This window comes from Paramacrobiotus metropolitanus, unplaced genomic scaffold, assembly GCF_019649055.1.
Source record: "Paramacrobiotus metropolitanus isolate TYO unplaced genomic scaffold, Prichtersi_v1.0 Parri_scaffold0000013, whole genome shotgun sequence".
Classification (NCBI taxonomy): Eukaryota; Metazoa; Tardigrada; class Eutardigrada; order Parachela; family Macrobiotidae; genus Paramacrobiotus; species Paramacrobiotus metropolitanus.
Genome location: NW_026570233.1, coordinates 1767063 through 1835621, shown reverse-complemented (window position 1 = coordinate 1835621; position 68559 = coordinate 1767063). Strand labels below are relative to the sequence as shown.

Sequence of the window (68559 nt, the reverse complement as noted above, 5' to 3'; positions counted from 1 at the left end):
ACCGCTGAAATCAAGGAAGAAGTCGGTGAAGACCAAGGAGAAAACGCCCTCTGAGGAAGAAGACGAAGATGAAGAAGAAGAAGATGAGGACGATGACGACACCTATCAAACACCAGAAGGGTCGGAGGATGACGATAACGACGATGACGATCAACCTCCACCAGCTTCGGCACCACAACAGCAGGGTGAACCGGAGATTTCTGACAATCAGAACGAACCACCGGCCAACGACGGCAACGAAGCTGACGAGCCGATGGATGAAGATAGTGGTGACGTCTACGTTCCTCAGAACTACCGTCAACAAGTACGGTTAACACCAGATTCCGACCCGAATCAACTCCTCCAGGAATGGAACGAGGATACCCAGGAAGTCCTACCGTTACAGATTCCTAGCCTACCGAAGGTAAACGTCAAACACCCGACGGTGGCCATTAAACGTGCTCATACTCTACCCCCACGCGTCTCGGAATACGATCCGGGATGGATGTACACTTTCGCGGCCTTGAAGGCCCTGGCGACCTGTGGACCGAAGTTTGCGACACCGAAGATCGCATTCCAGCTCCTCAGGCACCATAAGATCGGTGACATCGGTGGAGGTTGGAGGCAACTAAGCCAGAGCAACGTATACCGGTACTGTAACCTTGGGTACAACGAAAGTAAAATCATACGGACATACACCAGCAGCAAGCGGATGTATTACGAATTCCCACCGGAGAAACGAGATCCGGCGCCGACCACTTATGAAGGTTGGGTACATGCCATCGAAGCGTGTATGGAAATGTCGTGGCACCCGGAAGGACTGACCCGCGGCGAAGTTCTACATCAGCTGGTAGCTAGGTTCGAATTTGAATGGGAAGCTAAAAACCCCAGCTGGTCGACCCGAAGTACAAGCCCGTCAACAGAACGAAAGGAGGCGAGAAGTACATGTTGGTGACGACTTGGACTTCGTCCTGAGCAAGGGATTCTTCCAAAAGAGATTTGGCATCAACCAGACTCGGGAAGGAGAACGATACGAAGCCCTTAAGCCATCAACACACCGACACGGACACTTACCGAAGCATCCACCGACCTCGGAGCAACAGAATGAGCCAACCGACTCTCTCCAGGTGAACCGGGTGGAATCGACTAACGGATGAGGAGACATGGAATACGTCGGAAGAGTCGTAGAATCGACCTCTTTCATGAGTACCACACAAGTACTTGTGATCACCGACCTCCCTCGGACACAACAGAATGTCCCGACCTACCTCATTAGGCACCACATAGTGCCTTGGACCAGCTCGAGAACCGACCCGGCCCGACCGTTGTAATCATAGGACGTAACACGTATAGGCTAACGAATCCGAGAAACGGATCGTCTAATTTTTCTTTTAACAGCCGCGAACGGAGGCGTACACGGCGGACTGCCGACATTGCAGAGAGAACTCAACTCCGCAGGGCAACAGACTCCCATGCGCGGACTGCATCATTTCTTTCTCGGATGAACATACCCCACAAGTCGGACGTCGTGACGCGATGCAAGCAGCGGCGTTGTACATAAACGTCGTCGCTGGGAACATCAGCGCATACCGACGTTTAGCCCGCAGCGAACGTCTAATTAACCAGTTACGGGCCTACGAACAGGATCACTTGTCGGAAATCCAACGCAACCGCGCTTCCGACCCTGGATGGACTAACACAGTGCCACCGACTTTGACTCATCGGCTTCTGGAATACCGTCAGCAACAAGACCTGCGGCGCCAGGAGGAGGACCGTGCGAAACTTAAGGCAGTCAACGAAAGAATTGCCACCATGAAGGTCCATCCACCACCAACGAAGCATGAACCACAAATCACTGTTCACCTACAGCAGCCCACACAAGGCCGCTCAGAGTCGGAACAGGTGCTTCATGACGTGAGAGAAGTGATAGTCGGAGACATCCACCGACCTCTTCAGTCCGCATCAATCCAAATGATGATGCGACAGGACGACGGAACCATGAAAATGGTCACTCTTTACCCCGCAACGGTGGAGCAGATGGCAACGATCCCACAGAAGGTCGTTCCAGTGGTTACACAAACCCAGCCATCCGTCCCCCAGCAGATTCCTCAACCTGGAACCCCGGCACAACCAGTTGCCGCGTCGTCGACTCAACAGCAGCGCCGACCTGCTAAACCATTAGCCGGACACGACCTTCGACATAGGCTCGGACACGACGCTCGACACAGAATCGAGGAACGACGAGCCTCTGCCGGACACGGCAATAGTGAAGCAACCCGACCTTCACCTGGTAAACGGTCAAGTCCGGAGAAGACGAGTATGGGACTGGTCGTCGACTCAACCAGTAAGTCGAAACGGAACTTTGTCCCACCTGAACAGCAACCAGAACCGGAAGCCCACATGGCGGAACCGGCAGATAAACCTGAAGAAATGGATGTTGATGTGGCAAACCAGATGGCTTTGATGCCAACAGTGCAAGTTCCAAGCCAGGACGACCCTCGTTATGACAACGCCCGACGACAGGGAGTTGAGGTCGTCATGCCACATCCGACCGAACGGACGAACTACATCATGAATACCTTGGGATATGAGGAACGACACCGACCACACATTTGGCGGATGGTAGAAAACCTGCGTCAGTTCCTCATCCGATCCGGATTCCAGACCAGATTCCAATTGAATAACTGGATGGGCGAGTTCAACATGAACGACCACCCCAACGTGGAACACCCGATCAATCGAGCAAACGCTTTGCCTTCGGTGCATGATCCGGCACTGTTGGACGTACCTTTGTCCACACCGGAGAGGACGAGTCTAAGTCAGCTCGGACCTCAGGAGTACTCACGCGATCAACTGGAAAGCGTGGCTCAATTCGTCATCACCGACGCCCACCCGGCCTTCATCATCGCAGCGGCTCGAGCGGCCCTGGACCTACTGCAGTACTTGCCGGAGGAAGAACCGGGACCAGAAGATCGAAATGCAACCATTTTGCGGTACGTCTTCGCAGCAAGGTTAGGCAACTACTTTTGCCACTACACGCTGTGGGGAGCACGTCGCACGGCACATATCCCACCAGAACTGGATACGATCGTCGTACAACTTGGTTCACCCATGCGAAGTATCATCTTGGCAGTTTGGTTACGCGACCTCCTTTACATACAGGAACGGCACGCGGCCAGATACGCCTTCCGCAAGGACTTCAAAGATCCAGACGACGATGCGGCCGAATTCGTGAAGTGGTACCGCGAAGAAAAAGCGTTACCTAGTGGATTCACCTCTAGACCATATGGAGAAGGGATGTCGGACGACTTGGCACCCGGCGCAGTACCTAACGCGCATAAGCTCCGTAGGAAGGTCCAGAAAGCTAAGAAGGCGCGGGCGGAACAACCTGGCCAGGAAGGCACCCCACAACCAGATGGGCAACCACCAGCAACATGTAAGCCTGACGTCTTCCGGCGCCTTGGTCGACCACCACCTAAATCTGACGATGACGACGAAGATTACTTCGGCGGAGACCCGCCGATCTCAGTCCCCCTGGGATAACAGGTTCCCACATAAGGAACCTGTGGTCCCACTTCAACAGTAAGGAAGGGACATCGAGCTGAGAAACAGCGAAGTCGAGAACCGACCTAGCGGAGAACCTGCCCGGCTGAGAAACAGCCACGTCGAGAAACGACATGGAAAACATGGAACGGATACTTTTCTTTTATGGACCCTAAAGCAGACGTGAACCACGAATACGCCAGAAGCGCCAACCACATAAGTTGGCCGGATTCTTTGGTCGGACCCGGAAACGTGTGGTCAGACCTGGGTATTTCGGTTCTTTCACCGTACCGTTACGTCCTCCAAGGAATCCCCTGGAATGAACTGGGCAACCGACCTCAGTTCCCCAGCATGGCATTAGCAGATCGCGAACCAGATCGGAACCATATCTGCTACACCGGAGCCAACAGACGCCCCGGCTTGCTAACATAGCATATCGTGAACCACGTTCTGCTACCGAAGAAGATTACTCCGGCTAACCGACTCTGGAGAACAGACCGAGAGGATTACGCTAACATGGTGTCGAAAACGTTGTTACGTTCTCGACACCATGTTCGCCTGGCACCCGTGGCCGACTTTGGGACCGGGTAACCGACCAGTAACTTCCATCACCGCAGACAGTGGTATCCTCATCGGCCCGCAATGTCACATGGTTCGGAATTGACCACAGAAGTCAAATCCGACCTGTTATGACACGACGCTTTGGATTAACCGAAGGCAGGAACGAAGAACCGGACTCCCGCCCAGAGACCTAACTTCGCAAACCGCGACCTTAACCGTGCCCCGTTACCTCAGTCAACCACAGAAGTTGACCATTCCCGAGGTAACTAAAGGAAGTGACGCAGACCGTGTCACAGAACCACGATCCACTACCTTCGTTGACCACGGAAGTCAGCCAATTTTAAGGTAGAACTTGGACCTTCTCTAATCACGACTCGGATAACTTAGCCGACCACAGAAGTCGGTGAAGTTTCAACCTTACATCCGAAGAACACCTGGTATAAAAGGGCACCCAACGCAGACCGTGTTGGTTAATTACGATCTACGACATCAACACTCCGGCAACCGGACTCCGGAGTACGAACCAGCGAGGATTCCGCTAGCATGGCCCGGAACACAGCACTGCGGTGTGTTCAGGACCATGCTTGCCAAGGCACCCACGGTTAACTCCGAAATCGGATGGCCGAAAGGATAACAAGTCCGCAAACAACACGGAGTCACTCGGACCGGACAGTGTCAACTAAGACCCGCTACCTAGAACCGACCACAGAAGTCGATTTTTTCAACGGTAGCCGACCTTTGAGATGTCGACTAACCGACGTCGGCCTGACGGAAGCACACGGAAATTACAAACGGGATGGCTTTATCGTAGCCTTTACTGACCACAGAAGTCGGTAATGGCGACCGCAAACCGCGACACCCGACTACGATTTTAGTCTGGACGGATTCTCCGTTTGAACCCGGACCTACAGGCTTTCAACCAGGAACCTGTACCTGGAGTCCAACCGCAGTCTCCCCCGGAGGATATCGGATAAACCAACCGATTCACCGGTGACCACGACTACGCGCGGCTTGACCGTGCTGCCATTACCTGAAGAGGAACAGCGACGGTGATTTGACTACTGACGTACCAACGACTCCGCCGCGACCTGCTTCCCCATGTCTCAAATGGAACATCCTAGGCAAACCGTGTTAGAACACACGGCCTGCACCCCCATACAGATCCCTACGGACCTGTGATGTCTTTCCATAACTGAAGTGGCAAGGCGTCACAGGTTCGCGGAACCGAACGAAGGAACTCCAAACCAGGGAAGTGAAGTGATCTGACTTAACCTCAGTTCGCATGTTGCATGGGGATGGGAACGGGCAGTCTGACATAAGTCGGGGCCCGAGGCACAACGCTGCCAAGGCGCGAGAATTGTACGCCGGTCTGAAACCAAAGAGTCTGTCTTGTGGATTGGGACCACAGAAGTCCCTTGATGCCACAAGCGACCTGGATTGCATGCTGAATGGCCAACAGACGCCATGGAACTGCCGAACTTGACGGAACTCGGACCCGTCCAGAGGCAAAACCACCGACCCGAACCAGGGCATGTTAGAGGCATGAAAGAGACCATCGCTTCAAACAAACTTCGCAGAGATCGGAGGAGTGCCCAGACGACCTCTTGACGGACGCAACCGACTTGGAAGAAGAATCACCGACCTTGGGTTGGATAACATTACGTCCAACCTCAGGTCGGATAAAATGGAAACCGGCAACAGGTCGGTTATGAGGATGATTCCACCGAAACAGACTTGTACGGCTCCACTTTTGAGCCTCTATACCGTAACTCACCTCGGTTGAACACGGAATTACGGAATCACCGACCTCAGGTCGGATAACGTTCTAACCGACCTCGGGTCGGACATGAGAAGTAACCGACAACAGGTCGGTGGATGGAGACGCCATCCAGGATGTTCACGGAAAACGACTTCCGGACAGAAGGAATCGACCTTAATCGACCTGGGACTTGGAGTAACCGACCTCCAGTCGGATAACATTATCACCGACCTCGGGTCGGAGAACCGGTCCAACCGACCACAGAAGTCGGTTAGGAACGCCGGATCGCTCGATTCGCTTGGAACACCAGCGGATCAGCCGAGATACGACCTTTGAACGGACCAGTCACGTGGTAACCGACCTCAGGTCGTATAACATTACCACCGACCACGGGTTGGATAACATCATACCCGACCTCAGGTCGGACATCAGGAGTCACCGATAACAGGTCGGTGAAAGACGACTAAACTGAAGATCGGAACTGGAAACGACCTCGGAATGGACGAATTCGACCTAACGGGACTTGTTTGGCCCCACATGGGCCTAAATAACACGAGTTACCGAGCTCGACCATGGAGGTGCGTTATCACCGACCTCAGGTCGGATAACATTATAACCGACCTCAGGTCGGATATCCATCCTCAACCGGCAGAAGGTCAGATAAACCACCGTTGGATGGAGGAACAAGAAATTCCGACCGGACCTTCGAGCCAGTTCGTATCGGAAGTCACACCCAGGCTCGTGGTAGCAGATTTAACGGTTTTAACCGACCACATTCCATCGGCATTACCACTTGGCGACCACAGAAGTCGCATGACACAAGTACGGTTTTGTCCGACCTGACTTTCTGGAATTCGGGACTTAGCCGAACTCCCTTGCCGCCGGTTAACTTACCGGCAGGCCGACCTTGGTCCGATGACCTTGGTCTATTCCCCCTAATTAGAGAGGATGCCTCGGCATTCGCAACAGCGACAGTGCCTCTCCCTCCGGAACGGACGAATACGAGTCGGACGTAAGTGTCAGCCGTGCTTACCCGACCTCGGAAGAACTTACCGGTTACGTTGGGTAACCCGGGAACCGACGCCCCGGACCTGACACACCGGACTGCATTTAGACAGGAGACCCCGTGGAAACTCAAGACCCGTGGACGTCATCCTAGTCGGAATAAGCCCCCCGGACAGATCTTTTTTTAGTATTTTTGTACATTTTCTAACAAACGGAATTGTATTTTACTTAGAATCTCTAACCAGATCTGTTTTGCATTTACTTTTTGCTCACTGGAATTGTGATTAAAACTTTATTACTTTTTTTTACTTCGCGCTGCTTAACTGTCATTACTTTTCTTTTACTTTCTCCGCGAGCCAACAGAAGCAAGATGCCAGGCCAACAGAAGCAATACCGGTCCAACAACGAACCCCGAGCGGCTTCCAGATTTGCGGCCGTGAGTTGCTTGCCTCTCATGGATCTGGAAGTGAAGGATGGGACGGTCAACAGACACCGGACTCCCGCCGGAAGAGGACGCGTACCGGCGACCCCACATGGGTCGACCGGAGAGGTGCGACGCTGGTGCGGTACGAGTCTGAGCATCCTCGCAGGAGCTCGGATTCCCGCCCAGAGGCATGTTAGAGGCACGACAGCCTGCGTGATAGATACGCCACTTTGCGTATGCGTATCACTGCACACATGCTGATTCGCCCTCTCTTGTACGTACGTGAGTGGCTGCACTGCACTCTCCGCCTATGCGGATACACCGCGGGCGCACTCACTGAGCATACTTGCTCTCTCGCTCTCTCTCGCTGTATGACTCAGCGTATATTCGCTCGCGTTGGATACGAGTCCAGTCTGCGCACTCACATTCCATGTGTCTGGACAGCGTGACGCCGTTGCCGCCAGCACATTTCTTTCTCTACATTTCATTACGCGCTAGAACTAGCTCGCAGCAACTTGACTTGCTGATTTCTGCCAGACACTGGCCTTTGTTGTGTTTTTCCCCGCATTCACGCGGCATTTGCTCCACTTTATTTGTACAATAAAGTCACCTGTGAGCTCTCTGCGCTTGCCTGTCACAGTACCAAGCTTCATGTGTTATATTTTACGCAGTCCGGGTTCGATTTACCTTGAGTATAATGTTGGTTAGCCGGAACCTGCCAGGGTTGTCGAGCCACTGCGAAGTAAAATAGTTCTCAAGCCACGATCTCAATAACATCAAATTTTAAGTACCTACATGGTGCAGCATTTTTTTCAGAAACTGTAGTGCCAAAAACGAGCGACAAAAAGGTGCCAAACAGAAAGATGCAAAGTATCCTGAAATATCTAAGCATTCTAGAAAATCTGCTATTCGAAACTACTTTTTCAATAAGCTGGCAGTTGTTTCGAGTTACAATTTACTTAAAGCTCAGTATAAACTATAAACTGTTAAACTGATAAGTGAAAATATTTTGGTGTGCATTTTTGGCATTTCCAAATGCCAAGTAGAAGCGACGTATTTTCTTCCTTTAGTTTCTGATAAGATTCTGATTAAACGAAAAGTGACGAGAAGTGTGATAAACCGGTGCCGGATAACTGTATCGGCACTGAACAGGATGCAGATTCTACGGGAAGCAGGCTTAACAAATCGAACAGACAGCAAGAGAATGATATCATTTCTAATTTTGCATGCACGTTCCATTGCTTCCGCGGAAATTTAATTGTTCCGATAAGGTAGCTGGCACCAGAAGCGTCGCATTTTATCGGTATTAATGGCGCATTAAAGATTACTGTTGTCACGAGTTGTCTGTTGAATAAGCGAACAAGTTAATTACGTATGTAGTTCGAGTCAAGAGTCATCATAAGCAGCCAATTATAAAGAATGACAACCCAAATAGAAAGTGATAACGAACCGGCGTTTGCTGTTAAAAGTGCTTTCTGACTTGATAGAAATCGACGATTTCTTGGTTTATTTATTATGATAATTGTTTTGTGCTGAGGGTCATTTACGTAGGCGGTTCTGTTGTAGACTTGTAGTTCACTTGAGCCCAAGATTAAGCTGGCAATATGCTCCCTGGAAAATTGTAATGTTAGATGCCGGTTGGATGACAAAAGCGAAGATGGAAGGGCCGGAAACGGTCAATCTCACCTGTTACGGCTGGCACCAGTCAACTCTCTTGTTTTGAATACGGGTATTAAAAGTTATATCTAAATGCCATCAACTTTGTGGTTTTCGCTGACCTTAAACTGAATTAGTTGTTTGTAATTAGCGACTACTGGATATTATGTTCACCACAAAAGCTTCACCACAAAAGCACAAACCATCAACATCTTTAGCCCGGCAATTTCCCTGCTACCACTTTAACCCACGCGTGGGTAATTTTCAATTTTGCCTCGAAGAATTTATCATTTCAGCAAAAATCGAGCTGTGAATCGAGCTCAGCGTTTGTATATGCACTACCTACGTTAAGCCTAATTGCATTAAATGTATTTACGGTTTAGGCATTTATGCACTACAAAATGGGTTTTCGACATTTCTAAATTTCCAGTATAAAGATCAAAACTTTGAATTACAAAAACAAAACTTCTTAGTGGAGTTCGCTATAAATGCACGCATGGAACTTGTCCAAAAGCAGCAAATTTAGCGTGCGGTATCACATCCAATAAGCTCAATGCCGGCTATGTCCTACATTTTTAATAATTTTTGAATAAATTATTGTTTAGCATGCTTCTGAGAGCACTTAATTGCATTACTTAATAAGGATACATTGGCAGTTTAGAAATCATTTGTACTGCTGTGCGCATTATGAATAAGTAGTAGAAGTGCTTTTGTACGTACTTTGCTATACTACGAGTATAGTTAATACGATATATTCTGTAGTTGGTCGACACGTACACGGATTTAGCAACGATTAGTCAACCGTCAATACCTGTCAGTCATTACAATCTTTTATTCATAATGAAACAGGAAACCGTACCGACTTTGCCCAATGCATTACGCTTAATGAGCATGTTATATACAAACAGCCTGCTCTCAGTGTTTATAAATTACTGTACAGGTACGTCCGTACACTTTCGATAACTTTGAGTAGGATTTGCGCTGTGCTACAAGCTGGGTCAATTTCGGTCAATTCATAGCTCACGCTGCCTCTCTCGAACGACATTTTCACACCGTCTTAAACGATAGTGAGTGGGATGCTGCGGACCTCGCTTTGCAAAAGCCATTGTATCACGTTTTCGACTTTACGTACAAACGCCGCTGTTACACCAGGCAGTACTCAGCACAAAGACGTGGAATTCCTGAGTGACAGCGACACTGAACACGAATAATTTGTACTGAACGCGATAGTTAACCGTATTGTGAATATAGATGTAAGCTTATGCGCATGATTCACTACGCGAAAAGCAGAAATTAATAAGCCGCTAGTTATCCGCTCCTTTGATACATACATTGTTAGCTTTAATTTACAAACATAAAATGCAAAACTTTTATAATTTTCGGTTAATTCTGGTAATACTTGGACCAATTTTTGTGGCTGTTTTTGCAACTTACCGGTATCACGGTAGCTACGTGGTTTATGGAACGGTAATCCTAAGAAATGTTGTAATAAACGAGCGATTTTTGCGAAATCTTTGAGCTGCCTACATTTTACAACGAGAAAATTTTTCAGGGAGACACGATTATTTACACTTTTCATAATCATGGCGGCCCGCGATTTCCACATCGACAATGGCTTGTGGAGTGCCTCGATGGAGAGGCGGCAGTTGGCAAGTTGATTCTGGCTGTAATAAATGACATGTGCCCTGTTTTCCATCGTGGGCTTTGCTTTTCGGTTTTGTTTGTTTTCACTAAAGTTTTTTTATTTTTCAGGAATACAGTAAGTATCATATTCTGAAGCATTTTGTCCGATCGTTTATAGGATATTATTTTGATGTGATCATTGTAGAGACTTGATTTTCGACTTTGAGGTACGGCAATTCTTGTGATCGCTTGTTTTACAGCCGGTATCTGTAGCATTTAATTGTTTGTTTGAATTGTGTCGATGCTTAGAGAATAGAGGAGTTGTGGTGCAAGTTTATGTTTCCTTACAAGCCCCCATCCAAAGGATTGTATCCATATTATCCCAAGTATAGGCAGCACTAGAAAAAAATCACGTGGCGCGGTTAAATACAAACACTTTAACCGTGAATGCCAATCCTATGTCACAGACGATTAAGAAGTTTACCAAATCCGTGTGTTTGTAGTTGTGTCTACAGAAATTTCACGTTCAACTTCTTTTGTTACGACCCCAAGAATTCCAGCATAAGCGTCAACAGTTTTGTCACAGGTAAAAAGTTTGTAAGTTTGTTTTACGATAACCAAACCAATACCCTTAAGCATACACGTTTAGCCGGTAACTTTACAGGTCTTTGGGATGACGATAATAACTTCTTTACATGGCGCCCGGTGGCCGATGACAGCTGTTCTATGAAGTGTTGCACAACCCCGAAAGGCTACTATATCGATTACGCATCGTGCTGTACAGAAACCCTCAAATATTCAAACTATAAATTATCGTAACATTATTAGATTTGGTTTTTTCTGTAAGATTATGTATCGACGCACGACCAATTTGGAGAATATTACGACTCAAACTTCAACTTTATTGTCACGTGCGCACATGGCCACGTAATGACCGGAATATCCAAGAAGATGAACGCTAATACAGCGACGTATAGAGTGGACTGGATTCAGTGCTGTCGTTTGGGGTACGTGTATAAAGTTCAGTATTTAAATCAGAAACATTTCGAATCATACTCAGATGGTTTCTTTTCGCATACAACGGCATAGATACGGCATTCCGCATATTGTGTCGCCTCCTGTAATTAGCGGCCACAGTGGACATCCGGCATATTACGCCGCGGAGCCGTACACTCCGGCGCACATCCCCAACGGCTACCAGGCCCAGTACCGAACTCTGCCGGACGCAACAGAACCGTCTACGAATACCACAAGGTTCTCGGCCACACGTGTATGGTTTCGGAATAAACCACAAGTAGAAGAAACAGCAGCATCCGCGGCGTCTGGACATGTCGTAGTGTCGGATCGACTTTGATACACTTAATGGCGAAAACCGAATTTAAAATTGAATTTTTTTGTTGCTTTTTTTGCGCAATTGGTGGCTTTACTGTTTACATGAACAGATACTCGTACATTGCAAACAAACGTTTCGTGACGGTTCCTGGCTGCTTTTATTTTCAATCGAATTTTTACCTGAAGGTCTTATAAAATCATATCACCCACACGTGCATATGCATATGCATGGGAACAAAGTCATACTTAAGCCCTACTCGATATAGTCTATTGCCATAGACGCCATGGTAAAACCCTTAATTGCGAACCGGTCGAGAAAAGAATTCAGTTAATTACTGTTGAATGCGGTTTAATTCGTACCAGAGGCTGTAACTACTGCTGTGCCGATATCCTTAGAATTATATTATACTATCGCAGAATGTATAAAACGTTTTCCACCTTTTCTGTAGATACAGTACGCTGTCCTTAAATTGTATAGTCTTCCGTTGTAAATGCAAAAAAAAATCGTAAAAGCGGAAACACCTAAGAGTTGTCCAGCAGGATATGTCGTTGCATCGGGATATGGTAGATATATCGTAGATGGCTTATTGTGCGTGGATGAATAGGTTTTTCCCTGTCTGCACACACATTTGAAACAACCAGATAAGTCTTGTTAGAAAACCGGGCGGATGCTAGGAAACGACAACCACAGTGATCCGCAGAATTTGTTCGGGAATTCAACTTTAGAGCGCAGAATTTGGGTGGAAATGGCAAAAGCAGTCGGGTGGAAATGGCAAAAGCAGCAGATCAATTTACGGGCGAACTACGCTTCAGCGGGAAGCAGGAAGCTGGGATCGAAGGAAACTACAAATCAGCATTTTCCACCTCGAATAAGTAAATACTAAATAATTATTTTGGAGATTACTTACCAGAACCAGTGACTTACAAGCATACGATTGATTTTGCTCGCTAATTGGAAACGCTGCGTTCCCGTCTCAGCACCGGTGCGTACTGCGCAGTCACGGGACAATGTTCCCTAATTAACAAGATCGTTTTCCCAGTGATGCAAGCATCGCAATCCAATCTTACAGTGCTTAATTGTGGATGACGCGCTAGCATATGAGCGTAGGTATTCAGTTACTGTGCTTAAAGGTTGCTCCACATTTCATTCCTAACTTCATTTTCGCCTTTCATAACGGGAGTCTTACGACCACCGGATATTTAGAGGAAAGGACGTAACATACGGAGTAGAATGATATTACATATGTGTAATATACTGTGCCGTACATCCATCGCTGTAAAACGTAAACAGGCTGTACTACATATGAGCGGAAAGAAACTTCATTACCGGCTTCCTGAGTGACCTTTATTCTTGGCCGTGCCTTACTTCGACGATGGCATTCCTGTTGCTGACAGACCATATTAAACGAAGCTTTTACCATGCGGTTTAAACCTTTTAAGATTTTATCCATCTCGGTATAATTTCTTCCCCCCCGCTAAATGCGCCCGGTGCGGCATGGACGTAAACCGCACGCTCAGTTGGACGATTTCCAATCTGTCAGTCCGTATTCCTAGTTATAACAGCAACCTGTCAGTCCCTAGTTATAATAGCCTGGCTCATCTCAACAGCGCCCAGATCGCCACGTTAGTGATTTGCACTGTATCCGTGCTTTTCAACGGATTTTTGTTGGCCATGTACGTCGTCGAGCCGCAGTTACGCAGCGGCTTCAGCGTCTACCTGATCAGCCTGGCCGGAAGTAACTTCCTCAGCGCCGTGCTGCAGAACCCGCTGGTAGTGGCCATCAAAGACATCATCACCAACCAGCAGGCCTCCCTGCTCTGCGGCTTCCAGCTGACGTTAAGGACCGCCACCGTCGCCTTCATGGCGGTGTGCCACGCCCTCATGTGCTTCAACCGGCTGTGGGCCATTCTGCAGCCGCACTCCTATCGGCGCCGGCACACGCGGCAACTGGCGCTGGCCATCTGCGTCGGCACGTACACCGCCATCCTCCTCTTCATTGTGCCGGCCGTGGCTATCGACGCCGGTTATCCGCGCTCCGTATTACTCAACCAGTGGTGCAACCTCAACCAGGCGATCCCGGGTCTGCGGCAGTGGAATGCCGCGTTCAATGTGCTGTTCATGGTAACCCCGGAAGTGTTGATCGTGGCCAGTTGTCCGCTGATTTTGTGCCGGCGCCGGCGCATGCAGCGGGTACGCGCTAAACAGCCAGCGGCGCAGCCGACAGCGGACAGCAATTCCCCATCGGCCACGGAATCAACACGACGCGGTGGGGGCGCCGTCACGGGCGGCAACGGAATGAACAGCCGCACACGCCGTTCGCAGCACAGCGTACGCATCCTTATCGTCCTAACCAGCAGCGTCGTGGTATGCTGGACGCCGATGAACGCGTATTACCTGATGCCTAGTCTCGTCAACGATCAGAACTTGTACCGCACCGCTAATATCCTCAAGATGCTGCACTCGGCCATCGATCCGCTGCTGTTTATCGCTGCCATGGATGATTTGCGTGGCTTTTGTATGCGCCGGTTGAAATTAACACCGACGTTTCGCTAAGCTCGTTTCAGTGTAATTTTCTGCCAAATCAGCATTTGTAATTGATTACAGGTTTTACGAATTACGAGTGACCTTTGATCTATGGCATACAACGGGAAGCAATATGATTACAGTAATTATCATGAAGGATAATCTTCTTTTCGGAATTCAACTTATTTTATGATTCTATTTCAATAAATCCAATGCTAACATAAAAGTCCAATCGCAACGACTACGATTAGATTTTACATATTTTTATCAACAGCCTGTCATTTTATTTAGCAATTATTTACAGTAATTAAGGCAGTGCATTTCAGCTTTTACTCTCGCGCGCCCCGGTTTTCCATCTGCAAAATGTTTGCACATGTACAGTACAGAGCTGTACAAAGCTTTATTATTTTCTAAATGGAAATGCCCAAATGTATTTTGCATGCAATTGCGCAGCGGTATTAATACAATATGCCGTAATACTGCTAACCGCCTAGATATCGCCATCGATCACATGACGTATTTGCAGTCGTAACACAAAAAAAAATTACTAACACGTGCCGCTTGGATGCGCACCAGGGCGGGGGCTACATGCACTTCCGCCAGCATCGGTGTCGCCCGCTTCCGGCACGGCGCTGATGGTGAGGTCGTAAACCGAGTAGATGATGTTGAAGAGCAGTAAGACCAGCAGATACAGCCAGCGCGCGTCGATGAATCGATGCACACGTCGATGCGTCTGGAGCGGTCCAGGCGTTGTTGGGAACCACGGAGCAGGCACACCGGCAGCTGCAGGGTGCCAGGGACTGCAAAACTTCTTTCGCAGTGCACACTTGGTCAGCAGCACGCTGCTGACCAAGTGTGCAGAGCATACAAGGTACATAATTGAACAGTTTTTCAAGACTGCCATTTCGTTCTGTCATCAAAGAATTGTGACGGTAGCTACATCTTTGAATTGTACTTGTAGTTTTGTAATAAATTATATTTTTACATAAATGAAATATTTTCTGCCTCAATAATTTTTTTGTGACAGTGATTAACTGTACTGTATTAACAGTTATTAACTGTAGACAAAAATAGCCGGTGGCCAATTGTTATTAAAAGATTTCTCGGCTAATTGTCGTGTTTTCAGATTTCTGTTGTGTTTCTGATGCTAATATCATCAGATAAAACCCGCTTCAGGAATTTCCAAGTAATATTAATATTAATGTTTTTTACTGAGACAGTGCAACGGTGATTGTGTAGCCATTTAACAATGCCCCAAGGCAAAGTAAGCACCCACCCTGGACAGCCAGTAAGCTCTACTTCTTACTATTTATAGTGGACAGGCAGTACTTCACAAAATCATGCGTCGTTATTCAGTACTAGTAGAACCCGCGCAAATTGCGCGGAAAATGTATGGTGCATGCGGTCACAACAGATTTCTTAAATTAACGACTATCAAGACTTAAGCGAAAACTACTGTAGACTGTAGAGTGTATATAACTTTAATGTTGCCTTTTGATTCTGATTGCATTGCATGGTGTACTGAAGAAAGTGCCAGTTTCCGCTTACTCCATATCCCATCCATTCCTTACTAATTTTTCTATCATACGATTTTCACTAAGTAGTCAATCAATCTCCAACAGCATTATTTTTTAATACATTTGTAACCGAAAACTGAAAATAAACGTTAAAGCTTGGTATCTTCGATTTGCAATTGGGGGATTTTGTTAAAAGACAGTGATCGACAAAGGCAGTGCCGTTAATTTCAAGTTACTTTCTTCCGATAAAGTAAGTAATGAAATCATTTAAAAGTTTTAGCTGTTTTGCGCCAAGTGTTGATAGTAAATACCAATTTTGCCAGCTAAATCAGCATTACGAAACGAATACATTCGTTGTATATTATAAAACACCCAGAGCAAATTTCGCGGAATAAATAAGCGATAAATAATTCCGTGCAAAAATGACTGCTATTAAGTTTTCCCGAAAAAGGGCCGGCCGTCACTTCAGCTTCAGAACTAATCCTCCGTACCATTACAGTAAATAGTCATAATTTTTTGATTTTTTTCACTCTGTTGCAAATAGTAGCTCTGTAAGTAATTTCAATACAGCTCATGCTATCCTCTCATTTTTACCATCGCGCGCTAAGCCGCGATGTTTATAAATTTCAGTGAATCAGTGTACCGCTAAGTTGCTGACTTTGTAGCCTAAAACTACACACTGGATCAAACACTCCGGTTAAGCATTCCCATTTGACAATCCCATTATTAAAAAATCTTCCGATTATCTACCGGGTACTGGTTTTCTGTTGCTTGTATCTGTAGTCAAAGTGCCAAGGTAAGTAATAAAATAAATAGCCGTTTAAAAATATTGCTGTATTTATTTCATTACTTGAGTAGCAGGAAGTGTAGATGCCCCGCTTGCTGCTCCGCGAGCTCCGCTCGCCGCTCGCGCCGGACCTCGGCTCCGCCTTCTTTGACAAACTGAAGAATTTACTCCAGGTTCCGTAAAAATCTCTGGTGTTCTCAATTACGGAGTATTCCACCTTGGATTACTGCAATTCGCGCCTCCCCACCGCTAAGTTATCGTTAAAATAAAATTCTTAGCTATAGCTCTCGTTGAAGTTAATACACATTAACTGTGACGTAGAGTTAGCTAACCAAGCTCATGTGGGATGTGCAGCTGGAGCCTGGAAGCTTGCTCTTATTTTAACTAAAAATGTAATGCCGGGGTCGGCTTTCTCGGTCCGAGAAAGCCGACCCCGGCATTACATTATTTTCCACTGAAAAGCAAATTAAAAGTACTCAGTACTCGTTAGTTGTGGTAAAAAATTTTTGCTCTCAAAGCCGAAGGGAAATCACTGATTTAATCAGTGACAATTCGCCAGTCTGCAGTCCCGGCGAGAATCCTGCCGGGACTGCAACTGGCAGTGTGTCATTTTGACGTCACTAACTACAGGAATTTCGCAGTGCGCCAAAAGGGGAAATGCGCATGCGCCATGTAACATACGAAAACGGTCGCACGTGAGGCGTTCTGTAATACCACGGCCATCGGCATCGCCGCACAATTTACGGGGCACATTACACTTTTTTATCAAGCATGTGTCGCCCAATTGGTAGAGCGTAGTGTTCTATTAGTTTTCACGTGATTGACGCATTAGTAAGCAGAATAATGTGCGAACTCGCGCTGTTTAAACAATGCCAGGAAAAGCACGTGTTGTTATGGGCCTACGATGACTTCTGGGCGTAGCGTGGGCGTACGGCTTTCAACCGCCACGGGGCGCCATCCTGGCGAGAATCGTCAATGGCAGCCGCCCGTGGATGATTGCAACTTCAATCTGGTCAGACCACTGCAAACGACAGCTACATGAGAAGCAGTTTTGAATACTCGAAGACTTTGTTAGGTCTTCCTTCTGAAATCTTCCTTGTTCTTGGGAGCCATGAAAAATTTAAAAATTCATTCAAGACTACGGAATAATACGTATCATGATTCAAGAACATCGAAGTTTCCCCCAGTCCCAGCAGAGCTGGCAGTCGAGACAGTGGTTGAATGGCCGGTTTTGCAGTGGTGGATTCTTGACTTTTCAAATAGGCTTTATATGTTGATATTTTTCAAAGTTTTCTTTCAAATGTTTGTTTTTCTCTGAAAACTGACTTGCGATGGCTAATCTGCTCACTAAGGGCTATCGAATGACATGTAGACATGGGATTTTGGTTCAGTGAATCGGGCTGGCGAACTCGACAGAGTGGGAATTTTGTTAAGGCTTCCGCGATTATTATAATATTTTATTATAAAGAATATATAGTGATGACTCGCCAGAATTGGCCCACGCTCGAGCTCTGACTCTGACTCTGACTCTGACCGCTCAAAGTCTGACTCTGACTGTCCAAACCTAAGAAAACCTCAGAAACCTAAGAGACATAAGAAACCAAAGAAACCTAAGAAAACCTAGGAAAAACCCTAAGAAACCTAAGAAAAACCCTAAGAAAACCTAAGAAACCTTCAGAATCAGGGTCAGACTTTTAGTAGTCAGAGTCAGACTTTGAGCGGTCAGAGTCAGACTTTGAGTAGTCAGAATCAGAGTCACAGTCAGAGTTTGAGTCTGGGCCGCCAGAATTTGATGCGAGTGTTCCATTATACACATCTTCTTTAAATTTCAAGTTTTCAAAATCTGCAGCAGTTTTTAAGATGAGGCTATCAGTGGTATTTATTGCTGTCCTTGTTGTCGTCAGCATCATGAGTGAGCTCGTGTCAACCAGATTCAAGTACGTACGCGCTTTCACAAATTCGCCACGTACAGATAGCTGGCATAATTAATAAGCAAATATATAACTGATAATTACTGCAAATTGTGCCTATATACCATCCTTCATGTTTTCCGCAGAGATTTCCGAGGATGCCGTTGCCCCGGAGAACCCAGCTTCGTGCCTTGCAGGAGCTGCACACGCAATTGTCGACAACAGACGCGCTGTGTGAACGAAGAAGGTACTTATATTTGCGCCGTCAGCGAATCGACAAAGAAAAATCCACCAGAAGAGAGGAGTATGAAAGACTGCTGCGGCAAATGCGACAAGGCCGGCAAAGGGTGCCGTGAACGCACCCGGACAACTGGGAGTGTGACATTTCGCCGCACTCAAACTCGACGCGCGACTTTTCGCCGCGAAGACATTTCGCCGTCGGACATTCGGACGCTGGGACACTTCGGTTTGGGACATTATACTTTGAGACATTTTACCTTTGCGACATTTCGACGCAAGACGTCTGGTCGCGGACAATTCGTCTATGGACTTTTCGAACGATGCGACTAATCGCCGCAAAATAATGTACCGCGCTTAATTCTCGCTAGTTTTTCAGTTTTTTTGGCTTGTTCTTGTTTTTGGTTTGTGGTACTTTCCTAGATTTTTTAGGCTTCTTAGATTTCTTAGGTTTCTTGGGTTTTTTCGATTTCTTAGATTTCTTAGGTTTCTTAGGTTGCTTAGGTTTCTTAGGTTTCTTGGGTTGCTTAGGTTTCTTAGGTTTTTTTAGGCTTCTTAGGTTTTTTAGATTACTTAGGTTTCCTGGGTTTCTTAGTTTCTAAGGTTTCTGAGGCTACTCGTTTGGTTTCGTTTTTAGTTTTTCATTTTCTGACTCTTTTAGATAGTTATCATTTACAGTATCTGATTGGCGAAATGTCGCTTCGTCGAGATATCCTTACGACGAAATTTCCTTGCGTCGAAACAGCCATTCGACGGAAGTCTTGCGGCGTAAAGTCCTACCGACGAAATGTCCTGCGACGAAGCGTCGCGCGGCGAGGTGGACTTGCGGTTAAATGTCTGCGACCAAAAGTCCTGCGACTAGTTGTCCGCGGCGAAATTTCGCGGTGCCAAAGGTTAATTAGCCTGCCAGGTCTTCAGTGACCTTGTTGGTTAATACCAACAAAAATCGCTTTTCTCAAGGTAGCCAGCCATTAAACAACGACCATTGCGATCGTTGCGCACTTTGATTTTAGTTACGTACCGCAGCCAGGTACCTTTCACGGTCTTTTTTTATCATCAAACTGCTTGTGTCGCGATGGCTCAATTGATTACAAATTAGCGCATTCCTGTTTTACCACTAATTTATCGGGTGCGGAACAGAACTCTTGAACATTAAATAATGGTCTGTAGGAAGGTGATAACTGACTACCGTACTAACTGTACTAACGAACCAACTCAGATACTTCCGCAGTTGTTCATTCAGTGATGTCCACAAGATGTTCATAGATGTTCTGTACAACACTCGCTTATATACCACAGTTGGTAACATAACTCTCACACATTAGTCAGCACTTCACCCAGAAGTCTGATCATCATTAGGGATAGGTGTACTGAGTGGACGTTACACTCACTGATCAGCTATGAAGATAGTACACTCATAGATCAGTTATTGATTACGCACACGTAACACATTTCCAATTCTAACAAGAACAATGCCCAATCAAATGCTTACTGTAGGCAGGTATGGATAAAGATGGCAGCCGACTGTAACAACCAATAAAACATGCTGCACGCTTTCGGTTTCAACTTACCAAAACAGTCGCAGCACTGCATTTCGCGCCTGGAGTTAGCATCTGACACCTGACGTATCTATACGCACGAACTGCGCCCGTTTATGAAGCGTCTTTATTTCTGTTCTACGCCACGTGACACCAGCTCTCATGCACGAATTATCGTTACGCAGACGGCAGACTATAGGCGGCATCAGCCGCATCACTTCATTCTAGCAGACCCAACTCAAAATGCCAAAATTAATTGCTTAGACTTTCTACTACAAAAATGCTCACGAAAACTGCCAGCCAGCAGGCAGGGGATAAAAGGTGGCAGTGGCACCAGCCACTGGCAACTGCCACTATCAGTGGCAGTTGCCACTACGCATTCTGGCAAGCGATAAAACGTGGCTACGATTCTTCGGTTTGAGGTTCTGTTCTCGGCCGTAGTCCAGTGAACGTGTGCGAAACTTGGGAGCTTTTGTACTGGCACAGCGTCGCAGCGCTGGCCTAAAGTCAGCGCTGCGGCGGTGTACGAGTACAAACAATTTGATCTTGGTATATTAGGCCATCTCGCACGTCGCGCGGCGAAATAACGTGGCGGCGAAATGCCAATCTGCGACCAATTATCCTGCGCTTACAGGTAGTTGTTTTGAATGTTTTCCTCGGCGGAATGTCGCGATGCCGTATTCTGTGACAGTTAGGAATGCTGAACAGCTTGCAGGATCGTTGCACTGAAAGGCGCAGGCCCAAGACACCGGCTGAGGTGTCCATAGATAAGTTCTATAGTAGAGTCACACCGTGAAAATACGTAGATTCTCCCTAAAGAACTTATCGTTGAATGGCAGAATCGTCTCTAGCTGATTCTGAATTTTTGGCAATTGCCACGTTTTATCGCTTGCCAGAATGCGTAGTGGCAACTGCGACTGCCGGTGGCAGTTGCCAGTGGCAGACTGGCAGGTGCCACTGCCACCTTTTATCCCCTGCCCAGCCAGCAACCATAGAACCATGTCAATATGATAGTATTAGTTACTGCACCGTTTTGACTTGTACAAATTTTTATCTGGTGAATACTTTTAGCTTTCTGGATGGTAAATTTCTTTTCATCCAGTGTGGAAGGTGGCTGCGGGACGAGCTGGAAAGATATCCACCGAGCTGACGTGGCAGTTGTCCCGCAGTGCCCAGCGCCCATGACCGCTATTGACGTAAATTCCGCTTCTATATAGTTTTATCGCTATGTTTTTCCTGGTTGAGTTATTTAGTTATTTAGATTGACGCCTCATCTTCTTCTACTAGTGCAACTCCGATTACACGATCCCAACCAATGACACAGCCAGTTACATGTCCGGACTGTGGAGACTGGAGAGCACTTCTTTCGCCAACATCGGCATCTTAACGTTGAAATGTCAAGGTACTCAAGCAAGTAAAGAACGAAACATATACCCGGCAGTGAAATCTGTGATCCCCACGACTGTGCTTTGCGAAAACTAAGCTGGGACACTGGCAAGGCTCCGCGCCGTTACCCCATTGGCTCCTCCAGTTCCACGAGCGTTATGACCCTCTGGCCAGTGACTTAAACACGGACTGCTGTACAGAGTCTACTACAAACAACACAACGGGAGCCTGGATGAAGCGGAGTACCTCTGCGTACAAAATCTTTCGTTTTTCAGCAGAGAAAACGAAGCTACGTAGTACGTATTTGTGACAGCTGCCTTGCGATTCATTAATTTTATTGTGGCGTTTCGATACCGCAGAATCGCGACTATCATTGGCTTCAGCCTTCAAGTATACCGCATCTTTGGGATCTTGTACTCCATGCTTCCAAAGGTTTAAGCGGTACATAAGAGTAAAATCAAGTACCCTCTTCTGCTTAGGTCTCACACTGGTGGAGAAGTTTGCTGTAAGCAAGGAGCCAGCAAGTAGCTGAATTTGTGGACATTTTGAGGAATAAAAGCTCCCCAACGCCAAAACTTAAATTGAAAAACGATGGTGATGACCATCGTTATACAATAGTCCACCATATTACAGTAGAAGTTTTACACTTGTTTCTGCGGCTGTGGTCAAAATACAACGGTAAACCGATCGATGGAAAATTTACGATGGTAGAACGATGGATAGGAAATCACTCGTTAATAACGGCGGTAGTAAATTACAATTGAATAATACACTGGCCTTGGCGACCGCTGTGTGAACCGATGGTAGAACGACCGTCACTGGCTTACAGGGTGGGAAACTAAGCAGTGTCCAGTCGGCAGTCACCTGCGTATCCTTGTTGGCGGCAAAGACGCAGTAAATTCTTAGAGAGAGAGAGAGAGAGAGAGAGAAAAGCGGAACACGCTGACCTCTATTCTCTCTTGCCTTCATTCGACCGGGATCCGGATCAAGTAAGCAATCGCAACCTTTTCGATTCGAAAAGCACGGTTTGAAACCTGAGTTCGCATGTTCGAAATACCTATTTAGCGTGCTGTTTGCTGTATACTGGTGGCTGCTGAGGATTCCAAAAAGGTAAGAATAAATCAGCCCATTAAATTAATGATAAAAGACACTAACGGCTAAGTTTAACATTTTTAAAAAGTTTGTGAAGTATTTTAAAATTTTGAAGAATTTAATATAATTATGTATTGTCTCATAATTTAAACTTCATTTCTAATGTGATGAATGAATGTTGAATGAAGGTTGAATTCTAATGTTCAACCCAATCAAATATGCGCGTAAATTTCTTTTCACTGGAGCAAAAGAAATAATCTTATTTAACGCTTTAGATATTATAGCAAAGCAGGTGGTACATAGAAACGCATAGAATAATATTATCATACTTAGCGTTTTGTGCTTCATGTCGCCCTGCAATGCTAATGTGAAAATTTTTGCAGAACTTTTCAACTCAGAAACAGATGAATTGCCGTCATTTGCTTGGTTGGGTTGGAAATGCGTTTGATTTCCTGGAGCAGGAGGTATCCTTCCTTGGATCCAGAACGCGTGGATGCAGATAGATTAAGCAGTCCAGAAATGTCATTCCTGTTTTTATATTATTTTTATATTATAATTATTTATATTATTTTATATCTGTAGAGCTTCAGAAACTATCACCTGTAAGAGGAGAATCCTCTGTACACACAGCAGCCGCCCATCCGCCGCCTACCTGGTTGGCTCAAGCTCAAGCACAAATATCTTGATCTTCGCCAACAACGGCGATGGCACAGTAGCTGTGCTACGTGGATCACACTCGGTAGCCAGCGGTTCGATTCCGCTCCATCGCCATTTTTCGGAATTTCCTCAACAGACAGGATCTTCATCTGACCGCCCTCCCTCGCTGAGATCATCACGGACAGCCGACTTATGGCTGCCTCTGTTATACACCGTTTTTTTCTGGCGGATTTACTGTACACCTTTGAACTGCCTTGTGGAAATGTGTTAATGAAAATATATATATTTTGTTTTCAATATAGATAATTTACGTATATAAATTGTTGTTGATTTAACGATTTGCAGATGATATAATAATTATTAAAGTTCAAATATAACTGCAGTGTTGGCATTTGATTTGGTTTCAAGTTGTACGAGTAATTACCTATAATAAATTACGAATAAGGCTTACCACTGTAAAACAACCGTAGTATATCCCTACCGTAGCACCACCATAGTTACCACAACGCTACGCTACCGATGCCAATTACGACGGTCGCATTACGGTTTGTTTCAACCACCATGTTACTACAGTGGAAGCGAAGAAACCCCGAGTGTCGCTTCAACGAAGCAACTCACCGTCGTTTCTTCGGCGTACGAGGGTCGTTTTGCAATAGTCGTAATACCGTAGTAACATGGTTCACTTTTGGCGTTGGGGATCGTTCCTTTCGTGTCTGCCGCAGAATAATCATAACTAATCATGTATCAAGTATTTCCTGCCTCGGTGGATATCTACGAAAACAATAACCAACGGCAAGCGGATGACTAAGAGATTTTTTAACTAATGGAATTGTCGTGTTTACGGATCTGCTATTGTGTTTTTAATGCTAATATTCACCTAAACCCGTTATTAGGAATTTTTAAGCGACATTAATTACTAATAATTATGGTCTCAGTAAAGTGACACCTATTGATAGTTAATGTGGATGTCGCTGTACTCAGACTGCAACGATGATTGTATCACCATTTCATAATGCCCCTAAGCAAAGTTAGCAAACTAAGCGCATACCCTGGGTAGCTATTAGAGATCTACTATTTATACTGGGCCTGAATTGCGGCTCCAATTCATGCTTCGATATTCGATAGAAGTTTATGTGAGTGTTTTATTATACCTCCTTTCTCGAGTTTCAAAATATTTTCGAAAAGGTGTAGGGAATAAGCGGCAATTTTTAAGATGAAGGCACCAATGGTATTCATTGCCGTCGTTATTGTCATCGGCATGATCATTGAGTTCGCGTCGGCCCGAACCAAGTACGTATGCGCTTTTTTACAAATGAACGGTTAGCGCCGGCATATATGCAAGTAATTATTAGTTCATGGGACACGAGCCTGCGTAATAATTTTCATCCTTCTCTGCAGAGATTTCCGCGGATGCCGTTGCCACGGAGAACCCAGCTTCCAACCTTGTAAGGACTGCACCCACAATTGCCGACAGTCCACGCGCTGTGTGAACGAAGGAGGCACTTATCTGTGCGCCGTCGGCGACGGGAAAAAGAAAGAACCGAGTGCGGAGCGGGCTGTAAAAGAATGCTGCGGCAAGTGCAATCGGGCCTGCAAAGGAGAAATATCTTGCCAGGTCTTTAGTGACCTTGTCGGGTAATACCAACACAAGTCAATAATTTTAAGCTCGCCAACCAGCAAACCACGGCCATTGCGGTCGTCGCGCACTTGCTCTTATAATGGCAATAGATTGCCGTTTACGGTCCAACTTATTTACCCATCTGACATTTTGTTCCGGCATTCGCTTTATCAAAATTAGTGCTTTCTTGTTGTGTCAGCTGCCTATAATATTATGGTGTGACATTTAACAATGCCCATGTTTACATGTTCCACGCATGTACATAACAAATTGGCGGAACCGCTGTAACAGCCAATAAAGCGTGCGCGACCTCTTAATTGTTAGCCTACTGCAAGAAGCGGAACGTTGCGGTTCACGACTGTAGTCGTATGCAGTTTCTACCAATTGGGTTTTTGTACGTTAGAAACGTGCAGGATTATTGTATCCCGTCTACATTATACTGTATTTCTCTTATGCACCAATGCAGGCATAAAAGTAACACGTAGAGAAGTGCGAACACTATGTCAATGTTTATCATTTTATGAGTGTCGCATAGCCAAGAACTTCCACATGCCCACTTTAGTTGTGTTCAGTTGTCTTTTTGTAGCACTTCTGATTTTGTCTCAACACCCAGTAATACTGTACGCACAAGAATCATTAGGAAACACAATATAATCACCGGCAGCTGCCGGGCCTGACCATTGGACAACTCGATCGCTCTGGGACACCGCGCAACACTCCTAACAGAATAAGAGATCTAGTTGTCGCCACAAACTTTCCATCAGCCGTTTAAGCGTTTGATTGGTCTATTGATTTCCGATAAACTAGCGTATTTCATAAATCCACCAACATCTTTCTTGTATACAACCGCATAGATGTAAATGAAGCGGAAGATAGCTTCAGTGCTGTAGTCATGACGTTCTGCAACAGCGAACCGTTTTCCCACTTTGCCCACCAGAACTTGAAAAGGCCTAATGCCGGCTGCTTTTCTTCTGCAGACAACTGATTCAATGTCGTCAAGATTGGTGATTGGCTCTCCAAGACGGAAATCGCGAATAATCTTGTGCATGGATAAATCTTGAACTTTGTTGAGATCTGTTACATTCTCAGTCAATGTTGTGGCTCTTGCTCCTGTTTTCTGGCAGCTCATCAAATTCCTTGGTCAGAATCACAACCAGAGTACTGTCGATTCCCAGCAATGCCAGCGACACTAATGGCTGATCGATTTTTTCATCGCTGATAACAACCAAATCTTTAGGAATACCTTTGCATATCAGAAGCGCCAACATCTTCAGAATATTTTCTGCGGACCACTTCTGAAATTCAATTGCCTTCAAAGTGAAACTGGCATAAGGGTTATCCAAAGCCGTTTTGTATTCAGAAGTATAAGAATGGTTTTCGGCTTTCTCCCATTCCTTCTGTAAAGCAAGTTCCCGTACTTTGCTGGCAACGGACATTGTCGGTTGCTGACCTTTTCCCAGTAGCATTCGAAGTACACTTTTCTCGGTTTCTTTTATTCTGACTAGCAAGATCGAGTTGTCCTGGTAAATGTCCAAATTCATTCTGTTAACGAACTCTACCTTCTTTTCGCGCTCTGTAACTGGTTGGCGCAACTGTTGAACGATGCCCATCATTTCCTGGTCAATTCGTGACATACTCCAAGCTATACTATTCAGCACCCATTCGCACTGTTTGCGCCCGTGGTCGAAGTGGGTTTCAGCGCGTGTCTGCTCCATACGCATTTTCTCTTGCCGGAGCTTTCTTTGGGATTCCGTTTCGTTGTTTGAATCGTGTATTAGCTGATGAAAACGCTTTCGCTCCCGTTCGCGGATTGCATTGTGTCTGGAGATCTTTTCCTTCATGATATTTTTCCTTTCCTCATTGCGTCGGTGCAGCTTTACCCGGTGTGACGACCACATTAACACAGGATTAACAAGGGCTAAACTGCTATATCCATGTATGTCAGAGTTTGCTGCGTCCGTTTCTTTTATTTCATACAGCACCGCTTTACAGGCTAGAAACAACCGTCTCCGTAACTGTGCTACCGTTGATCTTCCACGAAACTGGTGAAAAGCTTCATAGAAGAATGATTCCAACTCTGAGTTATTCCGACACAAGAGCGCAAATTCTGGAGTGTATTGCTCCTTACCAACCATTACCGAAATGGCAGCGTATGCGTTCTTCCCATGGTTTATCGATATCTTGCCTTCCATAGACTTCCGTTGGTAATATTCTGGATCTCTTCCGCTGAGCACATACAAGCAAAGGCAAGCGGCACTATAACTGTCACTGTAATGGCTGCTTGCAATATCACCGCGAATGCATTCTGGAGCGCTGTACAACAGGACGCGAAACGCTTCGTCGCGATGACATTTTATGTATTCTTCGGCGAACAAAAGAGGATTCTGCTTTCGGAAACGTACTCTTTTGCGGGTAATGTGCACCTGGTCAGGACGGAAATCTAAGGCACATGTGTTGTTTAAGCGTAAATGACTTAACTGCTGCAGTATCGCATCAGCAATCCACAGTCGTTCAATTGTTGACAAAGATTTGGAGTTTGCTTGAGATCGCTCCAAGCCGGTAACGTTCGGAAACAGGGAAGGGCAGCGAATGAGTTCTTCCACTGAAACTTGATTTTTTCTCGTAAGGATGGTGTTATTGCAAAAAGATCCTGACCGTCGTCTGGAGTAACCATGAGGCTCGTCGCTGTCTAAAGCCATATGGCAAAATTAATAAATTATACTTGTAAACTGTAATTGTACCAATGTTGTTCTCTGTTGTGACGATGTGACGACAGCGATACAATTAAAGAACCTTCCTAACAATTAACGACGCATGCGTTCGCACTTAAATTTGCGAGTACCAAGGCCGGATAAAACCTACGTGGTTCCTGATAAGGATGGCGTTATCGGCTGACAAGATAAGCGCACAGAGATTGAGGTATGACAATGAGCAAATCGGAACTTCTACTGCACATATTCCCCTTTGAAATGCAATACAGCAAGGTAATCGACTTCACTCTTACAACGTTAGGTAAATAATTGTATGATTTTCTTGATCGAAAGGTTTTATTATAGCGCACAGACTGCTGTATGTACAAGTAATGGAGCTGCCCCAATGGGAACAACTAATCCCACATTATTCCTTAACCTTCCCAAACCCGATTAGATTGGATAATTTATCGGCGCAGACGAAAGCCAAGTTCTACCGTGCATATCTCGGCGATGTAGACTTCCTACTGAAAGAACTGCAATACGAAAATAATAAAAACGATTTTGATGCCGTGGTTCGAGAGAAAATCGAGACACTAAGGAATCTTAGTCACTCAAATATGACGAAATATTTTGGATTGGCAATGCGGCAGGTTGCTGTTAACAGCCTGATTCTCTACCGTATTTCAACTGAATACCATACAGGTAATTTAACGGCTGTAACTATCCAGCATCTACCTGGGTTACACGAACTGAACCAATGCAAATGATTTCCTTATTCTAACTAAGGATGATCAAATTTGTGCTGCGCAGATTTGGTCATCCTTTCACCGCGAAGTCAGTGAAAGTTTACGATACCGTACATAAATATGCTACAACTGAATAAACCTTCCGCTTGATTGTAATACAGGTGGAGATCTGAGCCAGTGGGTGCAAAGAAGACTAGCTGATCCGAATCAACAAACAAAAGCCACCCTGTTTACTCCACATGCTATCATTCAAAAATTTCTTCGGGATCTATTAGCTGGTCTCTGCTACATCCACTCTTTCGGAATAATTCACTGCGACATCAAACCGGAAAACATTCTTCTGAGACAGCGCAAACGACACTCTCTTGTGATCGTCGACTTCGAAGGTTCGGCAATGAACGGGGAGCGGCAAGGCAGAGTACAGAGTGTGGATTTTACGGCGCGATATGCTGCTCCCGAGTTGATGCTGTGTGCGGCAATGCTCGGAAATGACTGTGCATCAGCGGTAACGATATCTGATAAAACCGATATTTGGAGTGTGGGTTGTGTAGCTATACAGTTATGCACAGGAGCGCATCCAATAATACGGAAATGGAAAGAACCGATTGGTGCAATGGAGGACTGGGAAGGATCGTACGGCGAGCAGACTTTTACCCAGCGTCAGCAAATAATGTATCAAGTTGCAGAGCACCAAGCACGACCAAAGATACCAGATTTGGGAAACACGACGGCGGACATACTGGTGATTAATTTTATGAAATCCTGCCTGCAGTTTACCATGGAAAATCGCAGAACTGCAGTCCAGTTACTCAGTGACCGGCATGGCTATCTGTGCTACGAGCAAGAGTGAACCGCATGTTCTTGAAGTACTGTATAACGATGATCTTAACGTATAATAATGATTGATCTTAATGAGATAACGCATCGACCATAATTAGCGCTTCGAAACCAGTGTGTCAGCCAACATGAAACACATTAATTTATAGATGTGTTGTACGTACAAAGTTGAGGAATTTTTAAGTCGTGACCTTTGAATATTGGGCAGTTATTTGCTGTTGCCCGCCGAAAGACAACGAAACTTGACGGCATTCATAAGTGCCGGGCACAATTTTAGTTTTGCTTGCTAGCTGAGTAAACTTTTTCAAATAAATCTGTAAAAGCATCCTGTATCTTGGTGATCAAAGGATTGCACGTTGCACCATCTCCTGACGCGCTGTTAGTGAAACTTTCCGATGCGAAGGAAACTTCTTCGGTGTGGTTTGTCTCAAGAAGCAGGCATATAGTCGTAAAACAGCCACACCATAGCATACAGATGTCAAAATAAACAACAAACAATGGTAGTATAATTCTTGTATTAAGAAGTATAAGGGGGGATCCATAAATTACGTACGCAGCGAACCAGGGAGGGACGGGTCCAAAAAACGTGACAAGCTGTGACGGCCCCGGCGAACTCAGGGGGGAGGGGGTGGTCAGCTCCATGTGTTACGATTGAGCGAACCAGGGGAGGTCAAGCAAACGTGACGGACCGCTACGAAGGGGGAGGGAGGGGTGAAAAAATCGTGGTTTTCTGCATACGTAATTTATGGATGCCCCCTAATATGGCGATGAACGTACGAAGAAGTACGTACACACTGCTCCTAGACCATAATGGTAGGCCGAAATAGAAATCCACAGAGAGAAAAAAATTTACTTTGCAAACGGTAGCTGAATGTCTTGAATTTGATGGGTAATGAATTAAATCCATACTTACACGGGAAGGAATGGCTACTGTCTAGACCGAGCTATTCATCAAACAAAGAAAAAACTTTGGAACCAAAAGTTGAATGAGAAGGTTTCTGTGATGTCCAAAGTTTGTTCATACCGTGAAAACTTGGAAGGTAAAGAAATACGATGTAACGTACGAGCCGATTATCATCTTCTAAACAGTGCTTGGCGCAATTCAGGTAGTGCTAGCGCGAAAATAATTGGATCCAGTATCGGTTGCACTTCGTACAGCATGCGCAGCCAGAAAAATACAACTTTGGCGTTTTGTATGAAAGCAAAGAATGGATACAGCACAACGGCGACAGCCCAGCACACAAAGATGCTGACGGTCAGTAGAGCTAGTAATCTGAAACCATATTTTTCCGATTGTTCGGCTGCTGTACATGTGCTTTTGCTTAGAGGGGGCGTATGATCGGCTGGCTGTATATTTTCATCTGAAAATTATGATTACAAACCGTGAATTATTTAAGTGGCAATATACTCGTATCAGCATTAATAGCAACGTTTGATTACCGGTAGGTTGAATCCTGGACGAACGCATTGTCCTCAGTTTTTTTAAACGTCTCCGCCGAACAACCACAACGACGGGAAACAAGCCGAGCATTACGAGCAAAGTGACCAAATTGACCGCCTGTGCCATGTACAAATACGCCTGCTGGGGTATTGACTTGGGGAAATTAATGTGGCATCCAGCCTTGGTTTCCGGCTCGCGATAAACTAGCGCGTCCACGATAACAACGGGGAAAGCCACGGCATGCGCTGCAATCCAGCAAATAGCGTTAATCACTAGGGCGACGCGGGTAGTGTGCAGGAGACGGTATTGCACCGGAAAGGTGATAGCAGCGAAGCGGTTAATGGCGATAGCTGTGTGAACAAAAATCGGAACGGTCGGTAGTGTCCATGTGGCGTATAAGTGCAGATTACACAAATCCCGACCCAGACACCAGATGTCGGATAAATGAAAGAAGGCATCCGTTGGTCCGAAAACTGCAGCGAAAAGAAAGTTGGAGAACAGCAAGGAGACAACATAAATATGAAAATTCCGGCACAGGCGAAAGTTAGCAATGTACACGACCAAGACAAAGGCATTGGTCGCGAATATTAGCACATTTATGGACAATGTCATGATAGTAGCAGGGTCCCATTTGTGGAGATTAATTAAGGAGTTGCAGGCGGGAAGCGATGCGTTGAGAATCCGGAATGAACTGTTGTTTGCCATGATAGCAATGTTGACGAAAAAATGTTGCGATCGGTTGGTGGAAACCGAACAGAAATGAAAGAGCAACTGCTTTTATACTCGAAACGGCGCATTTTACTTTCTGACTTTATAGCAAGGTAGCTGCCTTTCCGGTTGGTGGTGTGACCGGTGAAACAGGATCAATTGCACCCCCGCGGTAAATATTTCCATATTACCAAGAATTTGCTCTCAGAGAAACCCGAGGATGATTGGTCCGAATGCGCCGTAATTGTTTTCCTGTCATAATTGTAGTGCGGTGATCTTGCAGTACGCAATGTTGAAATGATCGACAGCGGAAGCTTTTATTCTGGATGTCCGAAAAAGTTTCTTTGATTCATTAGTAAATTGCTTTCGAATAAATGTAGAGAATGCGGTAAACAGGTCGTGCTTCGATCACATCCGCGTCATAATTGCGTTATATCTGTGAAATACCCGTGTCGAATCAATTAACACGTCGTGATCAAGACAGTGTACAGTGCGACGAAAACAAATTTTGTTTGATAAATGAGCGTTGGCGGCTTACGGAGCATAAAACGAAGGGCATTTATAATGTAAAAATTAATGCTGTTCCACAAAACTAGCGGCTTTACGGCGTCTTTAGCTGTTATTGTGGGTAGTGTAAGACTTGGGAGAAGCCAAATACAGCATATTCGAGATGCAGGCTAAAACTACTAAAAAAAGCTACTAACGTTACGAATGCTATTTAATGTTTTGCGGTCACCGGCGGAGTAATTATAATTCAATAATTAAGTTACCTCCGTCAGCGCTACTAGATGATAAAATCGATAGTATTTTTCGCAGCGGTAAATCGTTAGTGTATCTGTATTTTAACAACGGTGTGAGAATAGCTCTTTACGTTTTCTGATCACTGAACGTGGTTCGCAAAATTAATTAGGTTGCCCGATGCAAGATTCAGTAATTATGACGCATATTTCTAAAGTTCGGCAAGCGATCGTCTTACAACATGAACGCTAAGAGTTGTATCTTCGTGAAGAGGGCAATAAGCGCGGACGTTTGCTCTAAAAATCTGCAGAGCGATCGAAAGCGTTTGTTTCCATTCAGTTGTAAAGTTAATAAATCATTTTGTAGTTTATTCCGTTTCCTGGCTCCTGTCTTTGGTTTATAGTAAAATTTGCGTCTCCGAAAAATACTTTTGCAGAACAAATAGCCAGCGGCAGCTGCGTCACTAATTGGATGCTACCTATTTTCCTTATTACTACTGCGCTGATGGAAATATTTTTGAGCTTCCTTTTGAGAAACGATGACCTTCAGAGTGATCCGACCACGTGATTACTGCTACCATTATCGAGACCACAAAACAAACTATGTAAGGGCAAACGGATCGCTATCTTCAAAAGAAATGGCTATGGTTCAATAACCGTTTTCAAACCAGGCAGAAAGTTTAACGCTGACGCCGGAAAAAATATTCTGCGATGTCAACATGATTTGCTTGTGGGAATAGCGTGCTCAAACGGAATAGAGGACTGAAACGCTTGTGCTTTCCAATTTTCGCACTTTAATGAATAGTTGTGAATGAAGTTGTGTACATCAGTGGAAATCAATTCACAGAGTAGCGCACGAAGATGACCGTAGGACAGAAAAGCAACCATTTATGGAAGGCACTTCATTCTTTGGAGTCGATTCTGCACATTACAGCATGCTATCCAGGACATATCTCAGGAAATTCGTTTCAGACATCAAAGATACTTTTTATTGTTTGGGCTGCGATTTTATGGCCTAGCAACATCCTTTTAGCGTTTCTCACCACCGCGTATAAATTTCGCCATCAAGATGGCACACCACCGGAATTACTGAACGCCGCCTGTATGTCCTTAGCGTTCATCAATATACCACTTCTGAACGTCGTCATCACGCAACGTTTCGGACAAGTGACCACCTTGGTTAAGCGAAGTCTTTTTTTACTAGAACCGCATCTGGACAAGCAGTCGCAGCGTTTGGTTCTCATCATTACAGCGGGCTTATTGACCTTAATCGTCGTTCAGCAGTTTGTGTTCGTGTATTCGGAAACCCAACAGAGCAGCATCGGTGGCCAGATAGCAACAGAATTATCGACACTGTTCGGCTTTAACAACCGATCAACATACATTTGTTTGGTTTGTCTGGAAATCGCTGGGGAATTCTCCACGTGGGGAATTCTCACGGCGTTGACGTACCTGGCAGCGGTTGCGGTCATGTGCGCCCTCTGCATCAGGAAAATTGCACGGGAGCTGTCCAGTGCGACAAAGCCGGAAAATGTTGACAAATGCCTATCTAAATTTCGGACAATTGGTCTTATTGTGCTGGATCTAGATAAAGTGACAGGATTGGTGCTGATGGTTGCTTATGTGTATGATATCGTTGGATGGGTATACAATACCGCAACATACATCAGAGGGGGTGATTTTCCAATGGTGGCCGCTGGAGCTGCGTGCATCGTGCAGGTTATAATACGAACCAGCTGCTACGTTTTCTTGAGCGACCAAGTTAGTAATCCTCTAGAAAGCTGTTATAGGTAGTCACTGGTAGTGATCGCCCGTTATACTGCTCAGTCGTATATTTTATTAGCATTATTTTATTGCATATACCGCGTTTTTCACATCCGAAGCCTCCCCTACCATAATTATATGCCTTCCTTGGTGCTACAGTTCAAAAATTCAATGCAGCCGACGCCTAGTGCGAGCAGTCCAGGGGATTTCTCTGTCCCTTAATATCGTGTAAATGCAGTATTAGTAAGTAGTAACTTCGTCCGTATTAGAAGCCTCTTGTTGTAAACGAAGTTACGCAATAGCGTTAGCTTAAATGCTTAGAAAATTTTAGAGCCTCCTTCACAATATAAGTAAGCCTCCTCTGCTGTATAACCCTCTCTCTAAGCACCTTTGGAAGTTCAGGAAGCCTAAAGCTAAAACTTCTAAATCGAAAAACACACGGAATCCATACATAGTTTCCGTTAGGGTTTCTGTATTCGGTCAGACAATTGTTCAAAAGAGACCTTTAACTAAAGCAGCAACAAATTAGTTGCTGCAACAAATTATATCTTTTCAGTGTTATGTACGTACAGATACATCGGGCAACGCCCTGTGTTACTGTACTGTATATAGTTTTGACTGTTTAGCTTCCACAGGCTCGAGGATGGTAATGCATTTAAAATCATTTTCTCGTCCAACCTGAACTTGAATAAATGCTGCATCCATTATTTTGCTGCAATACCTTCAAATGAAAAAACGTTGACAGGTATGTTGACGCAGCTTTTGGTTACCTGCTAGGTTAGTGAGTTTCACGCAACGTTCAACCACATCCTACAACGGGAAGATTTCCCAGAGCAAAGAGATCGTTATATGCTCCAGCTGAACAACATGCAGAATAATCCCACTGTCCTTACTCTGGGTTCATGCTTCCTTTTAAATCGACAGACCGTGGTATCGGTAAGGTAACGTGGCCTTTATACTAGGTGCATTCTGACGACCTCTGTCGTTTTATTGCCGACAGATACTGGGACTGTATATAACGTACATACTTCTGGCTTACGACAGGAACAATGATTGGTCTGGTGCTAATAATTTTACGCCACCAATGAACCAGGTAACAGTTGTTTAGAATAATTCCTGCGAATGCGATGCAACCAGAATTTCTCAGCCCAGTACACCTCAGGCAGATGTGAAAGAAAGAAATCCCGCATGGACCGGCCTAGCATTTTCCAAACCAAATAAGCAACAAAAATTTTTTTAGCTTATTTTAACTTGTAAAGGTGCTGTGTGTTGTTGATGGTGAATGGTTAGAATGATCGTTTTTATACACATATACGTTAACATCGCTTGTTTTTTTGTGAAGTTTACTTTGCATGACAACACAGAATATGCTCCATGAATACAAGTGGATTGGAAGAGATTTTTTTGTGTCGAAGTCTTACACATTCATTGTTAACTGGTCCTTGGTGTTCTACTTTCAACGTATCACAAAACATTTCTTTCTTGTGTGGACAAGAAATCAGCAAATTCTGGCATTGACAATCCCCGTCAACGGTATCATTATCACAAGTACCTTCGCTGTACACATGGGTTACATTACGAATATAAGACACAATTACAGCGACTGTTTATAAACAGCCTCTTTTAAGGCGGCACTTCAACGGCCTCGTATCGCGCCGGCTGCCAACGACGTTTCGGTCCGCCGCATGCGCACAAATATTACACAGCAGCTATCGTACACACATCAATATCGACCATCCCATAGTTTCCCTCTCCGGCTTGTCTGGATTTGACGACTTCCTGTTGGGAGTTGCATAACCCGCACTTCCGCCATCAATAACACTGGGGTAATTCGGCCGCTTGTCATGCCGATGGCCTCTTTACAATACGCGGCTCAGCTGTGTTGCTAGTTGCACCGTTTTGGATTTGGCAACATATTTGGCCCACGGAGCCCCTGCATCGATCGATGGATGCCTTATAACTCTCTCCTTCTGTCTCGCCCTGTATCCCACCCTTTCCGCTCGGGTGCACGGCCAGCACACGGCCCAGCGATTACCAGATCGTTGCGTAACAGCGCTAATGGTGGGCTATAGTCATTTTGACAGGCTTTATCGCGGCCCGCGCGGCAATAACGCGGCGCGCCCGCTCTTAGAGGTGGCCCTGGCAGCCAAAAGGGAAGATGTATGACATCATTAGGAGGTCTTTCACTTGATCGATCCCGGGCCACCGTCACATGAGCAGGAGCGGGGAGTGTAATGCGGGGTGAAGGCAAGAATAATCGTGGTATAAAAAACACGTCACAATCGCTTGCGAGATGGGACATACGAAAGGAAAACTAATCAAACGCGCCAGCCAACCAAAAATTTGATTGTACTCTCGGAATTTTTTAAGAACTAAAACCCTACGCAATACGTAATTCAGCACAGCGATTATCTTCAATTTTTTTTTTAATTTTTTGTACGACTAAATCCCCTAAATTAAATTTTTCTGATATATCCAGCCAGATGACCTTTTCGCTGAAAACCGAGATTTTACGCGAATTTATTACAATTACAATCCCTGTGTACAAAGATGCACGTGCTTGAGCAGAATACACAGACAACTGAATGTATGGAAATTAAATCTTTGTTGAACATTGATCGGCGTGGTACAATATTTTGGCAGAATGCCGGTTTGTGTGCCGTACTACTCTGTCCAGATGCTGTCATATTTCAGCCTTTGAATAATCAGCGCTGGCAGCCAGTTACAGCATACAGCCGGGGCCACTCGATGCCCAATATTCTGCTCATGTTCCCATGAACACGATCCATTTCTATTAAGCCCGGGCCCGGCTCCGCATCCCCCTCCGGCTGTTGTCCACATGATCAAACACTCAGCCATTCCCTTTTTCCGCGTACACTGCTGCTTTCTCCTCTGGTGTGCGTCTATGTCGCCCCAGAGAATGAGCAGAGAGAAAGAGAGGCAGCGGCGATCGATTAATTCCCTCTCTCCCTCTCTCTCTTGCATCTTAACCCCCGCTCGCCGTCTGTATCCCAACCAGCAGCCAGACTGCAGCGGGCTAAATGGATACAAACTCCTTCTCTCTCCCGTTTCGAGCGCTGTTTGGGATGACTTTTAAACTAGTCCGGTGTTGTTTTTTATTGGATAAGAGTAAGGGGATAGGGGGGCCTTTTATCCGGCAGAGTGTCCGTGTCGTGTTTTGTCTGTTAGTTTGAGAGACAGAACTGTCTAATTGACAAGGACAAATCTATGTTTAATTGCATTTTACAAGGCAGCAGCAACTCGCTGCTCTGCCGTGCCTCTATCAGCTGGTTTGTTGTTGCTTGTTATTCCGCTGTCCGTTCGAGTGTGCATATGACTACTGCAGTCTACCGAATGTGATGCGGCGCGTATCAGTAGTGCGCAGCCGGATTTGATAGCCGGCATTATGCGTGTACATACGCGTTATGAATTTGTATGAGTGCGTTTGTATGCGGTTTTGAAGCCCCGACCAGTCTAGTCTGCTCGGTATCTCTTTCCGAGCGCAGCACACCGCGTTACCATTTGCACACACCAGCATCTGTCGTGTGCCATGCCACTGCAGTGAAAGTGAACGAGATAAATTTGCCCTACTGAACTTAATCAACTTGCGGATCTTCTCAAAAACAACACACGCTGCAGAATCTTTAGTCTGGACAATCGCGGGGTAGCTTAAGATCAATTTTCTTTGTTTGCCAATACTGATCAGCGGCCGTCGGGAATGGTTACGTCATCGTTGGCGGATTGATGGCCAGTGTGCTGGGAACCGGTTCGCCATCGCTGCTTGCTTCTGCTACCGCTGCCCCTGCTTACCGCCACACACACGCCGCTACCTTACCATTATCCACCTTAACGACTACCACGCCTTCTGCTAAACGGTTCGTTTAACCTTACAATTTGCTAGGTGCTACTTAAATGTTGATTTATTTGCGGCCGTACACACCCGGAAGATCCCGGCGCCGTTAGTGTCGACGGGGAATATTTGCGGGCAGAATTTATGAGTGTAAATTAGGGTACTCAAAACTTGGCGAATGAATTAGCTGTCAAAAAAATGCGGGACTGCGCTCAACCCAGTAAAATGTTTTAGCCGGTATTAATTTTCTTAAAACATAATGCATATATTATTATCGCGACAGTTGACAGTAGTTTTTTTTAATATGTGTATTAATTTTGTTGGCGCTTAGGCCCTTCGCTTTAATCTTCAATAACGTTTATGCGACATTTTGCTAGTGTGAAAATGTTTTAACTAAGAAAATATTTTGACTGGACTCAGGTAACAAATATTTTTTTAGCGATCGGGGATTTTTATAACAGCCTGTAACAACCAGACGCTGTCACTATTAACAGTGTCTATTTCCGAAAATTCCATAATTTATCGGTTAGCGATTTCAAGCCCATTTTAAAACCAGGCCAATAGAGGAATGAGTGACTTGTCAAGCGCCTATCTTATCAGTCCGGCTCGGCCTTTGTGTGCAGTGTGTGTAATAATCGGCGATAACCTGTGGAGAAATTAGCGAGTGAGCCGAGGGCTCTCATGATTGACAGATAATGCGTGTGAATGCGCTGTTTGGGCTCACCTCAAGGCTAACCACACTCTCACTGCTTATGCGGCCGAGTATAAAGCAGAAAAAACTTTCTCAAGTGGAATCACTCCGACAACTAATCGCTTGAGCAAACACTGTTAACAAACGAGAGAAAAATAAATCAATCAATTAGGAAAATATTGACTTACTTCTTAGGCCGCCGATACATAATTATTTTTTCAAAAAAACGGAAACAAGTTGTATGAATAAAATTCTGTTGGTTATTAAAAACGGGTCTTCTCAAAAAATAATATATACAATGATTTTCTTCATTTGGGAATCTCAAAAAATGTTTTGAAATATTGGAATGTTTTACCGTAAACTGAGAGAAAACAACAGAAAATTAACTTAGCAAATATTAAACAACGAAACTGGCAGCATATTGTTAATGCATAAAGTGATGGAAAAAGCGACTTCCATTTTTTGGGAAAAGAGAGTGGTTTTCGTTAAACGGAATCATTAAGTTTAACATCCGGCAAACTGCATTAGAGAGGCACAATAATAAATTAAAACGGATGATTGGCTGATGGACATATTTGCCGATTTTTGGGAGGATGTTGCACCCGTCCGGTGGCGGCTAATTTTAGACCGGTTCATTTATCGGAGCAAAATGGTTCATATGTTTGTCTGCACGTTTCCGTCTGTTGGGTTGCGGAGGAGATTAGCTGTTAAATGTTGTGGAAATATGCCGGGCGGTGTGTGTGCGCGCGTTTATATATCGTTCATCGATTGAATTTCACTTTTTCTAATAACAATAACACGAAATTCAATACTTTAATGAGGTTTTTTTACGAAACTGGGACGACTGTCGCGTAACATGCCTCTGTAGGTCAACGGCAGCATTTTTAAGCAAGTATCGAGTTACGTCCATATGGATTCCCAATTTTTAATCAACACGCTAATCGAAATTCCGGTATTTTTTCCGTTTATAATTGTAAACTATCGATAATCGAAGCGCGCGAATAGATAAAAATATGTTTTTGTAAATTCTCAGTGCAGTGAATTTTGTTGCGTATTTATTATCACGGTATTTTAGATGAGGGTTTTAATGTTCATTACTGGGATAAATATTAACGATAGAATCTTTGAAAAAATCTCCTTGATCCACTCAGGTGTTGAACTGATGATTTTGCTCATTTATTCGATTTGTTTTGTATTTATTCGGCGCTTTTCTCAGGATCAATCGGTTGCGTAATGTTTGCGATGGAAACAACTGTAGCCAGTCCGAGCAGATTGCGGTGGTCGGGTATTTAATATTCCGCTTAATGGTCTGAACAGCGACCGGAAGTAGTTGTGTGCGGTAATGTCTATGCGCGCGTTCGTCACAATTTGCGGCACATTCGCACCTGATCGATTGCTTTTATAACCGCAATAAAGCGTTCGATCAAGGTTCCTCTTGGCCGTTTCAAGAAGCTCGTTAAATCGGCACTCTTACGCCGAATCCAACAATATAATGAACGCATTACACTTGCTACATTTGTTATACAAGTAGGCTCTCCAAAAAAAAAGAGCTCTTATTAAATTGATTAAAGAATCAACTTCGTTAATTTCCGTTACGTATAAGGTATACCGACAAAAGTTTCATATTCCTTTAAACAATTTTTATATTACAATTCCAACACTTTTTGTAAAGAAAGATTAATCTAATATGTTGCAGAAATATTTTTCATTATTTACGGATATTTAACTGAGCACAAATTATTCACTGCATGAACAACTTAATTTCCTGTGTATTAAGTTAAAAATAACAGTAGTCTTTTATTCAAGTGACAATAAAAATAAAGAGTTTCGTCGCTAAAAGAATTAGGATACGTATCCCGAATTTAAAAAGAATATAGCAGTTTTATACAGCGCCCAAATGCAACGTTGGTATTGCGCGAGAAATTCGTCTGGGATTATTACAGTCATTCTGACATTGCCCGGCCTGATAATGCCCGGCCATATCCATTTAGCTCACGAGATCTGTCATTTCCCGGGGTAATCGCTTTAGCTTGTATTTTTTTTCTCTTTTTTCCGCGTCTTCCTCAGTCTTTCTCTCTCTCGGTGCGGGTGTCTAATCCTGCGGCCAAGTTTAAACGTCTTATCCACCGCTGACCAGGCAGCAATATAATTGGCGGCAGATAAGCCGCTTATTTGTCCGCTTGACTGCATCGTGCGCGGCGCATCCGCTACGATTAGCCAATAGGACATTAAACAAACAGCCTGATTGGCGCGGCGTTTTTTCCTGCTGACTGGACGCGCGCGGTGCAGACCGGGGCTGGGGGATAATATTGCATTGGGGATTTGTGTTGGGCTCCACCGGGGATGCCACGGCGCATCCAGGGAGGAGGAAGAGAAAAGGACCACAGGGGATTTCGCTGTATGACTGTTGAAGATTGCGCAATATAACACAATACTTATTGAGCCGGGGTTATCGGGTTTGACTGCGGCATTTAGTGGATTGAGCTGGATGAAATGACAACGTATTATTATGGACAAGAATTTAATGATTTACCAATAACTCTGGAATCATCCTTAGTAAAGGACTTTTTAAAGAACTTAGAATCAGAGGCAAAAATGTTTTAAATGGCACGGTTAAGCAATACCGAATAGCGCCATCGCAGCACGGAATATCCTGCTGGTCAATTTGGCCTAATTTCTTTCATAATTTTCCATGTGCGAACTGTCAAGAAAATTTTGTATATATCTACATTGATTAACTTATATAATTTTGCGATTTGTAATTGTATGGTAGTCATGTATCGTTTTGGCCTGATTTCGTGCACCATATTCGAGGCAAATAAATTAAATGATAAAGTAAAAATAATCGTTTTTTTTCTTGAAAAAAACGGTTTCGAACGTAATTTTTTTTAATTTGACAACCGTTAGCCTAGAATAGTAAAGGTGTCCGTAAAGATAGCTAACGGTTTTATAAATCGAAGGCAAATTGTCCTAGATCAATGAAAATGGAAATTCATTGATTTCGTGGCTAACAGAAATCTGGTGAATATTTCTTACTGGACAATCCTGACAATTCATCTCCCATTCGGCAAATTGTGCTGGTGCATATGGTCGGGGGCCAGATTTGGCTAAGTGGGTTATTCCAACTGGTGATTGATTTATCAGGGTCACTCGCGGACAAATCCATCTTTGCCAACTTTGTACGCGCATTTATTGGCGATTTTCTTTCAAGAATATCTCCATATATAACCGTCCTTGTATATAGTGTATAGTACATATCTACTTGTGGGAATTTCAATCCTTTCATCAAGACTGTTGTCAAATTTTGTCCTGTCTCCTGTAGTATCCATCAGGATCTCAGAGCTATTGAATATTTGTAGAATGCCGGGTCCGGTTAAATGGAAAAGCGGCGGAAATGTTGGCAGTAGTGCGTTTTCATCGCTTGCCGCTTGAGCACGTTTTTGGCATATTACTGACAAATTTTTTAGGTCATTTCTGCTCTATTCATCGTGTGGAAATTTATTTGGAAGTAGTGTGGAATCAGCTGCTTTACGAATGTTCAATACGTATAGTGCGACTGGCAATACCCCTAAAAGTATTGCGTCAGTCGCAAGAAGAAAATCATTACCAAAACTTTGTTTGAAATTTCAAGCTATTGGTGTAAAATATATATTTGATATCATTTTGGAAAAAAACTTCACCGGCCAACTTTTGCGCATTTTATAAACGGTAGCAAATCAAAGGCTAGTTAGTACCTTTGATTTTTCAGGTCACAAATTTTATATACTATATATATACAGTATAATATATACTCGTATATACATATCTGTATGAACATGTAAACCGTGGACAAAAAAATAAAAATATTTAGAACGACGCAAAAATAATGGTGGCGATGCGATACATATCTTTACTGCACATACAAATAAGGACGTTTTTATTGTATAGATGCTTCTAGATTTTCAAAAGACCAGAAAATTCTTAAATAAGCTGGAATCAAAATTAAACAAATGACTGAAAATAAGATTAGTTGATAAAGGGATATTAAAATCTTGAAGGTGCAATCTGAAATATTGTTACAGGAAGCTGAGCTTCAAAATGGTAGAAGAAGACACATCGGCCGCCGACAATGACCCCGAGCAGGCCGGCAGCCAGGAGGCGTCCACCGCGCCGGAGATGTCGGGCCGCGTGACCATCTCGGCCACCGACGAGCACTCCCAGTCGCAGTCGCTGGGCATGCACCAGCACCTCTCCTCCTCCGGCCGCCACTCCCCACACATTCCGGTAATGACGCTGGCAATTACCTAGCTGCACGCGCTTCCACGCCTGTGTTGACTTGAGTGGCTGTTGTTTGTTGTTGAGCATGTTGACGCGCGGGTGTTTAAACGCCGCTGCTGTCATTTCTTCCGCACGCGCTTTCTGTACTAACAATTCTGCATGTGCATGACGGTTTGGTCTTTCTATTTTCAACGCAGCCGCCACTTAATATCCCGGCGCCTATTAATTCGCTTGCCAGCACCGAGGTAATTTACGTTTACAGTTATTTTCACTACACAACTTGCTTTTCCGGCATGGTAACTTTAAGTTAGTTACATCTAGTTTCCGATAAATTTATTTTAGTTGCTTTACATTTGATGGAGCCTGATAGTGTGCTGCATTTATTTTTCTGCTTGTATAGTGTACTTAAAGTTTTGTTGGAAATTTTTCAAAGGGGCTGTCAGTGCCGGTTAATTATCTATGAACTGATGGTTACTTCGCCGTCAGTTACAATTCTCGTCGTTTTATAATTATCTGCATAACTTTGATCAAATTAAGCATTTCGGTTTTTCTTATCGATTTTTTATTTTAGCACTATTTTTTCCAATTGTAGCAGCATATTTTCTTCAGTCAAGCGTGCAAAACCAAGGTTATGGTCACTTGTTTCTTATATCCTTAAAGAGAAAGAGTGTTTTTAGAACATCAGATTTTAACGCTTGGAATTGTAGCGCTCGTCAAGGCCGCAAAGCCCTTCGCCTCTCGACTGGGCGGAAGCCGGGAAAGTGTACACCCAGGCGTACCTTCCGCCGGATCATGAGCCCACCTACATGCTGGCACCGCACCAGCCCCACCCTACCAAAGTCCCGGACTACCACCGACCCGGTACACACATCACCCTTTCTAAGAAACCTATAAACTAAACTCGCTTCCATAATCACAGAGGGCCAGGGTGTAAAGATCCGCATTCCTACACGGCGCCGCGGCATGGACATCCTGCGGGACGCCTGCATCACACAGTCCCGCGAGAACGTAGCTTACAGCAGCCCCTCGGGCCGACGATCGCCGCACATGAACAACGAGGAGCCTATCGCCCTCTCCACCTACCCGGACGCTCGGCCCACCCCGGCGACGGAGCCGCCCAAGATTGAGCGCGATGATTTCCCGGCACCGCCTTACGTGTACGCCGATCCGGATCGGCGGCGGCGCATTAGTGAGGGCTCCTCCAGGACCAGTAAGAGCGACACGGGGGAGGAGGACGTGGATGAGAATATTCTGCTGGATCCGGGAAAGACGGCGGAACTGGTTAAAGAGGAGGGGCGGATCCGGAAGGAGGCGGAGGAGCTCAAGAAGATCTCCTCGGGGATCGGGCGTGTCTTTCTGCATAATATTGAGGAGCGGTCGCGCATCAAGCACGAACGGTTTCGACGGGGCCTGGATCCGCGCAATGCGTCGCGAACAGCGAGTGCTAACCGGGAGCCGCAGCAACCGCCGCGTTATGGTTCGCCGGCATTCGCTTGTACGTTCCCATAAATAAAAATACCCCATCCTAAAATTAATATACGAGTACGTAATTGTATGCAAACTGCTATGTACAAATTCATAGTAATACTACTTGTATACATATTCATTTGTTATTGTAATGGACCTGGATTTTGCGCGCATAGCAAACGTACGCTTGATTGTCCTGCATTTCGAACACCGAAATACAACGCAGAAACGTTTTGCACAAAAGTATCAAAAACTCCGCCGAATTCACGAATAGTGTCTTTTTTAATTTCTACCGGCATAGTTGACGTTTTGTGGCAGAGAAATGTTTACGTTTATGCAAAGGGTAGCTTTCCTGGACCTACTGTGGTGGGTGACCTTTGATTTGGGTTTTTTTCTGATCGATAAGTGCATTAATGAATGTCAGCGCAAAGGCGTGTATGTGATAATGACGGGGTGTTGCAGCGCCGTCACGCCTGGATGACAGACCGCGACCGTGGGAGGAATGGGACTTCACGCCGCCGCCGCAGATGAAGTGGCGCTCAGCGTCGTCGGGTGCCAGCACGCTGCCCAGCTACAGCAGTAAGCTACACATTGCCTTTTCTTGATCGTTCGATGCATATGCATTATGCAGTAACTGTTTTATATTTAGTTTAATAGTTACCGTGGCCGCAACATTAATAATCTGCTGCCAGTTACTTGTTTTGTGTAAAGTAGCACAAGCTAGATACATGTGAAACGCTGTCAAAATTAATTGCTCTCGCCGCGGTTCATCTCTCAATATGCGCATTAATACCTTCGACAAGAAAAAAGTCACGAAATACATGTCACATCCTGTCATCAGACTGACATTCTTTCGTTTAATTTCAAGATTCCAGAATATTTCCAGTTCTGGTGAAGAACTATGTATTTTGCCAACATTAGCTGGCCTGATTTATTGAAGCACTAATTCTGAATTAGGCAACATCATCACACTAAAAATAAAGAGCCGCGACACTTCATCATTAAAGTATTTTTATTTAAAAAATTTGAAGTATGAATGCCATTCTTTGCATTTTACGGTTCGATGTTGCAGTTCCGCGTCCGGGCTACGGGCTCTCCACGGCGACGACGCCGAAATCATCAACGTTACCGCAGGTTGGCCGGATGAGTCCTGGCATACCGGAGCTAATCTTCGTACGTAGCAATTCTGTCTCATTAGACAGATTACTTAACATACTGTATTACATACGAGTGCATGGAACAATCCCAGACTAATCACCACAAATGTAACTCTGGCGGTTGTTGCAACACATGTCTGATGTGATAATTATGTTCACAGGATAACGGCACATTCATCAGCGATGATATGCATAAATCACAGAGCGGCGAATTTGCCAGCACAACGTGTAAGGTTTGCTAATGATCGTGTTACACAAATATCTTGCCTAATGATCTGCCGACTGTGGGCGGTTGTAGTGCCGGATTACATTTTTGACCGGCACCGCGGTGCCGCCGATATGATGCTGGTGCGCAGTAAGATCGTCGAGCCCTACTTCCAGGCGGATTTCTTGGAGCCGCTGGATAAAGTCGTACCGGTTGTTAGGAAGGACCGTACTATTTATCCGGTATAAGAAAAACATTATTTTTAAGATAGCTCCAATATTATAAGGATTTTCCTGTAGGTCCATAAGTTGCTGGTAACGAACCGACGTCTTCCGGACGATGTGGATCGCGGTCATTTAGAGGTATATATTGCAGCAAAAAGAAATAAAAGAAACTTAAAGAGAAGCAGATTTACCGGAAGAATATTGTACAAATCATGCCGCAATAACAATGCGCATTAAGATTTTGTACTGCACGAAAAAGGCCAATGTTGTAGATTCGCTTTTAAGAAAATTCGTTGAAGGGAATTCAAAGCCATGTTTTCATACGAATTTTCACAATAATCGAATCGAGTAAGATAAAATAAAAAAACCAAATGCAAGGCGTTATAAAGGCGCGAAATATTCTGGAGGCCCATTTGTATTTGTTGTTTTTTGTTCGCAAAATAACACCCGCTATGCAATTACAGAGCACCATAACAACAAATAAGAGTACGTTCTTCCGTTAATTGTTTTTTAAAAAGTGCTGTTTTTAGTTGCACCTGGCGACGGAAGATTTTTTGAACATTTTCCGCATGTCGCACGAGGAATTCTACCGGCTTCCCGAGTGGAAGCGCAACGAGCTGAAAAAGCGCGTTAAATTATTTTGACAATGCACACCGCTTGCCGCTATACGATGATGATCGCTTGTCTAACCAACGGTTGGAGGACCGAAACAGAGTGGGCACAATATCCTGGACTGGACGAATGAAGCTGACACGCGAACGTACTAGATGGCAAAAAATTTTATCAGTTTTCTTTTGTGTTGAGGTCTTTTTTGTTTTTGTAATTTGATTTACGCAACTGCGGCTTTTTTTGCTGCGCGTGGTTTCTGTGCAGAATGGACGTTTGATTGACAGTCTGACCTGGCTACAGATGGTGATAATTTTTTTGTTTCGATTTTTGTGTTCGGCGGTGTTTTATGTTGTGGTGTTTTTCTTGCAAGTGATTCGATTTGGTCAAGATTTCTCATACTTCTTCAGGATTAATGAAGTGCGATTAAAAACTTGGAAAAAAAATGGGGAACATTCGTATTTTTAACCCATAAATGTTATCATCGTGTTTTTTCCTTATATCTGAGTAGAATTGTCATTAAAACTTTTTTATGTCCATCAAACGACGCCAATATTAATACAGCCAGGATGAATTAGCGAATAGGGAATCAGAATATCTTAAGGTACATGCATGCCTTTAAGAGATTATTTAGCAAAATCTCTTTTTGTATGTAAAGAAAATTTTTATCAACCTTCCTGCCGGCTACATATGTCCGACCTGCACAACGCGATCTTTGTTTTATAGATGTTGAATACATGGAAAGATGAGCTAAATGAAGAACCAACATATCGTAGTTTTGGAAAAAATCTCTGCAAGACAGATAAGGAGAAAGTCACGAAGGCCTGCGGGAAAATTATAGACATTAGATTACTGATAGAGAGAAAGAGAGAGAAATTATTGACAAAAATTAAGAAGCTGCATTGGCATTAATTTTGATCAGAAGATAATTAAACAGGCTACCAAAGCGAGTGAAAGTTTTGCGGTTACGAAAAGCCGGCTTCTCTCTTCTGGTGATAACCGGCAGATCAACGAACGCATGAGCCACATCAGCAAACAGAAATGCCGGCCGGCTTTGATTTACAATTCTTCAGAATGCTTATGCACTTTGTTAACCATCCAACTTGCAGAACAGTCGTCAGCTGCACTGCTGAACAGTGTCAGAAAAGTTCACTTACCAGTTACTACAAATAAATAAATTGTTACCAGTTTGTGATTTCCCCAGTTTATGTCAAAAAATCTGAAATTGTTTTCGCCTTGTTACTTTCATTTTGTAGCGAAAAATGCTGAGAACGATATCTATGCTGTTGATTCTGTCCACAGGTCTAAAAGGTAATAATTGTTCCCGACGGACTGAGATTATACTCGTACAGATGCCTGTATAAAGGAGGTCGTTTGATTTGAGTTGTTTCATTTGTTTACAGCTGCACATCACGGAGATCCATGCTTTGATAATATCCAATGCACGGATTCGGGATTGGTACGTTCAGCACTTTAAACTTCATTTTAAAAGCACTACGAAATACTCATTTGCTCGAATGCGTAGAGTGCTTCTCTTAGTCTATGCGAAGCAGTTTAATACACAGTTTTAGCACGACCCCCGAGTCTATAAATTGAAAATTATGTACCTCTTGAGGCTTGTCTTTTCTGATGTATTTGTCGCAGCAAAGAAATACAATGGCCCATTTCGATTAATTTATTCAGCCACTCAGCCTAGGTTGTTTCGAAAATGGCTCGCTTTATAAATACCCACTATTCTGTATGAAATCACCATTTAAAAAAAAGAACCAAATAATAAATAAATAAACGATGTCTAGTTATTTATTTGATATCGAATTTATTCTGGACACAAATATACTTATACACTTACACCTATTATTCTGTTGGGATTCATCAGCCCGCCGACATATTGCGTCGCCGGGGCCGTACTCATGGGAGGGGCTTCGAATACACATTATGTGGACGTGGCCACCTCTTACAGACATCTCGTTCTGTAACTGAGGTTGAGCACTGCAGTACATGTATACTGCAGTACCTTCTTTTCAAACGCACAACTTCCCTTTAGTCCAGCAGAGTGGCAATAGCCAAATCATAGCTGGTGTTTTATTTATTCTTGATCTTTGGCAATGCAGTCGTTCGGCTGGTTTCGTGAACGCTTTTTTTCGTAGACATGCACCGGCGCCCGCTGTTACTGCTACATGGATCTCGGAGAAGAAGTGGCCAGATACTGGGTACAGATTACAGAAGCATATCTTTAGATAACATTAGATCTCTGCAAATCTTCACTTCTGATCCATCTTTAGGCATGCAACACAGATGACGATTGTCCAGTGCTGGACTCCAACCAATCCACTTGGACAGGAAACAATGACCAGAGCCCGGATAATGACAGCAACAACGTCAAGAAGCTGGCTTGTATTCCGTCCGAAGAATGCCCGTTAGTCGAAGGTTTCAGTGGTTACTGTTATGTTGGGCGGCAGTAAGCAGTCATTTTGTCCAAAAAACTGTTCGAGTCTTTTTGGGTAATGACTATGTTGCGATAGGGTATGTCACAATTTTTCAGATTCCAATGGATTGGGCTTAAAGGTTTTTGTTTATTTTATTCTAGTTTTCATGCAATATGTGATACAATCATTACAGTTTACTCTGTACATAGCAGGCCGTAGTGGTATTAATAATTTATGATTTCTGCGGCTATTAATTTTACCGAGCCATAAAGAGTCAAGTCTCTGCGCCTTTTTACTCGTACTCGTCAACTACATATCAAAATATAAAACTTAACATTTTCCTGTACTTGCCGTGCTACATTTTTCATGACGGAAGCCACGTTAGATTTTCTAAGTTACTGCACTTCACTGAAGCAGTTATTCGGTATCATAGCAAGGAAACACGGCATTCATATAAAAATACTCTGTGTGTTCCTCTGGTGCGCACGAAGCACCGTCAAAATTTACGGGTTTGATACCTTTGAAATTATATAATTTAAATAATGGTTAATTCGGTGACTGTATTTTTTAAAATGGCTACTTTGCTGCTTTAGTAGCATTACAGAAGCGACAGTATGCATCCAGCAACTGAACTCCAGCAACTGTTGCCAAATCTGACTGGTATCTTTAATAAAGGCAACAACAGTAGCCCGCCAAAACGTTGATCATGAGCCATTTAACTGTTCCACCGGTTAGCATAACAGCTGCATTGTCGCATCAAATTTCTATTTCGTTCAACGGTAAAACACTTGTCTTTTGCACTGTTTTTGTATCATCACATCGCTTTTGGTCCTTTTCGCATTGTCTTTATGTCAAACAGTGCTGTAAAAGTTCGTGCATCTTGTTGAGCTTCAGACAAACGCATGTAGACACTGGTAGTGAACAATTGTTTCATTGTACTTTGTATCAGACACACAATGGTCAACAACAACAATTAACGCGATAAAATTGTTTCATTTCTGCGAGCAGTCATTTATCAAAAGAGAATTGTCGCACTCGCTTATCAAATCAGATAAACTTCATTGTCAATTTTTACAGTTTTTAAATATATCTGTGCAGAGTATATAATTCGTGGATTAGGCACTGCAGCATTCTCTGAGGCTCGCGAAACCTGTTGGTAGGTTAGTATAGTCTATGCATTGAAAATGCGGACGTATTTGTTTTGTCTCTTCGTATTATCTCTGGCTAGCGCCGAAGATATCGACAGTTCTCAAATAAAGGATGAAGTCTGTAAGAACAAGGTGTTTTCAAAACTATTTGCAATTACTGCGAATTTTACTATTTTTTTTAGTGCCACAATCTCGGGAATATACTTATCCATTAGGTAAGCAAAAATTGTCCAAAAAACGGCTAATATTGTCTAATTTAGTCTGATGAATGTTTTGGCAGTGGACATTGAAGAGCGATGCGGCCAAGTGATTACCATTCCTTGTCCAACAGACAGAATAGGTCGGGCGGGCACCATTCAATTCGCCAGTTTACCAAGGCGTACCTGCGAGGTCACACTAGCACTAGAGAAGAACTGTGACAACACATTTTTCGACGGTTTTGCTTTATATCTTAACCTGAGGTATATCACCGTTTACCATAACCAATATTTTTGCTACCTCGTTGTAGACAATAATGAATAATAATCCGAACACCATCCTAGACAATAACACGAGCACCTTTCTATCATCACTACTTTAGGACGATCTCCACGTTAACCGGTCATGTTTTCAAAATCGAGGAAACGTTTGGGAACAGCCGGACACTGGGCAAACTATTTACGAATCAGCTAATTTATTATCCGTGGAACTCGCTGGCACAGTATCTGACGCGCTATAGTAGCGCGCCACGCATCCATCTGGTATATGATAGATCTAACGGCACCACCGCCACACTAACCGGTTACAATATCGTGATCGACTACACCCTCATTCACGGTACTTCCGATCCATACCTTCCTCCATTTGATAATAATACAAAAATTTAACGACTTCGATTTTACAGGCACATCCACTCCTTTCAATACATACTGCCATGCACTCAACGGCTTCATCCACGACAATCTGTACTGTCCGCAGAACGTAAGCCGCATCAACTGCCCAACCAACTACACCCAGTCTCTAGGTCTAAACCCAACGGATACCGCCCAGTGCAAGATCCTTACTACACTTAGACCAATAACAGCAACAACAACAGTTTGGCCACCTACAACGGAATATCCCTGGGTGCATACGACACAGGATTGGTGGAACTGGTGGCAGTCCAATACGACGGCGCGCCCACCGGTGGATATCCCCTGGTACCTGGTAACCCCCTTCATCGTCACGTGTCGCCGCGGCAGCATCAACATGCCCGAGGCGGATGTGGATTTAGTGGACTCGCTAATAACGGTTTTCGAAGGAGATAACACACTCAGCTGCCGTCTCATCCTCAACGACCTCCATACCTGGATCTTGATGAAGACAGGGATGACCAGAGAGAAGCGGGCATCTAATTACGACCCGATCATAGTGGACTGCACGCGTGGTAATTTGACCATATCCAGCGTCGACCCTGGGACATCGGAATCCACCGATTTAGTTTTCCGCACCGGTGCATCAAAAGCGTGCATCAGTACTTATCAGTCGTTCTTAACGTACCTCAGTTCATTTTATAGAATGCAGAAAACACCGTGAACCGTTTCTGAAATTGTGAGGCAGTGACACTATTCGGATTGTTTTTGGCGGCTGGCAGTTGAGAGGCTCGACAATTTATTCTGAAAAATCAAAATTATTTCTAGAACGTCTTAGCGTTTAACTGTAAAAGTGTTTGTGATATTTCCATTAAAGTTCATTGATGTTTTCGCGGCATTGCAAAAAGTTCGAAGTGATGTCACCTAATAAATGCATATTTCGTTTCCCAATCACGACTTATTTGGAAGATAAACTGGCATGTACCGGCATATTAATCTCAGTAAGTATTTGCTAACGGGTTTGGTAGAAACGCTAAATATGAATTATGGCTTTAATGACAACATACTGTAATTGCCCTATATCCCATTCATTTTATTCGACCTGTTATTCTACAATCTAGTCTGAGTCTACACGCCTGAATTATTACCAGTATTAGCAGCTCATAACAGTTTTCCCGAGAAACCGGTTTTCTCCATTTCATCAGGTAGGAGGTTTTATATTTTACGCGGACTGATTTGAGTTACGTACTACAGTAGCTATTTAAGCACTCTGGTCCCACAGTAGAATTGTTCCTCAATGGGACAAAGGCTCTAATAATCTCTAATGAATGGCGTCCTACTCCATTTTTGCAAAGATAAGACGCAGCCGATAACAAGAGCTCCGTTTTGTTAACAAGTACGCTGTTCCTTTGTAACCTCGATACCTTATGTGAAAGCGATCAGGTTAAGTCTCAACTTCGAACCGAAGATACTTGCGGTGCAGGAAATCCACCTCTCGAAGTGGCTTTACAAACGCGTATGTAGACGGGGCCACTTCATACAGGCACCTCGTGTAGTTAAGCAACCATAACAAATTCAGTTTCGCTTTTAAATCACAACCCGCCTAAAGTTATCGCGCGAAGTTATTGCACTAACACTTACTGAGACACGAGTCAACGCTATGAAGAGTTACAGTACCGGTATATAAAATCGGTTATAAAGTGCGGTTCTGCAATATGCGAAAGCGTACACGCGGTGGCTTTACTGGTTAAACTAGGCTACCTGTAATTCAGTATTTTCCATGTTCCGATACACAAGCGCCATTGCCACCACCACTCGGACACACAAAATGATTAAAATAGCGAGCACACTACTTATTCTACTAAGTCAGACTTCTAAGGGATTTTCCACAGCCATAAATTATCCACATTGTGAGTGATATTCTTTTAAGATAGATCAGGATTATTGTCATACACAGCGTACTACAGTGTTAACGACTTTCAGATGACCTTGCGGAATTCTGCGGCCGAACCATTACTGTGCCGTGCCCATATGCAACCGGAGAAGGTGGAACACTGAAATTTATTTCGCGACCACGGAAACCATGCAGAGTAGAACTGAGACTAACGGATCCTTGCATTCCATGTGCTAATGACCCCTATTCAAATATCTTGCCGAAATATGGATTTTACCTGAATTTCAGGTGAGTCGATGCCGTTTCATATCGAGTTTTCAGCTGTACGTAGTACCTGCTAGCCTGTTATACGTTGTATTTTCTTCATCGTAAATACTTAATCTGCTGCCAATTACTTACACTTATTGTATCTGTACTATCTAATTACAATTATATGTGATTATAATAAAAAACTTACCACGTGACAGTAATTTGCTTGGGCACGTTTTTGTAGGCGGCGGTAAAATAGGTACCTGTTTTTTTAAAATTATTACCAGTGTACCGGTTGCTCCTTCACAGAAACGCAACGAAGTACCAAATGGACGCGATTCATTTGCGAAGTGTTGCATCCGGCAAACCGGTAATGACGCTGCTTCCTTCCAAGTCTCTAAGCTCCACAGCCAACCCGCCATCCGTGACGCAGTATAAAACACCCCTAGCGAATGTTGGACAGGCGCCATCAATATTCATCGAATACATGCCGGCATTTACGTTGTCGGAAGTCGACGACAGCATTGATACCAACATTACCATTGATTACGTTGTTACCGAAAGTACATTAGGCAACAATGGTTCAATAATTACTGATTACAGACCAAAGAAAGCAACTTACTGATTACAGGCTTGGCGGGACAATATCAGACAGCCGTATTATGCAGCGCACTTCAGGTTTATGTTAGCCGGCGACTGATTTGTGACTCTACTGACAATCGCATTAACTGCCCTAGAAGCTACGAATTTGACGCTAACAGTTACACATACAAGCCGGCTCAGAACAGAAGTTTGCAATGCAGTAAGAATTGTCTGTTCCTTTGGATAATTTTGTTCCTTTGGATATCTGAGTGTTTTGTAGCATCGTTGCCGGCACCGCCATCTCCTTTCAGCACAACCAATCCCACAAGTTGAGCTGTAGCACTAGACAGAGTTGTCCCTCTTTTCCCTGACACCTTTTTTTATCGTTTTAGTAAACGTAGAACAACGTTGCAATGACGTCATTACCTTTCCTTGTCCAACCGAAGCCAAACCTGTTTCCGGATCGCTTGCATTCCGCGGTACTCCGAGGAAAAGTTGCGAGGTCACGGTGCAGTTACAGGATAACTGCACGAACTCGATGTTCCACAGTTTTGCGATCTATCTAAATATCCGGTAAAATGCATTTAAGATGGATGATTTTGTCATATATCAGCTAATTTCTTGACTGATTGTTAAGCTTTTGTTCCAGACAAATTGTCACCGGGGGAAACGGTTCCCGGTCTCATGCGCTCGAAATTTACGAAGGATTCGGCAACAATCGCACTCTGGGTAAAACACTAAAACAGCAAAATGTCACATCATTCGTCCCTTCGGTCTCACAGTACATCACGAGCTACGACCGGCAACCTCGCATCCATCTACTGTACCGCAGAAAAAGCGATGATACAGAATGTGATTCCAAGCGCGATATTCTGATCGATTTTACTGTTTTGCTTGGTACGTTTTCAACTACTGTTTTATGAGTTTTAGTTCTAATAGTTTGCACATATAGTTTAGACTGTTTAGTGACTTTAGTCAAACGGGGCATACAGATTTTGAATGCTTACGAAAACCATTTTTTTTCTAAACTCACCGTTAGAAGTTATTTTCTTGTAAACAGGAACGGACCAACCAGGATCCCAAAGTACCTACTGTGGCGCTCTCCGTGGTTTTATCCACAATAGTTTGCTATGCGAGCAACAAACTACCCGTATTTACTGCCCTAGAAACTACGAAGATTCCCTCGGACTGAATCCAGCGGAGGACAGTCAGTGCGTTAAAGACGGTAATCCAAAATTGTTTCTACTTTTAAGATCACAACTTATCTTCGAATATTTGTAGATTCAAGAGTGACGTATCAAAGGCGTAAGAACAAACATTATTCAGCTTCTTTAATTTTCTTGCTCAAGTTGGTTATTCCTAGTGGCATTGAATTGGAAGCAAAATACATTGACTATTCCGTGTCCCGATGCGTTGTATTACCAGCGTGGACGCGTGGGGAACCTAACCGTTACGCGGCGCAATGTCGCCTTTAGCGTGAACATCAGTCTGCCAAGCAACTGTGGCACTGATAATAACGACACATTCGCTTTTTATTTCAACATCAAGTAATCACATACGGAACGCATTAAATATCGCTGTCAGTAGTTTTCAACGATCACATTCATAGACGAGGCAGATCGGTGTCGATCCTTAAGCAATATCCGGGAGAACCTGACCTGCGACGGGAAAAACAGATAGCACAATCTTCTTCCTCGGACTTATCGATCGCGCAGTATTTATCGCCGTATGAAAAACAACCATCCGTGGTACTGGCTTTCGAGCCACTCGGAGATATTTATCTTGATTATGCCGTTTACTCCAGTAAGTGAAGTTAACAACTGTTATGCATGTTGTACGTATACAATAGTGTCGAACTCATCGAAGTAACAGAATACGAGTTATCAGTAATTTCTCGTTGCGCTAAAGTCTAACAAAGCAGTTACTGTACTGAACTGCTTATCAAAGAACACATCAATATAATCCGCATCAGAAATTGCTAAGGGCGCCCATGTGTAGTGCGTGGCTATATTGTACAGACTCCAGAGTCGGTATCCCTTTGGAGATTTAACTCATTCAATTTGGCACACAGAGCGAAACCGTACCGGATATTCTGGGTATTGTCCAACTCTGGAAGGGGCCCTTACGCTAAACTTGCTCTGTGATTCAAACGGTAACGAAGACCGCATCAACTGCCCATATTCTTATATTCCGACAGAGGGAATGAATCCTGCAAACGCGCGCTTCTGCAGTAAGTCGCTTACAGCCAGTGTAAAATTTTAACGCGTGATCAGTCGCAGATGGCGAAAAAATTGCGAGACTTAAAAATTTACGTTGAATTTACTTTTAAAGGAATTAAGCCATGTTGGCAAACGTGGTTTCTTTGTCTTTTTCTTTTTTTGTGCAATAACCTAAACTGAAGAAACAGCCGATGTGTTTTCAAATATTTCCAGATAAACGCTATAACACTTAAACGAATGATTTTTTCTTGCAGCCAAATAAAAGGGCCAAAACAGTGCTTCAAAAAGGACCATTGGAAATTTGCTATAACTACCGGCTGAAGCGCCAAAGTAAATAAATCAGAGTGTAAAAATGTCTTTTCATATTTATTTGCAAATCGGTTTGTTGATGGTTTTAGTAATGAACTGGTTTCAAGCCATGACAATGCGTTATTTTAGAATAATGATGTGCTTTTACATACCTTGATATGACTTTGATTTGATGTGCCTTGTATATGTAGCTTGACTAAGATTGCAGAAAAGTGTACCGGTGTCGTTAGCAGTTCGCTGTCGAAAACTGAAACTGAAATTACCTTAAACACAGTATGAAAAACAGGTATATCCTACTGCCTGTCTTTTATATGTATTATCCTTCGTAAGACCGCAGCTTTCCTCCAGGTGTTTAATGTACTCTGTGTTTAATTCCGCCAAACTAATTTTGAGTCCTGTAAAGAGATGAACTTAATCAAACGAAGGTGTGGACTTCAACCGGCTTCTTCCATAAATCCTGAGTCATTCAGCCCGCAAAAGTTTTCGATGACGTCGAGGCCATCCAGTCGGCGAATGCTTGTATTTGCGTTCACAATTGACCAGTGTTGTGTAACAATTGGCGAGCAATTACAGAAAACTGATAATTATGAGGAACCTTTGTGCTCATGAAGCGAAGTCGATAAAAGTCTTATTGTTCACTTCCGTTAGTTCTGATAACAACTATTCCTAACGACAGATAAACAGCAGCCGACAAGCCTCTATTAAAGCTTAATTTCTCTGCAACTGGACGGAAGTTTGGCTTTTTACGGTGGTCAGGGCACCCACTTCGCGGGAGGAAAATGATCAAGTTGATTACCGCAGTAGCTGTACTTGTTGTTCAGTTTGATTTTGCATTTTCTGCCGGAACTGTCTATCCTACTTGTGAGTGCTAAAACCTTGTTCTTGCAAAATGCTTAGTTTTGGATTACCAGGTAAACACTTTTGCAGACAACCTCGGTGAATATTGCGGCGGGACCATCACCGTGCCCTGCCCATACTTTGCCGGTGAAGGCGGCACGTTGAGGTTCATATCACGACCGAACGCGACATGTAGCGTGCAGTTGCAACTAGAAGAATCTTGCGGTTCGTGTGCCAACAGCAATAACAACCCTGGTTACGGGTTTTATTTAAATTTCAGGTAATTTTCTCAAACTAGGAGTTGGTTTAAACAACAAACGGAATACAAATAAAAAACGTATGCGTCAGAATTTTTGAACTATTGGTCACTTTTACTTTACCTTTTATAAAGTTGGCAAACCAATAACAAGGATCACGGAAGCCGTAACTTTGTTCTCTCAGTTCTGCATTTGATTGATTGATTGATTGTTTATTGAGTAGCCAAGCCGGGTACATTTCGGCATTATCACATATCCTTATTCACGAAGAACATCAAATATGCTATGGCTAGTCAAGTCACCACACTCCGTTAAAGAACAGTAATACGTACACTACAGATGTAACACGTCACAGAATTGCCGTAGCTTAAACGGGCATAAAGCGCCATGCACAAGGCACAAAGCCACGGAACAACAAGATCAGTATCCTCCAAATCGCATCCGTATCAAAGTTCAGTCAGAGGGCCTTCGTACGTCCACCGGGTCCAGCACACCGTTGGCGTACAATTCCGATTCGAAGTGGTGAGTTGATCCAAGTAGAATCCGTATTAACCACAGGCATCGAAGAAACGTACACGCCACTCCGTACGGTCAGCGCTGGTGCTGACTAACCACTTCGCACACAGGCCTGACGGGCCGTGCACTCGCAGCATGAACTCAGTGGTCACCCATCTAAGTCCAAACCGCGCTCGATGTAGGCTATCTTTCAAAACCCGAAGGCTTATCCATTTAGCTACACCGAGTGTGGCTAAATTTAAGATGACTTTCATTGTAAAAGTAATTAGAATTGCGATCAGAAGCGTAACAGTAACACGCCACAGGAGAAGCCGCCGACCAATTGTTCGAAACGTAAAACAAGCGTCACGATTGTGGAGATGCAGTTACAGCAGCTCCAAACGTACTCTGATTTAATTTGTCCGTATTTTAGGAATGCGTCCAAGTATGAATTGGATGCAATACATCTGCGGTCATCTTTGACGGGTACGCTGGTCTGACTCTGCTAAGCTCGGTAGCGCCACCAGCCAGTCCGCCCTCGGTGACACAGTACCGGACTCCGTTTGCAACTGCTTCCCAGACACCAAATATCTACATTGAGTATGCACCGGCATTTACACCAGAGGAGCCGTCGCCGCATGATACCGCCGTGATAATCGATTACGTCGTTATTGATTAATTGTTGTTCAAAAGTTCTTTTAACTGCAGTTTTTATCCGCTCCAACTTATTAATTGTTATCATGCCTTGTTACTCCAGTGCAAAACCGGCCCGTATTGCGCCGGCCACAATGACCTCCACGTTAACTGATTTGGTCGCCAAGATGGATGGCTATGTTAACTCGTCGACCTACAAACCCTCACCGAACAACCGAGACGTGTTTGACCTCTTGCTTCCTATTATTCGGGAATCATGCAAGGAGCTGTCATCTCTCGCCGGACGAGTGACTATTCTCGAAACTGAAAATGTCAAACTCAAGGAAAGTTTGAAAGTTGAGCGGGAAATACGTGAGAGAACAGATGCGGACCTGCAGAGTGCAAAAGAAACTTTGCGTTCCCTTGTGGAGCAGATGGATACCGTACACCAAACCAATGTCGAAGAACTTGATCGTAATATGGCGAAATTAAAGATATCCAATAACGAATCTTTGGACAGATTAGCCAGCCTCTATGAACAAGCGAAAGCTGACGACGTCTCCATGCCGCAACGAACCTACGCAAAGGCAACTTCGTCCTTCTCGGCGCCATCCCACCGGAAAAGTGTCCTCATTATTAGGCCGAAAGGTCACCCCAATACCGACTTCTCTCGCACAACCACTAAAGAAATTACCGATTTCAGCAAGGCCCTTACAACCGCCATTCCTAATGGAGCAGAAAATGCCAACATAACCGGAACTCGACCCGCATCCGGTAAGTCCATTGTAATCGAATTCAAAAGCTCTGATGACGTAGCGAAAGGTGAAGCGCTTCTGGTTAAACAGTCTAAAGCATTGGGTATTTTCGCAAAAATCTGCCGATTGAGGGAATCGAACCCACAACCTCCATACTCTAAGGCCGAGAGAGGCACCACTAGGCTATCGGCAAAGCATACAATTCTAATGAAATATTCTATCGAACGATTCTATAGAGAGCGGATGCCGCTCTGACACTATTAAAGTTTCTGACGATAAATTTCTGAATGAATTGTGCTAAAAAAATCAGTTTAATGAAAGCAGCGTGAAAATAGTGAAAAGATTGAAAAGTAATCGTGAGGGTCGTTTAACCTGTGCAATTGTCATTGAAGCAGATTCAGCAGTGCGAGATGTGCTAATGGCTAAAAAGTGCGTACTTTTTGGCTGGTATTCATGTCCTGTTAGCGACAACTTCCATGCATCTCAGTGCGCTAAATGTTGCCAATACTACCACACTGCAGCAAATTGTAACAATGATTCTGTGTGTGGTTACTGTACGAAAAATCATCTAACAGATACGTGCCCAGAAAGCGTAGACTATCATTGCATATGTGAGAACTGTAAAGGCGCCGGTAAGCTTTCTCAAACAAATTCTCATTCGGCCTTTAATCATGATTATTGCGAAGTTTTTCAAAATATGAAAAGGTCTAAGTTTTTCTTTAACAGTGAGCGAAAAAACGAGCAGAACCCTCGATAATTTCAAAGCCGACAACGAACGAGGTTTTTGCTAACTTACCAGCTGTTACAAAAATCATGACAAATTTAAATAAATTTACGAATAACAAAAAATTTCACAAAGTAAAAATTCGTTATTGTAATGCTAACAGTGTAAATTGTAAAATTGACCAGGTAAAACTTTTCTGTTCTGCGGCTGATATTACTGACATAGCCGAAACTTTCGAACAGTGTGAAGAGCCCGACGAAGGTTGTCTTTTCGCTGATCTACGATCGTTTAATGTTTTTCGTAAACCGAGAATTGGCAAGTTCGGTGGTGGTGTAGCACTTGTCATTCGTAAAAGTTATAAAGGATATCGACGACATGATCTAGAAATTCCTTTTGTCGAAGCTCTGTTTGTTGAATCGAAAATTTTGAACCGGTTATTCATTGTTCTCTACGCTCCACCTGACGAATGCCAAAAAGCTGTTCCTATGCTCACTGAGCATCTGCGCAATAAGCTTTCTCCGAATATGCTTTCAAAGACTGTGCTGATGGGTGATTTCAATTTTCGCGACAACGCGGAACAGGATCCACTAGCGTAAGTCGTGACCTGATACGCGCCGTAAATAAGTTTGGTTTTGTGCAGATTATAGATTTTCCTACCAGAATGAGCAACTGCCTTGACCTTTGTTTGCTTGATAGAAAAAGTTTATTTGAACCAGTTGAAGCAATATCTCCGCCCTCCTGCACAAATGACCACGTGGGTTTTCAGTTTACGCTAATTACCAAAAAATTCGGAATGAAAAATAAAACGATAAAAAGTGGAAAATCGATAAAAATAATATTGGTAATTTTTGGAATGTTTTGAATAGCACAGATTGGGCTTCTTTATTTTGCAATCGTGACAGTAACAGTCGGGCAGCAGCTTTTGAACAAGTTTTCATTCAAGCAGCCAGTCTTTGCTTCGAATACCGTAACGTTGTTATTCGAACTGGAAAGGTCACGTATCCGTCAAATATCAAAAAGTTAGTTAAAATTCGTGATCGAGCGTTCAGAATTTACCGTCAAGCAGAGCTGCCACTAAAAGATTCTCTTAAAATAAAAGGGAAATCTCTGTCCAAGCAATGCGATCGTTTAGTAAAAAAATATGAATGCTCAAAAATAACGGATGTTGCGTTATCGCACCGAAATAATCCAACAAAATTTTGGCGTTATGTAAAATCTACTTCCGACCGCAGTGGCATGCCGCCGCTAAATCTACTTAATGGCCGCACCGCGGTCTCTGACACCGAAAAGGCGAATGCTCTAAACATACAGTATCGTGAATCACAGTCCACGTGTGGATCGCATTTTATTAATTCTGGATCGGACTTAATTTGTCGAAATAAAAGTGTTTGGGAAATAACAGAGTCACTCGTACTGGAACAGTTAGTAAAATTATCTACAAAAACGTCATGCGGAAAGTTTGTTATCACCAATCAGTTGTTAAAAACTGCTGGTATGTCAATAACTCTGCCATTAAAAATGATTTTTGAAGCTGCGTTAAATGTGTGTTTTTGTGTTTGCTGATGATATGGTAATTTTGCGCCCAGTAATTAATAACAACGACTGCAAATTACTGCAAGAGGATATCGCCTGTGTTAATGACTAGTTAGAAGGAAACTGTCTGTCCTTGAACGCAGAAAAATCAGTGCATGTTTGTTTTTCCTTAAGGCGCGAAATTATGAGCTGTTACAATTACTACATAAATGGCAGTATTGTTCAGAAAAGTGATGTTGTCAAATATTTAGGTGTTCAGGTTGATCGTAAACTAAGCTGGAAAGAAAACTGCGAAAAACTGTTCTCCAAATGCAACCGAAGAATTATGTACATTAATCGATTATTTAAGTTTTTTCATTTTGGCGCTAAAGTCCGACTGTTTGAATCCTTAGTTTTACCGGTAATCGATTATTGCGCTTCCTGTGTCCATCCAGTACAGATAATGTCTAGTGATATCATTGAAAAATGCCAAGTTCGCTTTCTAAAAAACATTCGTCTCGGAAGTGATTTGTCGGATTACGAAAAACGCTTAAAGGAACCAAAGTGGGATGGCCTCAAGTTACGCCGTGTAAAAAAAGCGCTGGTTTTTGTGTATAAATTATGGTTTTGTAAAGTCCCGCTTGGTAACTTTTGTTTTGTAAAGTTTATCGGTTCGGCTGCTGCGCTTCATTCTGTTGCAGATAGCACTCGCCACTGCGTTTATATTAGGGTTGAAATCATGATTTCATGCATTTCATATTTCATGTTTCATTTCAAACCATTTCATAATCATGCGGACCCTCCCGTGAAATGTGAAAAGGAAATGAAATGAAACGTGTAATGAAAGAAATCGTGAAATTGTGAAATCACTTGAAATACGATGATACCGCATGAAATTAACGTGTTTCATAAAATTGTGTGTAAAAAGTTAAAAAACCTGGCCCAGGTTTGACTGCTTTTCGTGAAAACGCGATTTATGGGTTAGATTTCACTATTGGTGAAATTTGTTGATAAACGCCCACTGAACGCGTAGCCTCTCTGCCACTGCATGGCGAAGCCTACCCCCAGCCCCTTTGCCTATCTGCACATCCGCTTGGAAGCGCGCATATATAAGCCGGTCACCTTCGCCGAGCCGGCTCATTACTGGCGCGATCCAGCCGCTTGCTACGGAAACATTTTCGTTTTACTCTTTTAAAGTTGCCCTTTAACATAACTGCCTGACACACCCTGCACCATGGTACTTACGGCTGCCGAAATTAGAGCCATGACCAAATCGGCTTTGAAAAGCGAATGCCAGGCCGCTAAACTTTCCGTTACAGGCAGGAACAGCACCCTTGCCGACCGCTTGATAGCCCACTTCAGGCTGGATTCTCATCAGCCCACTCCGCCTCCGCCCGCTCTGCCGGAGCCCCAACCGCAGCCAGCTCTACCAACGCTGTCTGGCCTTGGCCTGAGCAAAGAAACTATTGAGGCCTTGGAGGAGGAGAATATCACGGAAAGCCACCACCTGGTCCTCCTCACCCACGCCGAAGTGGAGCAAATCGTGCAGAAGATCGGCGACCGTTCCCGCATTAAACAGTTCCAAGCGTCCCAGCAAGGCTCTCCCACAACAACGCTAAAGGTCACCAGCCATGCCGGCCATAAGCGCAACGTGCTGCTGGATTCTGGCGCAAAGGAGGTCAAAGCAAAGAAGCCACGCCGCTCCCGCTCAGCTTCGCGCTCCAGCGCCTCGGAATCCTCCCGTAGTTCGTCTTCCTCCTCGTCCAGCTCCGCGTCTAGCACCTCTAGCGCCTCCAGTGGTAAGTCCGATAAAATCTTGAAGTCGGAAGCCCGCCGCCTGCGCCGCCCACATACGCATGTTTTTGCTCAAGCCCGCCTTGGAGCCAACGGCAAGTCCAAAAGCAAAATCGGCGCATTTGATATCAATTTAGACGAGTTCTGGGCCGGAAGCATGGAGACGCTGAAGACCCTGCTGCAGTCCTCCAGCCCGAAGCATGCCAAAGTCGCCTTAGAGTACTGCAGCTACCTGAGTACTTAGCCCAAAACGCCGCCACTACTATGCCCGTGCTATTCTGGCTTTCGATCACGACTTCCGCATTCGTGCTAAGGACCACAAGTGGAACCTGGATAATGCCATCGAGCGTGAAAATATTGCCTCAAGCCACTTTAATTCTCAGACCGCCTGCCAGAACGCCATGGTAATCGCCGCAGGAAGCCTACCGCCTTCGCCGCCGCAACTTCCAGCGGAAGCACGCGTAATGCCGGCAATCCGCCCCAATTTGTGGCCGTTTTAATAATGGATCGTGTGCCGGGTGCAACTACCGCCATATTTGCTACAAGTGCAACCAAACAGGACATGGCCGCATTAACTGCCCCCAATTGCGTCGCAATAACGGAACCGCTTGACCCACTTAGTCTGCCTGCCCATTGTCCATTCCGAAAAGCAACCTGCATCCGCAACGGTCGGTTATTTTTCCCTCTAACAGTAACCAGCATGATAATCACTATTGTTATGTGGCATACTTTCGTCGAATTCGCTCTTTATATGCCCATGTCGCTGTACGTGTTTTTGGTTAACTGACCTGTTTCCCTTTGAAATCGCGTATAACAGCAAGGAGAATGTACGTTTTGAAATCGCATGTTTAGCAGTGGTTATTATGAAAATGTTGCATGTGGGGAACTTTCGAGTTGATGCCGACCTTTACCATCGTTGTTCTTTAACAAGAAAAATTAATAACTGGAATACGGCTTTGCGTTTTGATCAGGATAGAGATTTCATTTTACATGGTCTTGCCTTCGGTTTTAAACTGGTAGAAAATGCCGAACAAATAGCTTCAGCAGAATGCCACAACTACTCCAGCGCACTTACGGCACAAGCTAAACCATTTCTGGACACACTGTTCCGCGGTGAGATCGCCGAGGGGAAAATTTCCTACTCCCATAGTAAGCCTAAGCGCGTGCATGCAATTGGTGCAGTCCAAAAAGCCGATTCTGAGAAGTTCCGCCCTATCACAGACTGTAGCCGCCCATTCTCGGACAGTTTGAATTCGTATATTTTTCCCGGAAAATTTTCCCTACAATCTATTGACGACGCCCTTGCGCTAAGCAGCTACGCCTGCCATTACGCCCTGGTCGATATCAAGTCTGCTTACCGCCATGTGCCAGTCTTCCCACCGCATCGCCAGCTGCAGGGCTTTGCTTGGAGTTTCGACGAACAACCCGAAACTTACTTTATCGACAACTTCCTGTGCTTTGGACTCTCGATAGCTCCGTTCATTTTCTTCCGCTTATCTTCAGCAGTTGCGCGCTTTATTCGCCTGAAAGGTTACAAGATTGTGTGCTACCTGGACGACTTCCTCGTTATAGGAGAGACAGCTGACCTATGCACCGCCGCCTTGAGTTGCTTAATAACTACTCTAACAGACCTGGGCTTTGCCATAAACTGGGAAAAAGTTATTTCCGCAACAACTCGCATCCGATTCTTGGGCGTCACCCTCGACTCCGTGTCGTTGACCATTGAGCTACCGCCAGAGAAACTCCAGAACCTCCGCACGGAAACTGGTGTTTTGCTTAGCCGCAATAAAGCCACAAAGAAGGAACTACAGCAGCTGGTTGGACGCCTTAACTTTGCCGCCAAAGCCATTTACGGTGCTCGTCCTTTCGCGAGGATATTCATAGACGCCCTTAAACCATTGTCTCGCCCTAACCACCGCACACGCCTGACGTCGAGTCTAAAGTTAGAACTGCAGTGGTGGCACGATGTCTCCCTGCTTTAAACGGTCTTTGCCCGTCACTGATTTCCCGCCCAGGAAATCGGTGTTCATCCAAACAGACGCTTGTCTCGCCGGCTTTGGTGCAACAATGGGCCGCCGTGCAATTGCCGGATCTTGGGCTAACGTATTGCCGCCAGCGATTGTCTCCTCTATCTGGTTAACCTCGCCGTTACTAGAGGACGCCTTGAGAGGAAACATCAATTTCCTCGAACTAATTGCCGCCTGCTTGCCACTGCTTGTATGGGCGCCGCATCTGGCGGGCTTCCGAGTTGTTATTGAATCCGACAACACGCAAACAGTTTCCTTTATAAATCGAGCTACGACGAAGTGCAAAGCAGCCTTATGTTGGCTGAAACTCGTATTTTATGCTTCAGTCGCTTACAATTTTCGCATATCAGCCTCCTATCTTCCTGGGAAGGAGAATATTGCAGCTGACGCCTTAAGCCGCGCAACCATTGACCCGCGCTTACTAGACTTAGCTATGGCCGGACGCCGCACTGCCCTTGCTGAATTACCTGGAGATTTTATTTACAGGTATCCGAACGCAGGAACTGGACAAACGGCTGCGGAAATTGTGGAAAACCTCACTTGCACCGTCCTCGCTGCGCACCAGAAAGAGCCAGTGGAAGATTTACCGGCACTTCTGCAAAAGCATTTCAACGCGCCCATGCCCCGCAAACATTGAGACGCTCTGCCGCTTTATTGCCTATCTTTCGCCGAAAATGCAGTATTCCTCTGTGCGCAATTACCTTGCCAGCGTTGTCTCATTGCACCATCGCGAAGGACTTGAGGCCCCCGACCTTTCCCACTTCCGCATACAGCTGACGTTGCGCGCTATCAAACGTACGAAAGCACAAACCCCCAACGCCCGACTTCCAATCACGCCTGAGATTTTGTGTAAAATTCAAGGTCGCCTAACCACCATTCCAAAGTGCTTCCGCAAGCCCTTCTGGGCAGCCGCCCTGGTCGCCTTCTTTTCGTTGCTTCGAAAAGCAACCTGTTGCCTTTCCACAAGAATTCTAAATTCTTGCGAGTTAGCGGTATACGTTTTACGCCTAGCGGCCTTGACATAACCGTCCCCGCCATCAAAACAAGCGTCTTCGCTGACGGTTCGGTTACACTGCCGATCCCTACGGTTAAAGATTCACCGCTGTGCCCCGTTCAAGCGGTCCGGGCAGCTTTGCACAAGCTGAACCCATATCCACACGCCTCCCCCTTTTCTCATGTCAGTGCAAGAGGAAAAGTTAAGCCGCTAACAGCAGGGAAGTTTCAGTACTTCCTTAAACGAACGCTTAAAGCCGCCGGCTACAACTCCGAAGGTTATTCCCTACACAGCTTCCGCAGGGGCGGCACCACCTTTGCCGCTGCCATGGGAGCAACGACTGACGAATTAAAGGCCCAAGGAACTTGGGCCAGCCACTGCTTCGAGCGTTACGCTAACCGCGCTCCTAACCTCCGCTCCCGTTTCGCCAAAACTGTCGCGTCCAACTTGGAGGGATTTTATGTCGTTAGGGCGCTTCGCACCGTATTGTTTGTCGGCACTACTGTGCCCTTTGATACCCCAAGTTGTGTTCTTGTTGTGTTCTTGAATAAAGTGAAGTCTTGGCGTTTATGGGTTAGATTTCACTATTGGTGAAATTTGTTGATAAACGCCCACTGAACGCGTAGCCTCTCTGCCACTGCATGGCGAAGCCTACCCCAGCCCCTTTGCCTATCTGCACATCCGCTTGAAGCGCGCATATATAAGCCGGTCACCTTCGCCGAGCCGGCTCATTACTGGCGCGATCCAGCCGCTTGCTACGGAAAAATTTTTTTTTCCCCCATGTGGCGTCGTTAGGGCGCTTCGCACCGTATTGTTTGTCGGCACTACTGTGCCCTTTTGATACCCCAAGTTGTGTTCTTGTTGTGTTCTTGAATAAAGTGAAGTCTTGGCGTTTATCCACCGGTATTAGCAAGTATGTTTACAGTTTAACTGTTTCTAATGCGATCGCTGGACATCCGCAGATGGCAAGTAGCAAACGCCACTAGTACTTAGTAAAATAATCTGACTTCGCTTCCTGCTTATAACAACCAGGTACCCCAAATTTTATGAACTTATGGCAAATACAAAAATAAATCTTTTTGGAACGGTATGTTTAACACAATCAGTGCAGAATCTCTAGAGATACGATAAAACCAAAATCGACAGGTTTAAACTCTTACTATACCGGTTTTGCGGTTGAGCATAAAGTATAGACATTTTGTAATCTCGGACCGTTTTTTGGGAGTGGCGATAACTATATCTTGATTTGCTAATGATATTTTGGAAACAAGTATTTGATACAGCATAAAAAGTTATTAAAGTGTGATAATTAATATTACTAAAATAATCAATTTTTTAAATAATTTTATTTCACGTTTCATTTCATTTCTTTTCATTTCACGTTTCATTTCATTTCCTTTCAAAACGGGGTTTGAACCTCATGAATTTCAACCCTAGTTTATATGACTCTCCATCCTCACCCAATAATGCCGGCTCCAACATCGGTATGCGGCACTACCGTGACTGCTGTCCATGGATCGCACGTGGAGCAACTTGCGACGTTGTGGAATGAGCTTCCGTTACCTCCAGAAGCCTACAAGTCCCTCGGTGCATTCCAGAAGGCACTCGACGACGTGGATTGGATGAAACTTGCGTGGATTAAGAAGCACCCTCTGTGGGTTAAGAAGCAGTTTGCTGCTTGACATGTTTGTGCTGTTGTTGTTTCATTAAATTCCAGCTGAAACTTACTGTACAGACTGCAAATGTCTGTAAAATCCGTTTGATCTTGCATATAATATCCTTTTTCTTTGCATGAAAATTTGTGTGTTTTTCATCTTCTCTGTCTTACCTTAAAGGGGGCAATGCTCCGTAGCGAAGGACAATAATCAGAGCGATGCGGTGTGGTTGTTCAAGTTCTGGAATAAAGATCAGTTCCCGCTTCCGGCCTACCTCCTGGACATGATCCAAGTAAAAGATATTACCACGCGCTACAACTTGCGGAAGCCGGCCCGGATCGATGTTACGCGGGCAAAGAAAGTTATCGGAGGGTGGACTATGGAAATGCGCCTAAAGCGTCTTCTTGATAAAATTCTTGCTGTTAATCCTAAAATTCTCGAAGCCAGTTCTGTACCTTCTTTTAAATTTCTGCTCAGATCTGTTAATCTCTCCTAAATGTTTTGTTAGCAGAAAATTGTTTTTGTTCGACTAGAGGTTTCGTTCGACGTTTTTGTTCGACTAGCCGGCTAGAGGACGCCAATGTGATCAGGACTGTAAGTCAACCAGCACGCGTGAGCATACGTAAAGCCACGTATTTGGTAATACTCTGTTATTGCAGCTTATTTGTCCGAAATTTCGCCCTTCATT

General features: G+C 44.4%; 10 protein-coding genes across 12 annotated transcripts; all 10 read left to right on the top strand.

Moving 5' to 3' along the window:
- Window positions 1-10866: 10866 nt before the first annotated feature.
- On the top strand, window positions 10867-12057 carry LOC129584435 (uncharacterized). Its single transcript, XM_055476592.1, has 5 exons — window positions 10867-10936; window positions 11054-11136; window positions 11215-11328; window positions 11398-11557; window positions 11640-12057. Exons 1-5 carry the CDS (start codon window positions 10887-10889, stop codon window positions 11902-11904), a joined length of 672 nt encoding a protein of 223 aa, XP_055332567.1. The 5' UTR covers window positions 10867-10886; the 3' UTR covers window positions 11905-12057.
- Window positions 12058-13377: 1320 nt separating this feature from the next.
- LOC129584243 (uncharacterized) lies at window positions 13378-14436 on the top strand. The gene has a single exon (XM_055476359.1). The coding sequence runs from the start codon at window positions 13378-13380 to the stop codon at window positions 14434-14436; it is 1059 nt and encodes a 352-aa protein (XP_055332334.1).
- Window positions 14437-24629: 10193 nt separating this feature from the next.
- LOC129584420 (uncharacterized) lies at window positions 24630-25456 on the top strand. Its single transcript, XM_055476580.1, has 2 exons — window positions 24630-24820; window positions 24929-25456. The coding sequence occupies exons 1-2, from the start codon at window positions 24744-24746 to the stop codon at window positions 25167-25169; spliced, it is 318 nt and encodes a 105-aa protein (XP_055332555.1). The 5' UTR covers window positions 24630-24743; the 3' UTR covers window positions 25170-25456.
- A 2695-nt stretch (window positions 25457-28151) lies between these two features.
- Window positions 28152-29735, top strand: LOC129584395 (serine/threonine-protein kinase Chk1-like). Of its 2 annotated transcripts, XM_055476554.1 has the most exons (3): window positions 28152-28543; window positions 28749-29092; window positions 29157-29735. In XM_055476554.1, exons 1-3 carry the CDS (start codon window positions 28231-28233, stop codon window positions 29169-29171), a joined length of 672 nt encoding a protein of 223 aa, XP_055332529.1. In that variant the 5' UTR covers window positions 28152-28230; the 3' UTR covers window positions 29172-29735. The 2 variants fall into 2 exon arrangements, with proteins under 2 accessions (XP_055332529.1, XP_055332528.1); XM_055476553.1 differs by having other exon boundaries at window positions 28749-29735.
- Window positions 29736-37119: 7384 nt separating this feature from the next.
- LOC129584256 (dematin-like) lies at window positions 37120-46858 on the top strand. Of its 2 annotated transcripts, XM_055476375.1 has the most exons (11): window positions 37120-37949; window positions 42677-42878; window positions 43070-43117; window positions 43580-43733; window positions 43792-44367; window positions 44802-44918; window positions 45412-45512; window positions 45658-45724; window positions 45795-45943; window positions 46001-46063; window positions 46456-46858. In XM_055476375.1, exons 1-11 carry the CDS (start codon window positions 37819-37821, stop codon window positions 46567-46569), a joined length of 1722 nt encoding a protein of 573 aa, XP_055332350.1. In that variant the 5' UTR covers window positions 37120-37818; the 3' UTR covers window positions 46570-46858. The 2 variants fall into 2 exon arrangements, with proteins under 2 accessions (XP_055332350.1, XP_055332351.1); XM_055476376.1 differs by lacking the exon at window positions 43070-43117 and having other exon boundaries at window positions 37122-37949.
- A 734-nt stretch (window positions 46859-47592) lies between these two features.
- Window positions 47593-49236, top strand: LOC129584423 (uncharacterized). The gene is made up of 4 exons (XM_055476584.1): window positions 47593-47842; window positions 47935-47990; window positions 48679-48741; window positions 48814-49236. Exons 1-4 carry the CDS (start codon window positions 47794-47796, stop codon window positions 48991-48993), a joined length of 348 nt encoding a protein of 115 aa, XP_055332559.1. The 5' UTR covers window positions 47593-47793; the 3' UTR covers window positions 48994-49236.
- An 845-nt stretch (window positions 49237-50081) lies between these two features.
- LOC129584336 (uncharacterized) lies at window positions 50082-51876 on the top strand. Its single transcript, XM_055476485.1, has 5 exons — window positions 50082-50226; window positions 50288-50320; window positions 50386-50566; window positions 50686-50921; window positions 50989-51876. The coding sequence occupies exons 1-5, from the start codon at window positions 50142-50144 to the stop codon at window positions 51657-51659; spliced, it is 1206 nt and encodes a 401-aa protein (XP_055332460.1). The 5' UTR covers window positions 50082-50141; the 3' UTR covers window positions 51660-51876.
- Window positions 51877-52618: 742 nt separating this feature from the next.
- Window positions 52619-56400, top strand: LOC129584362 (uncharacterized). Its single transcript, XM_055476522.1, has 13 exons — window positions 52619-52845; window positions 52919-53117; window positions 53388-53641; window positions 53710-53880; window positions 53941-53988; window positions 54053-54233; window positions 54310-54557; window positions 54721-54885; window positions 54942-54965; window positions 55024-55207; window positions 55270-55463; window positions 55732-55890; window positions 56134-56400. Exons 1-13 carry the CDS (start codon window positions 52716-52718, stop codon window positions 56139-56141), a joined length of 1965 nt encoding a protein of 654 aa, XP_055332497.1. The 5' UTR covers window positions 52619-52715; the 3' UTR covers window positions 56142-56400.
- A 522-nt stretch (window positions 56401-56922) lies between these two features.
- Window positions 56923-58342, top strand: LOC129584446 (uncharacterized). The gene is made up of 3 exons (XM_055476608.1): window positions 56923-57049; window positions 57116-57305; window positions 58211-58342. The coding sequence occupies exons 1-3, from the start codon at window positions 56968-56970 to the stop codon at window positions 58275-58277; spliced, it is 339 nt and encodes a 112-aa protein (XP_055332583.1). The 5' UTR covers window positions 56923-56967; the 3' UTR covers window positions 58278-58342.
- A 223-nt stretch (window positions 58343-58565) lies between these two features.
- LOC129584242 (uncharacterized) lies at window positions 58566-65177 on the top strand. The gene is made up of 3 exons (XM_055476358.1): window positions 58566-59184; window positions 62721-63431; window positions 64216-65177. Exons 1-3 carry the CDS (start codon window positions 58566-58568, stop codon window positions 65175-65177), a joined length of 2292 nt encoding a protein of 763 aa, XP_055332333.1.
- Window positions 65178-68559: the final 3382 nt, after the last annotated feature.

What these genes read in the sequence shown, in the direction of transcription:
- LOC129584362 (XM_055476522.1), top strand. Translation starts at nt 52,716, where the DNA reads ATGTTCCGATACACAAGCGCCATTGCCACCACCACTCGGACACACAAA. An exon ending in GAACAGAAGTTTGCAATGCA is followed by an intron (nt 53,881 to 53,940) that starts GTAAGAATTGTC and finishes AGTGTTTTGTAG; the next exon opens with CATCGTTGCCGGCACCGCCA. An exon ending in CGATTTTACTGTTTTGCTTG is followed by an intron (nt 54,558 to 54,720) that starts GTACGTTTTCAA and finishes TCTTGTAAACAG; the next exon opens with GAACGGACCAACCAGGATCC.
- LOC129584423 (XM_055476584.1), top strand. Translation starts at nt 47,794, where the DNA reads ATGCTGAGAACGATATCTATGCTGTTGATTCTGTCCACAGGTCTAAAA. An exon ending in TCTGTCCACAGGTCTAAAAG is followed by an intron (nt 47,843 to 47,934) that starts GTAATAATTGTT and finishes ATTTGTTTACAG; the next exon opens with CTGCACATCACGGAGATCCA. An exon ending in AAGAAGTGGCCAGATACTGG is followed by an intron (nt 48,742 to 48,813) that starts GTACAGATTACA and finishes ATCCATCTTTAG; the next exon opens with GCATGCAACACAGATGACGA.
- LOC129584242 (XM_055476358.1), top strand. Translation starts at nt 58,566, where the DNA reads ATGACCTCCACGTTAACTGATTTGGTCGCCAAGATGGATGGCTATGTT. An exon ending in CGGAACTCGACCCGCATCCG is followed by an intron (nt 59,185 to 62,720) that starts GTAAGTCCATTG and finishes TTTCCGTTACAG; the next exon opens with GCAGGAACAGCACCCTTGCC. An exon ending in AGAGTACTGCAGCTACCTGA is followed by an intron (nt 63,432 to 64,215) that starts GTACTTAGCCCA and finishes TTAAACTGGTAG; the next exon opens with AAAATGCCGAACAAATAGCT.
- LOC129584243 (XM_055476359.1), top strand. Translation starts at nt 13,378, where the DNA reads ATGGACGTAAACCGCACGCTCAGTTGGACGATTTCCAATCTGTCAGTC.
- LOC129584446 (XM_055476608.1), top strand. Translation starts at nt 56,968, where the DNA reads ATGATCAAGTTGATTACCGCAGTAGCTGTACTTGTTGTTCAGTTTGAT. An exon ending in CGGAACTGTCTATCCTACTT is followed by an intron (nt 57,050 to 57,115) that starts GTGAGTGCTAAA and finishes ACACTTTTGCAG; the next exon opens with ACAACCTCGGTGAATATTGC. An exon ending in GGGTTTTATTTAAATTTCAG is followed by an intron (nt 57,306 to 58,210) that starts GTAATTTTCTCA and finishes TCCGTATTTTAG; the next exon opens with GAATGCGTCCAAGTATGAAT.
- LOC129584420 (XM_055476580.1), top strand. Translation starts at nt 24,744, where the DNA reads ATGAAGGCACCAATGGTATTCATTGCCGTCGTTATTGTCATCGGCATG. An exon ending in TTCGCGTCGGCCCGAACCAA is followed by an intron (nt 24,821 to 24,928) that starts GTACGTATGCGC and finishes CCTTCTCTGCAG; the next exon opens with AGATTTCCGCGGATGCCGTT.
- LOC129584336 (XM_055476485.1), top strand. Translation starts at nt 50,142, where the DNA reads ATGCGGACGTATTTGTTTTGTCTCTTCGTATTATCTCTGGCTAGCGCC. An exon ending in TCAAATAAAGGATGAAGTCT is followed by an intron (nt 50,227 to 50,287) that starts GTAAGAACAAGG and finishes TATTTTTTTTAG; the next exon opens with TGCCACAATCTCGGGAATAT. An exon ending in GGAATATACTTATCCATTAG is followed by an intron (nt 50,321 to 50,385) that starts GTAAGCAAAAAT and finishes ATGTTTTGGCAG; the next exon opens with TGGACATTGAAGAGCGATGC.
- LOC129584395 (XM_055476553.1), top strand. Translation starts at nt 28,231, where the DNA reads ATGGAGCTGCCCCAATGGGAACAACTAATCCCACATTATTCCTTAACC. An exon ending in TTCAACTGAATACCATACAG is followed by an intron (nt 28,544 to 28,748) that starts GTAATTTAACGG and finishes ATTGTAATACAG; the next exon opens with GTGGAGATCTGAGCCAGTGG.
- LOC129584435 (XM_055476592.1), top strand. Translation starts at nt 10,887, where the DNA reads ATGTTTCCTTACAAGCCCCCATCCAAAGGATTGTATCCATATTATCCC. An exon ending in CGTCAACAGTTTTGTCACAG is followed by an intron (nt 11,137 to 11,214) that starts GTAAAAAGTTTG and finishes GTAACTTTACAG; the next exon opens with GTCTTTGGGATGACGATAAT. An exon ending in TATCGATTACGCATCGTGCT is followed by an intron (nt 11,329 to 11,397) that starts GTACAGAAACCC and finishes TTTTTCTGTAAG; the next exon opens with ATTATGTATCGACGCACGAC.
- LOC129584256 (XM_055476375.1), top strand. Translation starts at nt 37,819, where the DNA reads ATGGCCAGTGTGCTGGGAACCGGTTCGCCATCGCTGCTTGCTTCTGCT. An exon ending in GCCACTCCCCACACATTCCG is followed by an intron (nt 42,879 to 43,069) that starts GTAATGACGCTG and finishes TTTTCAACGCAG; the next exon opens with CCGCCACTTAATATCCCGGC. An exon ending in CGAATTTGCCAGCACAACGT is followed by an intron (nt 45,725 to 45,794) that starts GTAAGGTTTGCT and finishes GGGCGGTTGTAG; the next exon opens with TGCCGGATTACATTTTTGAC.